Below are 72,089 nucleotides of genomic sequence, written 5' to 3'. Positions count from 1 at the left end.
CAATCTCCCACTCGTCCTAAAGCTAGTAGGGTGTACATCATAAAAGTCATAATAATACAAAACATAAAACAAGAAACTAGGGTATAAAACGCACCCAATACAAAATCTCCCACTTGTACTAGACTAGATGTGGCATGTCTCGTAGACCCATACTCTATAGGTGACCTTCAAACACCTTAGCCATGAGGGAATTCGTAAATGAATCAACAACATTATTTGCCGAAGCTATTTGTGTGATGATCACGTCCCCTTGATACACAATCTCTCGATTGAGATGATACTTTCGCTCTACGTGCTTCTCGTGTTTGTGACTCTTAGGCTCTCGGGAATTTGCACAAAACCACTATTATCACAATAAAGAGTGATGAGTGTTGACATGTCTGGAACCACTTCCAAATCAGTTAGGAACTTATTGAGCCACTTAATTTCTTCGGTAGCTTCATAAGTTGCTACATACTCAGCCTCTATAGTGGAGTCAACAATGCACCCCTACTTGGTGCTTCTCCAGATTACAGCCCATCCGTGAAGAGTGAACACTGATCCTGAAGTAGATTTCCTAAAATCCTTATTAGTTTGGAAATCAGAGTCTGTATTTCCCGTACGGATCAAATCCTTAGAACCATACACGAGCATGTAGTCCCTCATTCTCGAAAAATACTTGAGGAATTCTTAACGATGGTCCAGTGATCAAATACTGGATTAGACTGTTATCTACTGACTATCCCCACTACATAGCAGATGTCAGGTCTAGTACATAACATTGCATACATCAGGTTATCAACTGCCAATGCAAAGGGGATATGTCTCATTTCCTTAATCTCTTGAGATGTTTTAGGATACTGTTCCTTAGACAAAATAAATCCATGCTTGAAAGGGAGAAAACCTCTCTTTGAGTTCTACATCGAAAACTTAACAATAATCTTGTCAATATATAGTGCCTGAGACAGAGCCAACGTTTTGTTCTTTTGATCCCTAAAGATATGAATGCCCAGAATAAACTGCACTTCTTCCAAATCTTTCATTTGGAATTGAGTTCCTAGCCAATTTTTAATTTCAGTCAGTAGACCTATATCATTCTCAATGAGTAGGATATCATCTACATACAACACAAGAAAAGCTACTAAACTGTTGATGATTCTCTTGTAAACACAAGACTCATCAACATTCTGATCAAAGCCGTAATATTTGATCGCAGTATAAAATCTTATATTCCAAAATCGATAAGCTTTTTTCAATCCATAAATAGACCGATTAAACTTGTAAGCTTTTTGCTGTTGACCTTAGGTTATGAATCCCTTAGGCTATTCCATATATATGGTCTCCTCAAGATTGCCATTCAGAAAATCATTCATGACATTTATTTGCCAAATTTCATAGATATAATATGTGGCAATAGATAGGAGTTTCCAGATAGACTTCAACATGGAAACAGGTGAGAAAGTCTCCTTATAGTCAACTTCTTCAACTTGGGTATAACCTTTTGCCACAAGTCTAACCTTGACATTTCCATCTTCCCATCAGCACCCTGTTTTCTCTTGTAGATTCATTTGCAACCTATAGGTTTGACACTGTCAGGTTGATCTACAAGATTCCAAATTGAAAATTGAAGTACATAGACTCTATTTCAAGATCCACAGCTTTGATCCACTCATCTTTGTCAATATCCTTCATTGTCTTCTTATAAGACAATGGATCCTCAACATCACCTTCAGCTACTATAACTAGAGTTTCTATTACACCCATATAACGAATAGGCGGGTTCACACTCTCCCACTACGTCGAGACATCCTCAATATTTGAGGTGGATGTGACCTACTAGATGAACCTGTTGGATTGTATCAGCAAGCAACGGAAGTAAGAAGGATCAATAAGCACTCTAATTCATTAATTTTGGTAGATACTAAAGCATGCTATTGCAGAAATAAATGGGTTTCAAGTCATACCTTTGTAGAACTCTTGTAATCTCGAATTCTAGTTGCAAATATCTCTTAATCTTGTTGGAGACCACCTCAAGATCTTCCCTACTATCCTCTTAGAGCTTTAGATTGAGTTATGGGACTCAAAATAAGCTTGAATCAAGGGACTTGAAGGATAACTCACAACAGTAACCCACTTGAAGAACGCCTTCTTCACGTGAATTTTTCAGCAAAACTTCTACCGCTTTCATGCCTCAAATTCACTCCAATCTTCTCATGCAATGAAAATGGCTACATGAGATGCAGCTCATGCTTGGAGTAATTGAAGCCTAAAGTAATGGGTTTTGTGTGAGCAACTATGAAGATGTAATGGAAAATACCATTGTTCCATTTTGTGTATTTTTCAATTTTCAAATTCCAAATTTGATTTTAGAAAAACAATTTGATTTAAAAAAATTCAAAAAGTTATTAATTTTATAAATTAATTTTCTAATAAAATTAATAAATAAATATTTAAACAAATCTAATTAATTTAATATCAAATATTAAATTAATTTTACACAAATCCACCTTCATATATTTAAATCATATTTAAGTATTAATTTTCCAATTCCGTTTAATTCTTAAAATTAAACGTGTAATTATATCGCATATAATTGCTAATTCCTTTAATTCTAATTTGAACGTTTCAAATTAACTTATCATGCTACTCCAAAGCTAATCCATTTACGAGCCAGTAGGGGGACCTCGCGAACCTACAGATCATTGGCTCCAACGTCCGAGATTAATTGGCTAAACTCATTAGTCTGAATTAACCCACATTCGTTAACTAATGGGTCACTCCACTAAAACCCATAATTGAACTCCCCTCATTATAGATATATTATATCCACTCGATATAACCATGATTAGTAAGTTAACCCTTCACAGGTTGTTCATAATAACAGCTGGGTCAAATATCTATTTTACCCCCGAGATTACCTCTTGTTCCTTAAGTCCCACTGATCGTCTAATGAACAATTGATTTGTGATCCAATCAACAAAACGAGTCCCTTTCAGGCTAATGAGAGGGTAAGGCCCCTTGTTCAAGACCCAAAATCAACATTTAAGGAAACAACCTCTCTGCTGACCCTAAATCGTGTAGGAGTGAATTCCATCTTGCAGGGCTATGTCCCCAGCTATTCATCCAGTCTTATCCCCAAAATGGGAGGCTTATTGAGTAATGATGTTGGACTACTCTCACCCATGCAGATCAAAGGGTAATCCCGAAAAAACAGGAGTTCATAGTTAACTCAGGATTAAGGTCAAGTCACCTAGGTCATCGCTTTGAAATAGTCAATCTGAAACAGTAAACAACATTATAAAGTAAGAGTGACTAATTTCGTGGTCTGATCTTGTAGTTTCACTGGAATGTTTATTTAACACTATCTTACTGCGGGGCTTATGCTCCCTTATGTGGTCCTCTTCTAAAAAAGTTTTTTGTCGATACAAATACTTTATTATTTTTAGGATCGTAGAAGTAACCATCTCTCTTTCCTTTGGGGTAACCTATAAAAAGGCACAATTTTGAACGAGGTTCCAAGTTCTTAGGATTTTCCTTAAGCACATGTGTTGGGCAATCCCAGATCCTGAAATGGTGCAAACTACCTTTACGACCATTCTGTAACTCCAAAGGTGTTCCAGTAACACTTTTGGATGGAACGCAATAAGTTGTAATTGAAGGATCTCATATCTAACAATTTCATGAGCGCATTCTGATCACTCCGATCTCATCGTGACCGAAATACATATTATATATTCAATACATACAATTATGCAAAGACACACTAATTATTGGCATGCTACGAATAAAAAATTAACAAAGGGATAGAGTTCCATACCAGTTGAAGACAATCTTTAATCTACGGAACTCCAACGCAGCGGAACCCTCCAAGTGATCTACCAACACCCTACAGAAGCATTGACTGCAACAACACAAACAACCGTGAACTCACGACCGTAACGGGGACGACACCACCACTAAAGAGCCCCGGGTATTCTCAAAGTGAAAACCCAAAGGGTGGTCTTTGGTGAATTTGGAAGACGAAGGAGGAAGCACGAATTGTGTAGGCGATAAGCAAGTGGGAGGGAAAAAGCCGCTATCGCATAGCTTACTGCTTATCGTTTAGAAGGAGCTACAATCGTGTAGAATTTACTGAACGATTGTTTAGGAAAAGGTATATGATCTTTTAGCAAAATCGGCACACTATATGATCGTTTAGAGAAGCTGTTCGATCGTGTAGGCGATAGTGTGGCGATTGTTTAGGTGTGAGGTAGATGATCGTTTAGGTGGAGAGGAGCTATCATATAGTCTCTCATTTTACATAAGCGATCGTTTACAAATCTATCAACGCGTGCTCTCGAAATATTTTGGGCGATTGAACTCCGGGCGAATCAAAATTGAAAACTTTTTCATTTTAATTCATCGATTACAATAACCGACGGTGCCTTACTAACCCACGTCCGAACGCGAATTTTGGATTAATTATCATATAATTAACCAACTAATTAATCAATAAATATAATCATATTATATTTTTATCCTATAGTTTGATATCAAATATCCACTATAGTATTTTCTCCTTTACTTGATATAAATCATATTTATATCTAATTTCCTCCAAAATAATGTATCTCATACAATTAGCCAATTATATCATATATAATTAACTAGTCCAATTATATCATATATAATCGAACTTTCTCTTGTCAATTTGAACGTTTCAAATTAACCCAAATACTGGTTCTCGACTTTATCCAAGCTACCGAGGAGACATAATGGACCTGTGGCTCGAAGCTCCAACGGTCCGTGAATAGCTTACTAAACTCTTTAGCCACGAGATCCACCATCCGTTATCTGTCAGGTATTCCACTAAAGACCAACAACTAAACTCTTCTTACTACAGATATATTTTTGTGTCCATCGGATATAACCAATCATGAGTACGATGACCCTTCATAGATGCTCGTAAGTATAGATTGACCAAATTACCGTTATGTCCCTTTAGTTACATCTCACTCCTTAAGTATTACTGATTCCTTTAATGAACAATACAACATAGTTCAACTATGTGTGAACACCTGTCGAGCCAAGAGAAGGTGTGTGGCGCCACATCGTTCAAGCCTCGGAATCAACCCTTAAGGGAGCTATCTTATCTACTTACTTCTGCCTCAGGGAAGGAGTGAATTCTATCTTGTGTAAGTGAGTTCCCAACTCCCAAATCAGATGAATCCCCAAAATGGTAGGTTTGAATCGGCGACCTGGCCACTCGCATCCATACAAATCAAAGGACCGCTCTTAATGGTAAAGTTCTCAACTCACTCAGGATTGAGGTCATGTTACCTATGGCCATCCTAGTGAAGTGAAGTCTCTATCATGAACAGTATTATATAACGAGACGTTACCACTTCGTGGTCAAGTCTTATACAAACTCTTTGTATAGGATGCCCCCGCTCGCATGTCCCCAACACGAATGATCAGGATCATATCATCTGTGACAAGTCACGACACTTGTGACCATTCCACAAACCAGGCCGCGTCCGTAGCGTTACCAGGATAAGGTTTCCCTTCTATATCCATATACTACAAACCATTTTGGTTATCTCTCAAGACATGATCCTCTTGTATGTCACCACATACTTACTCGAGTCACATACAAATAACAAGGAATTTTATGTTTATTGGTTTGAGGTAAAGCAAATAAAACAAATAACTGAGCAAAATACAAGATGTGAAGTAAATATCATATATTAACAACACAAGCGTTAGGAACTGTTTACAAACTACAGGACACGAGAATTGGCTAAGAAATGCGAGAATTATAAATTGTCGTCAATACACCCACTAACGCCATTACGATGGTAGAAAAGAATGTTTCAAGTTTGTTTTGCAGGAAATCAAGTCACCGCATGCGTTCATGGCTCAAAGATAAACTGAACAACACATCTATGTCGCCTTGCACCCGTCAATCAATAATGAAGAGATGATCAACGCAATGACGGTACATGCAACAATCGATCAAGAGCTTTGCGATCAACGCAACTTCAACCGCATACGGTAATAAAAAAACAACACCGCATGCGGGCAAACGATCGAAGATGTAAAGAGCAACGCAATTGCGGAGGATTCAGACGCGTGTATAACTATCAGTGTGCATTTCTGACTGGATTGATTGCGTAACAGAAGGAATATTCACTCCACCATTTCAAGAACTGGCTTAACAATAAAGTGGGGACCACACTGCAAAGAGTCAAAGCTTCGCCTATAAATAGCTTCTGCAATTCCATTCAAAGATATACTGGATACGAAAGAATTGATACTTGTATATACTCGATAAGGGAGACTTGAATACTAATCTGAGAGAGAGACTGGTTGAGCGATTAATCGGATTAGATCTGGAAAGAATCAAGAGACAAGGCCGAGAGATGAGTCTCCGGGCAAAGAATCCTTTCAATCCTCTCCATCGAAGCTTTATACGAAGGTCACTTCTACCAGACGAGCAAGCCTGAGAGGGATGCTCTTCTCTTCATCCATTCTACACGCCGGCAAGCAAAACCTCCGTCCAGATCTGTGTCAAGATGTTGACACTCTTTTGTATTTGTTTCTATCTCGTTTGCATCACTTGTACTCATCTTCTTTACTCTATCATTCACACTATGTATCAGACGCTTAATCTTAGTATTAATTGTTATGATCATTTCCATTATCATCTCTCTGTCTATTTCCGTTCATCGATGATTCACTTTCTCCATGATGTTTTCTTAATTCCCTGGGTAATTAATAAGAATTAAGCAAGTAAATTAATCTGTGTTAAGGAAATAATTTTGTTTAGTTAAAGCATGTTAGACGACATCTTCACCTGTGAGAGCAGAAGTGAAGATGCCATTCCGCCTATCGAGAAAGGGTTGGAAGAATGTGTTAACTAAAGCGAACAGTACTTCCAGAGATGGAAGCAACCTTGCGTTCATCACGTTCATCTCTGTTTCACCATAGAGATATGGGAACACGACCGATCACCGAGAGGTGTACGCCAAGGTAAAACGGAACCTTAGTTACATCTTTAACGCAGTTAACAAACTTGCGATGTTTTTACTAATTATTCTTTCTATTTCTGATTCATACATAAACACTTGTCATCGCATACCACGATCCTTTGTATAACTTCACAGTCAGTCTCGAACTCAGTATCATGTATCATGAATCTTGTATCTTGTATCTTGTATCATAATAGTTTAGGACTTTACTTTTATCGCACTTTTATCTTATCAATGCAATTTATGTTTATCGCAATTTAAATTCATGTACACACCAATTCTTTTATTAATTGTAAAACCAGTCGCATATATCACGAAAGTAACACATTAACGAAAACAATCCCTGTGTTCGACCACGGATTACTTTGAGAAACTTGCGTTTGAATTATACTTGGTTTCAGTGCAAGGAAAAACGCATTATTCCATAGCATACTACAAGCATATAGTTGACAATGCATATATTTAGAAGTAGTAATGCATAACACAACATCCACACTCCACATCCATCTTTATATACAACACATTTTTAGCGTTTACAATTGGGCTTTGCAACTAGTTGGGCTTTAGTCGCAGACCCAATTAATGCGTGGGAGGTCTGGCAATTTATGTCATGCGACAAAATCCCTGATCGTCGCATGATCTAAGAATCATCCATTCGTCGCAAGGGCTTTTACTTTTTCCCTCTTTCTTTCATCCCAGAGCGAGGGTTTCATTTCACTTTCTCTCCTTCGTTCGGCCATTTGTCTGAAAGAAAATAAATCTATTGTTCGTCGTTTATCGTTCATCATTCATCCAGCATTCACCGAGAGCTCGTTCATTGTTCGTCTGAAAGTGGGGAGCTCTTTCATCATTCGTCTGAAAGTTAGATTTTTTTTTTTTTTTTTTTTTGCTTTTGTAGGAATAGGGTTTTTATCTTCTTCTTTTGTTCTACCATGTTCTTTTTTTGGACGAACGTTTGATGGGTATTACTCAAAATTAGTGAGAGAAACTTGTGGTTTTGTGCTTCTTTTGACCTAATTTTGTTGGGGTTGGTTTTGACGATGAATTTCTTTTTTGTTATTTGCTTCCGAAGAAGGAGAATTTGTGTTATTTTGACATTTTAAGAAGTTAATTGAAGGAATTTGCCTTTTGTGATTGTTATTATGTATCATTATGTGTTTTCTGTCCATAGCAGCAATTAGTTCTCTCTCACTTTGCATGCCTTTCAACATCACAGTTGCTGAGTTTTTAAGTACGTTTTCCCTTTTTTAGTTACATTTGTAGACTTTTGCTACATTTGATGGGAGAAGGAGGAAAATGCTTATTTGGAGAATGGTGTTGAGGAGATTCATAGGTTCGTTTACTTTGTTTCTCAAATATTTAATTAGCTTTGTTTTTGTGACTATTCTTCTCATGTTGACTTTCCCTTCATTGAAGTTCATTTACTTTATTTCTCAAATGATATTGTGAAATAGTCATGCCACTTTTCTTTTAGATTTAAATTATCAAATTGTACATATCTAGTTGAGTTTGTTTTGGTCTAATTGGGTCCAAATTTTTTTTTATTGCCTCATAGATCCAGGAACAATCTATTTTGCCAAATGTTTAGATATTGTTGGGCTTGATGAGTCCAAATTAGATCCAAAATTCTAATCGATTTAGAAGAGAATTTTTGGTTGGTAGAATAAGTGGCTATAAAGGGAGCCACGTAGCTTATGAAAATGATAGAGGAAGCTTCGTGCTCTTTTCTTCAGGGTTTCATTAATGGAGGCATGCAATCAACAAAAGGTAACGTATCCTCTCTATTTTATGTTCTTTTATGGCTATGCAAATTTGATGAAGGAAATGGTGATAGATGATCAAAGAAGTAATAGAAGAGGGAGAAGAGGGAAAGCTACAAATAGATGTATGTGGTTCAGTTGATAGCTTACTCCATGGGAGAAGAAAACTTGACTTCTTGGAGTAATTTACATATAAGAATCTTGCTTTCTCACACTCTTAATTTCTCACAGATTATCATCCTTTACATAGAGTGGGATGTTACATGGTTAATGAGAATAAAACTGTAAAATAAATGTTGTTTTCACAAGAGTTGTAATAAACTTGACAAATCTCCACGTTGAAAATAACATTTAAGGTGTTAAAAAAATTCTTCTCTTAATAGTTCGTTTGTCATCCGTTTTCAGGTAGCTCGAAGCTGATAATGTCGAGGCATTTTTGGAGCTTGAGCGAAGGAACTGATTTGGTGAGCATGTCTGAGACATTGTATGAGGTATGGATTTTTAATACTTCCACATTTTTGTTTTCTATATGTTCTCGAACAAAGTGGTATTTAATATCTATATGTTTAGTACGGCTGTGAAATTGAGGATTTATGTATAGTGCTCTGGTTGTCACAATATATTTTTACTGTCTTTTGCTTGAATCCGAAGTCTTGTAGAAGTTCTTTTAGCCAGAGAGCTTCTTTAACAGCCTCTGATAGAGCTATGAACTCAATCTCAGTGGTTGAGAGAGTTATTACTGGTTGTAAGTTAGCTTTCTAGCTTAGTAGCCAACTTCCATATAGGAAGATATAGCTTGAGAGAGACCTCCTTTTATCTAGATCCCCTGCATAGTTTAAGTCCACAAACCCAAATAGTTATGGTTAAGAATTAATGGTAGGTTGATACAAGAGTCTTGCATCTTTAGTACTCTAGAAGTACCTTAAGATCCACTTGGTTCCTTCCCAATGCTTTCTTCCTGGATTAGCCATATATCTACTAACAAGGCTTGCTGCATAAGCCAGATCTAGTCTTGTAGAAATCATCAAGTACATTATGCTTCCCACTACTTGGGAATAGAGCACTATAGACACATTCTTTTGTGCTCAACATCAGTCTCTTTAGGAGAGTTAGTAGCTGACAATATGAAATGTTGTGTCAAAGGTGTATTTACTAGTTTGGCTTCTTCTATATTGAACTTATTAATTAGCTTTCTATAGTAATTAGGTTGAATTATATATAGCTTTGACTTGTCTTTGTGTCTTTCAATTTCAATTCCTAGAATCCTTTTGGATTCCCCTCAGTTCTTCATGTCAAATTCTACCTTTAGAAGTTTCTTAACATACTTTAGATCCTCTTTCAATTTTCCTGCTAAAAGCATGTCATCTGTTGGGGATGATACCCTAAACTCTTGTGTCCTGTAGTTTGTCAACACAGTTTTTGAACAAACGCTCGTGATTTATAATATATGATATTTTCTTCACTACTTGTCTTTGAACATTGGATGTTTTATTTGCTTTACCACAAATCAATAAACTAAAATCCTTGGTTGTCAATATGTAAATTAAGCATGTATGTGGAGACATACAAGTGGATCATGTCTTGAGTGATAACCAAAATAGTCTGTAGTATATGGATATAGAAGGGAAACCTTATCCTGGTAATGCTACGGATGTGGCCCGCTTTGTAGAATAGTTATAAGTGTTATGACTTGCTATAGATGGTCTGATCCTAATCATTCATGTGGGGACATGCGAGCGGGGGTGTCCTATACAAAGAGTTTGTATAAGATCTGACTACGAAGTGTTAATGTCTCATTATATAACGTCGTTCATGACAGAGACTTCACTTCACTAGGATGACCATAGGTAACATGACCTCAATCCTAAGTGAGTTAGGAACTCTTGTCTTTGAGAGCGGTCCTTTGATTTGCATAGATGCGAGTGGCCAGGTCGCCGACTCAAACCTACCACTTTGAAGATTCGGTTGATTTGGGAGCTAGGAACTCAGCTAAACAAGATGGAATTCATTCCTTCCCTGAAGTAGGAGTAAGTAGATAGATTGCTCCCTTAAGGGCTAATCCCAGGGCTTGAACGATATGGCGCCACACACTTTGTCATGGCCCAAGAGATATCCACACATAGTAGGACTATGTTGTATTATTCATTAGAGGGATCAGTGGTACCTAAGGAGTTAAATGTAACTACAGGGGTAAAACGGTAAATTGGTCCAGCTGTACTTATGAGCACCTGTGAAGGGTTATCGTACTATTGATTGGTTATATCCGATGGATACAGAAATATATCTGTGGTAAGAAGAGTTCAGTTTTCGGTCTTTAGTGGAATGCCTGGTAGTTAACAGATGGTGGATCTCGTGGCTAAAGAGTTTAGTCAGCTATTCATGTACCGTTCGAGCTTCGAGCCATAGATCCATAAGGTCCCCTTGGTAGCTCAATGGATTCAAGTTGAGAATCAGTTTTTGGGTCAATTTGAAATAATCAAATTAACAAGGGAAAGTTCGATTATATATGATATGATTGAACTGGTTAATTATATATGATATGATTGACTTTATGTATGAGATACATTAACTGGAGGAAAATGGATATAAATATGATTTATATCTAGTGGAGGAGAAAACACTATGGTTTATATGTGATATTAAACTATAGGTTAATGAATATAATATGATTATATTTATTATTTTAATTGGACAATTATAGGGTAATTATGCCCGACATTTTCTCCATAACCGTGTGTTAGTTGGAGGTTTTTTTCAGTTTTAGTAACTGAAGAATAAAATGAAAATCGTTTTCATTTTGCAAAGAGATCGGTAATTCACTCATGAAGTGTATATTTCCCATCGCATAGCAAACTGAGAGACTATACGATAGTTCATCGTTGCTACACGATCGTATACACGCGCACCTCTTTCTAAACGATCGCCTAGTTTTTCTAAACGATCGTCTAGCGCCGAGCGTTTATACAAACGATCATCTATATGATTGCAACCTGTTTACGACACAATCGTATACTTTCTTCTAAACGATCAAGCATTGCCTATACGATAGACCCTGCCCTTCTTCCCACTTACTTGGTCATTGTATACGATCTTTATATCCTCCTTCTCTCTACAAAATCACAACAGAGCCACTCTTTGTATTCTCACACCGAATATCGAAGGTTCTAAGTGGTGGTGTCATCCCCATTCTTTGTGTTCGTGTGGAGGCCGTTCATGAGTAGACGACCGGGTGTTTATGAACGATTACTGGACATTCCAGCGAGAGCGAGAAAAGCGGGCCCTTTGGAGAGAGCGAGACAAAAGTTGAGTTGAATATGGCACACACCGAAGGTTGTATGTCCGCATGACACCCGTGGGGGCAAGCCAAAACGAAGAGCATAGCCAAGTTCAACGGCTCAATCTAATAATGTATCGCAAAGCTTTGATTATAAGTTTGAACATAAATGCAAAGTTGCCTGAAATGTGTAAAAAGGTTTTTGAGCAGAGGCCTACCAGATTTAAACTCAGAAAATATCTCTTTGAAGAAGTAGCCAAAGTTGAAGAGAGCGTTGCTGCCAAAGATAGAAGTACGAGTGAATTATATTTTGAAAAGTTGGTCATCGCAAAGGGAAAGCTAGAGGATAAATTTTGAATTGCCTGAGTATAAGACATGCTTGAGGACAAGCATGATTATAAGTTTGGGGGTGTGATAGCTGGTAGAAATACAAGCTATTGTAGCCTTTTATTTAGAATTATGAGGGCTAACAAGCAGAATATGCGTTGATAATAATAAGAATTCATGTGAAAAGTGAGCTTGCGTCGATCAACACTGAAAATCACTACTAACATAATATTATGCGTTATTCTGCGTCAAAATGTCTATTTTTGTAGCTATCGCAGGAATCGATCGCATGCGTTGATCCCAGACCATCGCAAAGTTGATCGAATACGTTCATCGCATGGATGTTGCGGCTATAAAGTAATAACCATGATAGAAGGTTGATCGCAAGGTGGGTGCAATGCGTTGGTACTTCGGAAAAACAAGCATGAACGCATACCTTGGGAGTATTAAAAGGATAATATGAGGTTGACATTTCACCTACCACGTCAGAAGTGGCAGTTATTCAGAGTGAGACCACCAATGCTGTCGGCATTTGAGCTCTATAAATAGAACCTTAGAGCCTAAATTCAAGGTATCCGAGCTTTGATAACGGGCAGAAAGGCACGTTATTACAATGCTAAGTTATAAAACAATGCAGGATTGCGTTGATAAAAATATAAAATATTGCATCCAAAAGCATCAAGTTCACAATGGCGGTCGCATGCATCCATCGCATTAAAACAGTTCACTTATGTATTTTTGTGCAGAATATGCATTGACGCAAGACGAAAAATGCGATCCAAGGAAATCAACGACCGAGCGCATTAAGAGATTGTGTTAACGTAAGGCTATGCGATCATTTGCGCTCGCGATTATCTGCTGAAGAAGGTTGCCGCATAGAGTCGACGCACATGGTGGGCACATCTGGGTGAAAAGTGTAATAAATCACGATGGGACAGAAAGCTGGTGACGATCGATTTCGAATTAAGTTGACAAGCTGCTAACGAACTACTATAGTAAGTACACTCAACTTTTTGGTGACAAATATTCAGCGCATCAGACAATGAATTAATGTCATCCCATCAGTGCAATCATAAGAGAGAAGAAGCCTTTCACCTCGAAGCTCTATAAATACTAGAGGCCACCTTTAGTGAAGGAGTTAGACAGTTAGAGAATTTTCCCCTTAGATAGAAGTAGCCTTGTTCATAGTTTCTTTTACTTAGAAGGTGGAAGCGAGGGAAGTGAGATTGTACCGAGAGATCGTTTCGGTGAACTAAGAAGAGTACCAGAAGCATCGAGATCAAAGAGAGGGCCAACTTCTGCGGAAGCAGGAACATCTTTTGAGCAGAATAGAATTAACAGTGTAAAAGCCTTGGGAAGCAAGGAATTACTACCAGGCTCTCTATCCTTATTTTCCATTGTCATTTTGTACTCTGAACTGATTTATAGAAATGAAATTTACATCTTTATATATGTTCACTCTCTGTATATTATGCATTGGTAGCTAAACCTATCAAATGGGTTGAGAAGCATTTAGCTAGCATAACTGGGGATCTTCATTCTATGCGATTATCTTGTATTATGTATGCATCATTCGTTTATTAGAGATACTCGGGAGGGTAGTCTAAGGATAGAATCTAGGCTTGGAAAAGTCAGGTTAGAATCTAGGTTCATGAGAGTCAGATCAGAAACGCATAATCAAGAGATATGAGCTTAGGAATAAGCACTGTTTGCTATTAACGCATCGCATGCACCCTAGAGATAGGTTTTGATTGTATGCGGTCACCTTGTCCTTGTGTACATCTTGCATCATCGCATAGGCAAGAAGTAGAGAATTAGGAATAAGCTCTATAGACATTATTGCATTCATCGCATGCGTCCTAGAATTAGGAGCTACCGCATTTGCATTGGAAAATGATTTGTTGTCGCATGAGTGTAGCATGATCACATAGTTTGAACGCATTCTTGAGAATGCTAGCTAAAGACCTTCTCAACCCGTTCCTCCGCATACTCAGTGTATCTATCGCATAATCAATCTTTTCTCAAATCTGGCGCATACTTCTTATACTTCAAACAACAAACCAACCAAACCATTAATTTATTTGTTACCGCAAAGTGATCTTAAAAATTATTACCGCATATTGTGTTCCTTAGTTCTCGAGTTCGACCCTGGACTTACCAGGAAACTCAATAGGATTTATACTTGGGTTCTGCTAAGAAAACTTGTTGCACAACGCATTTTCCATCATCGCAATTCCTTTCATTATTTCACCATATAAAATAACGTATCAAGCTTCTGCTTTAAGGAGGATCCTTGTGATCACAGATGATAGCATGAGCAAGATTTTCCTTGAGGATTCTTCACCTCCACAGCCCATTCCGAGTGGCAACCGGAGTTTCGCCAGAGATAGAGCTCGAAAGAGACTACTCCACCACCCATCCATGGAACCACTGACAGCCTTGACGTACATCTGATGGAAGCAAGAGATTGCCTACATCTAGCCCTCCATCTTTCATCTTATCTTTGTATTGTATTACATTTTTGCTTAAGACATTAATACATTTTGTAACCAATGCATTTCTTTAGTTTCTTTAACACCGTTATCATCATCTTCTTCTTCTTTATCATCTTTTACTTCCATTGCAGAGAGTTAAGTATAGATTGTAAGAGTTATCGCATAACATAGCACACATATTTATTTTCCTCTCTCCTTTTCCAACACATCAGTTGGTGAGTCGTTCGTGAAGAAGCTTCGTAGCAAGGGTTGCTGTTCTTCGAGGATGAAGATGACCAAGTGTTGGTCGGGTCGCGTAAATGATGGAGTAGACGATTGTTGAGTATTGGATACTCGAAAGTTGTTTTAACGCGTGCACTAGATGATCATGTAGTTCAGCAAGCTCCATTGCTTAGTTCCTGACTACACGATCGCATAGTAAATCGTTTACTTAATCGCGTATTAAGTGATCGTCTAGACGATTGGGCTTCGCAGCTTCGTTGTCATCTAAACGATCATTTAGCACCCGCGTGTTTTTGTCTTATGCGCTAAACGATCGTATACCTGGCCGCATTTACTAAACGATGGGGAGCTTTGTCCGACGGTTCAAGACCCGCTTTGCCTATGAACCGGTTTGCTCGATGGAAAAATGTAATAGATAGAGTTTTTCTTTTCGGTTTTGAGGTGGTGTACCCTTGTCCATTAATTCTTTGTGAATGTACATAGGATGTATGTTTATTTATATGTCATATGGTATAAGAAATCCCATCTTAGGTTATGCATTGATCATGCCTCATCTATTTATTATAAGTGTTATGATTTAGAGAAGCATGATTTAAATTACGTAAGAGTATGCTCATGCATCATATAATATAAGAGTTATATTTATGCATGCATAAAGCATTGACATGCATCATCTTTATATTATAACTGTAATAGTATAAGGGTGTATGAAGCATGTGTGCTTGGTTCGTTACTTGTGTGTAAAAGTTATGTATAGTAATTACCGGACGTTGCATGAAGCATGACACATAGATTAAATTTATAAGCGTTATAAATACCTAGTTGTATGGAAATGTATGGTTTTAGTTGTTTCTTTTATAAAAGTTATAAAGAAATTAGAACTAAAATCAATAAGAAAGACATGCATGCCAACTTAGGTTTAAATCATGGTTTTAAAAATGTTTTAAAACTTGGTGGAGATAGACCTAAGATCACGATTCCAATATGATTAGCAACCTTAGGCTTTAATCTTTTAATTAGTTTAATAGGATTAAATCTATAAAAGGTTGTGTAGAAAATCTATCTATAAAAGGTTGTCTAGGCTGGGGTATTTAAGGTGACGAAAACAGAACACCCCTATCTGGGAACCTACTTGAAAAGGTGAATTAGATAGATTTGATGCATGCATGCAAAATTAAAGACAGTCCATTAAAGAGTTTAATGTGACTACTTGAACTTGTTTCATTTCAAAGACAAAAGTTGTTTTTGAGCGGATTAAAAAGACTTTGACTAAAATGAGTAGCCGGATTGTCTAGGTTAAGGAACCCTTAGGTAGAACATTCAGTGGGAGGTACTTAAGGCATCTGATACTTCATTTAAACCTCTCACGTTTCTCCCTTTATTATGCACACCGTAAGATCTATCCTCGGCCTCGTGTCACCCTGTAAGTGTCCCTCTAAAGGATAGTGTTTGGGTAGGTCAATATCAAGTGGATGGAGAGAATGTTCATAGTAAGTAGGAGCAGGAAGTGCAACAACATATTCCATGGTCTCTCTCGTTAGGTTGAATAAAGTTTACGTGTATCGCCTTGAGGCACCCTGGGAGTATCCCCTATAGGATGGCGTTTTTGTGAGTTTCTTTATTTGATCTCCTGTACAGGATAAGGTTACTTAGTCTCTTGTCCTAATTTGCTTTTTCCCTACGGTGGGTGCGTTAGGGCGGGACTCTAGGTTTGAAAACGAAGGGTTACACTTACGCGGAATTGTTAAAGATTAATAGTTCTGGACCGAACAAATGGTGGTTGTTCGGTTTAGTTCCAGTAGTTGGTTCTGCCTAATGGTTAAGAGTGTCTCATCCCAATGAAGGGGCATCTGATCACCCCACCGGTGACATTTGTCCTACCTCGCTGGGGCATCATTGTAAAATAGAAGTCTTATCACTTAGGGTACTTGGAAACTGTTTTGCTAAAACTAATTGGTGTTAAAATATGGTTTAGCAGAAGACTTATAAAAGTTTATTCGTTTTTCAGCAACGGTTTTAAATGGCTATAGCCACTATTGCTTTGCTAAGCGTTGATAAGTTAACTGGCAACAACTACGCTAGTTGGAAACATATGATCATGACAATACTCATCATCGAAGATCTTATATTTTCCCTTACGGAGGAGCATCATCATATTCCAGCTCCAAACGTCGCTTGAAATGTTCGGGAGGCATATGAGCGATGGACACGGGCGAACGAGAAGGCCCGAGCCTATATCTTGGCCAGCCTTAGCAACGTATTGTCCAAGAAGCATGAGCCCATGGTCTTAGCAGGTGATATCATGAATCCCTGTGGGGGATGTTCGGACAACCGTTTGAACAGCTCAAGCACGAGGCTCTGAAATACATCTTCAACTCCAAAATGAAGGAATGCACCTCTGTTCGTGTACATGTGCTTAACATGATGGTCTACTTTTATGTGGCAGAGATGAATGGGTCTAGGATCAATGAGCAGTCAGGTTAGCATAATCCTGTATTCGTTGCCAAAACGCTTCCTCCACTTTGTTAGCAATGCGATTCTTAACAAAGTAGACAATACCCTTACAACTGTCCTCAACGAGTTGCAGACCTATCAATCCTTACTGAAAAGTAAGAAGAAGAGGGGAGGTGAGGCAAATGTTGCCTCTTCTTCAAAGACGTTCCATCGAGGTTTGACCTTGGGGACGAAGTCTTCACCTTTTACTTCTAACATTGGAAAGTGGAAGAAGAAGAAGGGTGGTAAGGGGAAGGGGAAGGCACCAGCAGAATAGGCATCTGGTGCTGGTTGACAAGGGAAAATGTTTCCAATGCAACCAGGACGGACACTGAAAGAGGAATTGTCCTCGCCGGTTGAAGGAAAAGAAGGTAATCAAGGCTAAGGCCAAGGCAAACAAAGGTAAATATGATTTACTGGTGTTAAAAACTTGTTTAGTGGAGAATGATGATTCTGCCTGGATTATTGATTCAGGCGCCACTAATCATATTTGTTCTTCTTTTCTAGGGATTAGATCCTAGCGGTAGCTGGAGGCTAGTGGGATGATGATGCGAGTAGGCACCAAGCACGTGTCTTAGCTGTGTCAACAAGAGGAATCCGGTTGACTTTATAGAATAGATTTCTTGTTTTAAAAGATGTATTTGTAGTTCTTGAGTTGAAAAAGAACTTAATTTCTATAAACTGCATGTTACAATTTAAATATACACTTCATTTTAGTGTATGTATTCATAAATATGGAGTAGAAATTTGTATGGAAAAACATGAAAATAACTTGTATGTGCTAAGATCGTTAGGATTAAGTTCCCTCTATAACATAGAGATGTTTAAAACTATCGTAACTCAATCTAAATGTCAATGAGAGTCTCTAAAAGAAAATGCCCAACTTTGGCACCTTCGATTAGGGCATATCAATCTCAATAGGATTGAGAGGTTGGTGAAGAATGACCTTCTAAGTCAGTTAGAAGAAAATTCTTTGCCGATATGCGAATCTTTCCTTGAGGGCAAGATGACTAAAAGACCTTTTACTGGAAAAGGTTATCGAGCCAAAGAGTCTCTAGGGTTAGTGCATTCTGACCTCTATAGTTCTATGAATGTGCGAGCCAGGGGAGGATATGAGTATTTTAGCAGTTTTACTGATGATTACTCTAGGTATGAGTATGTTTATCTGATGCAACGGAAGTCTGAATCCTTTGAAAAGTTCAGAGAGTTCAAGGCTGAAGTTGAAATTGCATTGGATAGACGGATTAAAAAACTTCGATCAGATCGAGGTGAAGAGTTTTTGGATTTAGGGTTCCAGGACTATTTGATAGAAAGGAATCCTTTTCCAACTCTCAGCACTAGGTACACCTCAGCAGAATGGCGTAGTGGAGAGGTGAAACAGAACCTTGTTAGACATGGTTCGTTCGATGATGAGTTACGCTTCCTTACCGAACTCGTTTTGGGGTTTTGCAGTGGAGACTGCGGTATATATACTCAACTGTGTTCCTTCTAAGAGTGTTGCGAGAATACCTCTAGAGTTGTGGAATGGGCGTAAATCTAGTTTATGTCACTTCTGCATATGGGGTTGCCCGACATATGTGCTTGAGGCTAATCCAAAGAAATTGGAATCACAGTCGAGGTTGTGCCTCTTTTTAGGCTACCCCAAAGATACACGAAGGGGTTACTTTTATGATCTGTCGAAAAATAGAGTGTTTGTTGCTATGAACGGTACTTTCCTAGAGAAGGATCATATTATGAAGCACAATCCACGTAGTAAAGTCGTGTTACATGAGCTTTCCAACGAAACTACTAACACTTCAACAAGAGTTGTTGAAGAGCCTGCTTCATCAGCAAGAGTTGTTGATGATAGTTCATCTGGTAGGCCGGTTTCACCTCAAGAGGTTAGGGAACCTCGATGCAACCCACCTGTTCGCTATCTGGATTTCACGAAAATCCTCGCTATGGTAGTCGATGACGACATTGAGGATCCGTTGTCTTATCAGAAGGCAATGGAGGATGTTGATCGAGATGAATGGGTCAAAGCCATGGATCTCGAGATGGAGTCGATGTACTTCAACTTAGTATAGGATCTTGTAGATTAGCCTGATGGGGTAAACCCTATTGGTTGTAAGTGGATCTACAAAAGGAAACGGGGAGCCGATGGAAAGGTGCAAACCTTCAAGGCTCGACTTGTGGCAAAAAGTTATACCCAGGTGGAGGGAGACGACTATGAGGACATTTTCTCACCTGTTGCCATGCTGAAGTCGATCCACATCCTCCTATACATTCTCGCTTATTATGAATATGAGATTTGGCAAATGGACGTCAAGACGACCTTTTTGAATAGAAATCTTGAGGAGACCATTTATATGGTGCAGCCCGAGGGATTCATTGCCCAAGGTCAAGAGCAAAAGGTTTGCAAACTGAATCGGTCCATTTATGGGCTGAAACAAGCGTCTCGATCTTGGAATATTTGGTTTGATATTGCGATCAAATCGTACGACTTTGACCAAAACGTTGATGAACCTTGTGTCTACAAGAAAATCGTCAATGGTGCAGTAGTTTTCTTAGTATTGTATGTAGACGATATCCTACTCATTGAGAATGATGTAGGACTACCGACTGCAGTTAAAAACTGGCTAGCGACCTAATTCCAAATAAAAGATTTGGAGAGGCTCAGTTTGTTCTGGGCATACAGATCTTTTGGGATCGTAAGAACAAAGTATTAGCGCTGTCTCAGGCATCGTCTGTTGACGACATGTTGCTCAAGTACTCGATGCAGGACTCAAAAGGGGCCTACTACCGTTTGGGCATGGAGTTACTTTGTCTAAGGACATATGTCCTAAGACGCCTCAAGAGGTTGAAGAGATGAGACGGGTACCATATACATCTGTCGTTGGCAGTTTGATGTATGTGATGCTCTGTACTAGGCTAGACATCTGCTATGCTGTGGGAATAATCAGTGGGTATTTGTCTAACCCAGGCCAGGGTCACTAGACCGCAGTTAAGAACATCCTCAAGTATCTTCAGAAAACGAGGTATTACATGCTCGTATATGAAACAAGGGATTTGATCCTTAATGGATACACGGATTCTGACTTTCAGACTGCTAAGAACTCTCGGAAGTCCACTTCAAGATCAGTTTTTACTTTTAATGGAGGAGCAGTAGTGTGGCGAAGCACAAAGCAGGGGTGCATTATCGACTCCACGATGGAGGTCGCGTATGTATCGGGTTGTAAAGCTGCTAAGGAGGTCGTTTGGCTCAGGAAGTACCTGATAGATTCGAAAGTTGTACTAGATATGTCTAGGTCCATCACCCTCTATTGTGACAATAGTGGTGTTGTGGCGAACTCCAAGGAGCCCAGAAGTCACAGGCGCGACAAACACATAGAGCGAAAATATAATCTGATCCGCGAGATAGTGCATCGAGAGGATGTGATAGTCACGAAGATTGCTTTGGAGTACAATGTTGCTGACCCGTTTACGAAGGCTCTCACGACTACAGCGTTTGAGGGTCACCTAAGAGCATGGGTCTGCGGGACCGCCCGCGGCTGGACTAGGGCAATTCGGAGATATTTATGTACTGGGCCTTAGTGCATAAATAAACTAAAAATTCGGAGATTTTTGAACAAACGCTTTTGATGTATAATATATGATATTTTCCTCACTACTTGTCTTTGAACATTGGATGTTTTATTTGCTTTACCACAAACCAATAAACTAAAATCCCTGGTTGTCATTATGTAAGTTAAGCATGTATGTGGAGACATACAAGTGAATCATGTCTTAAGTGATAACCAAAATGGTCTATAGTATATGGATATAGGAGGGAAACCTTATCTTGGTAATGCTATGGATGTGGCCCACTTTGTAGAATAGTTACAAGTGTTGTGACTTGCTATAGATGGTCTGATCCTGATCATTCATGTAGGGACATGTGAGCGGGGACGACCTATACAAAGAGTTTGTATAAGACCTGACCACGAAGTATTAACCTCTCGTTATATAACGTTGTTCATGACAGAGACTTCACTTCACTAGGATGCCCATAAGTAACATGACCTCAATCCTGAGTGAGTTGGGAACTCTTGCCTTTGAGGGCGGTCCTTTGATTTGCATGGGTGCGAGTGGCCAGGTCGCTGACTCAAACCTACCACTTTGGGGATTCGTCTGATTTAGGAGCTGGGAACTCAGGTACACAAGATGGAATTCACTCCTTCCCTGAAGTAGGGGTAAGTAGATAGATTGCTCCCTTAAGAACTAATCCCAGGGCTTGAACGATGTGGCGCCACACACCTTCTCATGGCTCGAGAGGTGTCCACACATCGTAGGACTATATTGTATTGTTCATTAGAGGAATCAGTGGTAATTAAAGAGTTAGATGTAACTATAGGAGAAAAACGGTAAATTGGCCCAGCTGTACTTATGAGCATCTGTGAAGGGTTATCGTACTGTTGATTGGTTATATCCGATGGACACAGAAATATATCTGTGGTAAGAAGAGTTCAGTTGTCGGTTTTTAGTAGAATGACAGCAGTTAACGGATGGTGGATCTCGTGGCTAAAGAGTTTAGTCAGCTATTCACGTACCGTTCGAGCTTCAATCCATAGGTCCATAAGGTCCCCTTGGTAGTTGAATGGATTCAAGTTGAGAATCAGTTTTTGGGGCAGTTTGAAATGTTCAAATTGACAAGAGAGAGTTCGATTATATATGATATGATTGAACTGGTTAATTATATATGATATGATTGACTTTATGTATGAGATACATTAATTGGAGGAAAATGGATATAAATATGATTTATATCTAGTGGAGGAGAAAACACTATGGTTTATATGTGATATTAAACTATAGGCTAATGAATATAATATGATTATATTTATTATTTTAATTGGACAATTATAGGATAATTATGCCCGACGTTTTCTCCGTAACCGTGTGTTAGTTGGAGGTTTTGTTCAGTTTTAGTAACTGAAGAATAAAATGAAAATCATTTTCATTTTACAAAGAGATCGGTAATTCGCTCACGAAGTGTATATTGCCCATCGCATAGTAAACTGAGAGACTATACGATAGCTCATCGTTGCTACACAATCGTATACACGCGCGCCTCTTTCTAAACGATCGCCTAAGTTTTTCTAAACGATTGTCTAATGTCAAGCTTTTACTAAACGATCGTCTATACGATCGCAGCTTGTTTACTAAATGATTGTGTACTTTCTTCTAAACGATCAAGCATTGTCTATACCATAGAATCTGCCTTTCTTTCACTTGCTTGGTCGTTGTATACAATCTTCATATCCTTCTCCCCTCTACCAAATCCCAACAGAGCCCACTCTTTGGATTCTCACACCAAGAATACCGAGGGTTTCAAGTGGTGGTGTCATCCTCATTCTTATGTTCGTGTAGAGGCCGTTCGTGGGTAGATAACCAGGTGTTGATGAACGATTGCTTGGACATTCCAGCGAGAGTGAGACAGTCCCTTTGGAGAGAGCAAGATTTCGGTGAAGAAAGGTTCTTCAATTGGTACGTATTTCTTTTTCTCTTTGTTGTTTAGTTCTAAAAGCATGCCAGTAATTTTTGGTTTATTGCATAAATTTTCTGTTAGATTGTAAATGTGGAAATTCTATCACAATGTATTTGGAACAATCCACTTTCGCTCAGAGGTATTCCCTTATAATTGTTCCTTCACCATCAACATATAAAAGTAATTAGACAGAGTCATGAAAAGACTTGGTATTTACATAGTCATAATGTCAAACGAGCTTCTCTAAATACCAATATTAGTGATATAATCACCAAACCTTTGATACCAACACCTTGGTGATTGTTTTAAGCCATAGATAGACTTTCTCAGTAGGCAATAATGGTATTCTTTTCCTTCAACTTTATATCCCTTAGGTTGAACCATGTAGATAGTTTCTACCAAATGCCCATGAAGAAAAGTTGTCTTGATATCAAGTTGGTACAACTCTAGGTTTAGTTCTGCCACAAGTGAAAGTAACATTTTGATTGAGGTATGCTTGACTACTGGAGAAAGTATTTCATTGTAGTCAATACTTTGCCTTTGTGTGAATCTAATCTAGCCTTAAATCTTAGCTCTTGAATGAACTCTCAAACAAGAGAACCATTTAGGGAAAACAGATCGTTCCAAATCTCTTTATGAAAGAACAAGAACATTTACAATCAAACTATAACAGTTATGCATCAACGAGTAAATTACAGCATGTTTTGAGGAATAAGCACAAAGGGATCGAGTAAGACAAACCTTTTAAGAACTATTCCTCTAGTATACCCTCGATCAATCAGCCAAGCGTCCAAGTAAATTCGATCAAGCGCACAAACGCAATGAATAAACCCAACAAACTCGAACTGGTAGATACTCGAAATCAATCGAGTAAAACTTGATCCTCGACCCTCGAACAAGAAACTCGACACCACCACTCGGTTACCATAGTATTCTCAATGTGGGAATCCAAGAGGTGTGGGCTCTATATGGATTTGGTAGAGGGAAGGAGGAATTGAACGATCAAGTAGACGATCGAGTAAGTGGGAGAAAGGTGAAGTCTATCGTTTAGACTGGGTACTCGATCGTTTAGTATTGAGAAGCTATCGTCTATCAAACTCGGTCCTTAATCGTTTACTCTCTCAACTCTATCGTATAACTTTTTCTCTTTTTCCCGATTGGAATGTGTTGGATTATTAAAAAATGAAAACAATTTTTATTTATCTATCAGTTATCAAAACTGAATAAAAACTTCTCACTAATTCGGTTATTAGGAGATAAAAACCGAAAATTAATTATCTTATAATTGATTTAATTATAAATAAATATAATAACTAATTTATCATATTATATTTATAACTTATAGTTTTAATATCACATCATATGCAACATATAAACTCATAGCCTCTTTTTCTCCTTTTTTGCATTTATGATAAATCATATTTATATTAATTTCTTCAATTAATGTAAATACATCAAATCAATTATATCAGATGTAATTGAATCAATTTAATTATATCATATATAATCATATTCCCTCTTATTGATTTGAACACTTCAAACTAACCCAAAAAACTTATTCTCAACATGAATCCAATGAGCTACCAAGGAAATCTTATGGACTATAGCTTGAAGCTCCAATGGTACATGAATAACTAACTAAACTCTTTAATCAGGATATCCACCATCCATTAACTTTCGAGCATTCTACTAAAGACCGACAGTTGCACTTTTGCACTACAGATATATTTCTATGTCCATTTGATATAAATAATGAATAGTACGACAACCCTTCACAAATCGCTTGTAAGTACAGTTGGGCCAATTACCGTTTTGCCCCTGTAGTACATCTGATTCCTTAAGTACCACTGATTCCTCTAATGAACAGTACATCATAGTCCCACTATGAGTAAACGCTTCTCGAGCCAAGAGAAAGTGTGTGACGCCACATTTGTTCAAGCTAGAATCACCTTAAGAATCAGGCACCCTTAAGGGAGCAAATTATCTACTTACCCCTGCTTCGGGGAAGGAATGAATTTCGTCTCGTGTAGCTGAGTTCCCAGCTCCCTAATCAGACGAATCCCCAAAGTGAGGTTTGAGTCGGTGATCTGGCCACTCGCACCCATGAAAATCAAATGACCACCCTCATAGGCAGGAGTTCACAACTCACTCAGGATAAAGGTTATGTTACCTATGGTCATCCTAGTGAAATGAAAGTCTCTGTCATGAACGGCGTTATATAACGAGACTAAACATTTCGTGGTCCGGTCTTATACAAACTCCTTTACACAGAGCATCCCTGCTCGCATATCCAATACATGAATGGTCAGGATCAGACCGTTTGTAGCACTTTACAACACTTGTAACATATACAAAGCGGGTCACACTCGTGGCTCACCAGGATAAGGTTTCCCTCCTTTATCTATATACTACAGACCATTTTAGTTATCACTTAAAGCACGATTCACTTATATGTCTTCACATACATGCTTAAGTTACAACGACAACCAGGGATCTTAGTTTATTGGTTTTTGGTGAATGCAACTAAAATATCTCATATTTCATAGACTATAGTGAATTAAAATATCTCATATATAAATCACAAAACGTTTGTTCATACAGATGTTTACAAATTATAGGACCCTACGAGATTTAGGGCATCAACCCCAACACTTGAATCTTAGGAATACCCTATTTGAATTTGTAAATCCATTTGGATGCAATAGGTTTACATTCTTTTGGAAGTGGTTCCAGAGTCCAAGTTTTATTTAGCTTTAGTGACTCCATCTCATCATTCATAGCTTCAACCCATCTTCTAGCATTAGAGTTGTTCACAACTTCTTCAAAAGATGATGGTTTTGTTTCGTTCACACTATCTGAGATATTTAGGGTAAGGTTAATATAGTTTGTCTCATATCTGGTTGGTGGCACAATGACCCTCCTTTGCCTATCTCTAGCTAAGGAGTAATCTCTTAAATTTGGTTGTTCAGCTTCAGTTTCTTCAACCACCTCTTCTTCGTCTTGATCAGGATGTTCATCACCATTATTCTCTAATCCTGAGATAAAGGGTTTAGGATTTTCTCTGAGTATCTACTCCACCTCAATTTTATTAGTAGGTTCTTGAGATGATTTAGTAGTGGAGGAGATATATTGCATAAACATCTCATTTTCATGAAAAATAACATCCCTACTGTTTACACATCTCTTTTCAATTGGGTGCCAAAGTCTAAAACCCTTTACACCCTCTGTGAAATCTACAAACATGCACTTGATTGCTATTGCTGTTAACATCCCCTTATTCTGATGGACATACCCAACACACCCAAAAGCTTTTAGGTTGTTTAGGTTAGGTGGGTGCTTGGACCACTTTTCTTCAGGGGTGAGAAATTCTAGAGAGACATGTGGGCATTTGTTCAGAGTATAGACAGTGTAGGAGACTGCTTCAGCCAAAAATTTCTCAGGTAGGATAGCATCAGACAATAGATTTCTTACTCTTTCAATAATTGTTCTGTTCAACCTCTATACAAACCCATTTTGTTGGTGTGTATACCTCACTGTTCTGTGTCTAACAATCCCATTCTCCTTGAAAAATTGATTAAAGTTTTCTCCACGAAACTCAAGACAATTGTCAGTCCTCAAAAATTTTATTTGTCTGCTAGTTTGTTTTTCAATCATCATTTTCATTCTTTAAATTTCTCAAAAACAAAATCTTTAGTTTTAAACAAGAAGATTCAACTCTTCCTAGAGTAATCATCAATAAAAGTTAGGAAGTACATGTTGGGAATGTCCTAAAACTCGCAGTTCATAAATATTGGAAACATATTCTATTTATCAATAAAAGTATTATTGAGTTGTTCATTCAATAAAATGTTGTTGATATTGCATTTTGTTATAAAAATCCAATAAATGAAATCTATGGTTATAATATGAATATTTTAACTTTATGTAGAGACATAAAAGTGGATCAAGTTATAGTATATAACCAAAATAGTCTATAAGTATATGGATGAGATTGGTTACCTCGTTCTGGTGACAGTATTGGATATGACTCACTTTGTATATTGATAAGTCATTCATGTGGAGACATGTGAGTGAAGGCATCCTAAACAAAGGATGTTTACATAAGACCGGACTTCAAATAGTCTTTTTTCTTTATAACGACCATTTACTATTAAAATTGACTATTTCAAATTCGATGACCTAGGGTAATTCGATCTTAATCCTGAGCTAACTATGAACTCCTGTTTATTCAGAATTGTCCTTTGATTTTCATAGGTGAGAGTGGTCTAATAGTACTGCTCAATAAGCCTCCCATTTTGGTGATAAGACTGGATAGATAGCTAGGGACATAGTCCTGATGGACGAAATTCACTCCTACTCAATTTAGGGTTAGCAGATAGGTTGTTCTCTTAAGTACTGATTCCTAGTCTTGAACAATGGGGCTCTACCCTCTCATGATTGAGAGGGTTATGGTTTATCAGTTGGACTAAACTAATTTAGATGAAAATTAGACTAAATTGAAAATGAAAATTGGAGAATAAATAGATAGTGGATTAATCCAACATTTGTTGGATTAATCCATAGATCAACATCAATCCCACTAACTTGGTGTTGATTGAAGTGCCAATCAGCATTACCAAGTAGTGGTTGCATGCTTATGAATAAAATCAAACATGAGGATTTCCATGAGCAGCGGAAGGATCGTTCCAAATTCTATTCGAGTTGAACATAAACAATTACAGTACAAGAACGGAAACTAACAGGTTATGTACAACACGAAATTACAGCATGCTAACAAGAGTATCAAGAGATAGAGTATGAATACCTTTGAAGAAATTTTTTTTACAAATCCCTCAATCAGTCTTCAAGCGTCCAAGAACAACAATGCTCGAACACAACGACCGGTACAACACGAACACAACTAACAACCAACGGCTCCTTGAAACCAATCGAGTTGAGTGAGGACACCACCACAATGGTTACCTTGGTATTCTCGGTGTGAGAATCCAGGAGTTATGGGCTCTATATGATCTTGGCTTGAGGAAGAAGGACAACAATCGTGTAGACGATCGAGCAAGTCGGGTATAGGAAGTTGTCTATCGTATAGACGATGTGCTCATTTGTTTAGTAAATGGCAGCCTATCGTATAGACAAAGCCACTCGATCGTTTAGCTATGACAAGCTGAATGACTGTCGTATAGTCAATACTCTACGATCGTTTAGTCTTTCTATAGCTATCACTTACTGAAACACTTTCACTTGATAGCTTAATCCATGAGATATTTTCCGAATCAAGTAACTTCTAACTTTAGGAAAACATTTTTCCTTTTATCTCACTGTTACCATAAAACCACCAATAACCTCTCACTCAATCAGTTTTTAGAGAAAAAGAAATTAATTATCATATAATTAATATATTATAAATAAATATGATAACCAACTTACTATATTATATTTATAACCTATAGTTTTAATATTTCATCTTATAAAACATACAAACTATAGTTTTTTTTCTATTTTATGGTACTTAATGTAAATCATATTTACATTAATCCTCCACTTTATCTATCTCATACATCACAACAATTATATCATATATAATTGAATTCCTCATGTTAATTTGAACATTTCAAATCAACCCTAAGAACTGATTCTCAACTTAAATCCATTGAGCTACCAAGGGGACCTTATGGACCTCTAGCTTGAAGCTCTAACGGTACGTGAATGGTTGACTAAACTCTTTAGTCACATGATCCACCATTCGTTAACTGCCAGGCACTCCACTAAAGACCGACAACTACACTCTTCTCACTACATATATATTTGTGTCCATATCAACCAATCAACGGTGCAATAACCCTTCAAAGATCGTTCATAACTACATCTAGGCCAATTTATTGTTTTGCCCTTATAGTTACATCTAACTCCTTAAGTACCACTGATTCCATTAATGAACATAAGTCGTAGTCCTACCATGACTGAGTCCTCTCTTCCAAAGAGAGGATGTGGCCACTATGTTCAAGACCTGGAATCAGCCCTTAAGGGAGTAATCTATCTACTTACGCCTGCTTCGGGGAAGGAGTGAATTTCGTCTTGTGTTATTGAGTTCCCAGCTCCTCAATCAGAAAAATCCCCAAAAAGGTAGGCTTATTGAGTTGACAATCTGGCCACTCTCAACCATACCAATCAAAGGACCGCCCTCATAGGAAGGAGTTTCCAAAACACTCAGGATTAAGGTCATGTCACCTATGGTCGTTTAAGTGAGATGTAAGTCTCAAGTATCAACGGTGTTATATAAAGAGATGAATCATCTCGTGGTCTGGTCTTATACAAACTCTTTGTATAGGACACCCCCGCTCGTATGTCTCCACATGAATGGTCAGGATCAGACCATCTGTAGTAGTTCATAACACTTGTAAACCTCTACAAAGCGGGCTGTATCCGTAGTGTCACCAGAATAAGGTATCCCTCATTTATCCTTATACTACAAACCTTTTAAGTTATTACTTAAGGCATGATTCACTTGTATATCTCATATACATGCTTAAGTTTACATACAATAACCACGGATCTTTGTTTATTGGATATGAGTAAATGCAAATAAAATAACTCTTATTTTATTCATAACAATGTGTACAAAATTTACAAACTACGAGACTTTGGGAGAATTATGGCACCAATCCCAACAACTTATTTTCCATAAATATGCTGAATTTCAGCATCGAAATGAGATGAATGAGAATTTATGAAATTCTACAGACTCTTTCCCAAACCCTCTTCCTTTTCAACCCAGTTGATCTCAATTTAGTGTTTTCACCATACAATCTAAGTTAGAGGATAGTAGAGAAGATCCTCTTGCTGGTCCACAGTGATTTGAAGGCTAAATTGGTGAAGAGGAGTTGGAATTGGAGTTACTTCAAAGGTATTGTTCATCTTGAAAACCTCTTTTGAAAATAGTTTTCATACATGTTTTTAAACTCAAATAAAGTGCAATTAGAGTGTTTATTGGTTCTAATTTCTTCTACTGCATGTTTGTATATTCTATCAGTACTTGGATCCACTAAATGATGGTGATGGGGAGAGACCCCATAAATCTGAGTGTATGTAGTCTAAAATACCTTTGGTTTTGTGTTAACCTTTGGTTTTGTGTTAAGCTTTGGTAAAGCTCTGTCTTGTAGCCTTTCTAGCAATACAATGTTCACAGAAAGCCATATCTTCATCAACTCCCTTTGGAAGAATTCCTTGCTTAACAAGTACTTGTAGACCCTTGACACTTATATGAGCTAATCCTTTGTGCCATAGGTCTCCTTGTGAAAGTGATTTATGAGATTAGGTTTCTCTTTAGTTTAGGTACATGTTTGACATTTCTTAGCAACTTTACCGATCCATCTTCAAGTTTTAGAAAGACAGTTCCAATGCCAATGACAGGGCAGACATTACTATTGCACATGTAAACTGATTTTCCATCTATTGCCTTATTATAGGTATTGAACCACTCCATGTTGGGTGTCATATGGAAGAAGCAGCCTGAATCCAACACCCAATCACGATCTTTAGCTGGATTCTTAACGACAACAACTTTGTTGGAGGTTGATAGAGCAATTGAGTAAAATAGTGAGTCTTCTCCAACTAATGCTTCAGAAGCAGGGGTTTTTTACATCTAATTTTTCTACTTTTGAATCTTCTGTTCATTTTTCCACTTGAGAGTTTGAAAATCCTTGATTAAATACCCTTCCTTTTTATAGTATTTGCATCTAATCTTGGATTTGTCTTTACTTTCTTCCGATGACTGCTGTTTCCCTTTGTTCTTCCACTGTTACTTGTTTTTGCCTTTGACAAAGAGGCCTTCTGCATTCTATCATTCTTGCTTGCAATTTTGTAGTTCTATTGCTCTGGTTTTAAGTGCAGGAATGATAACATCTACTGATATAGATTCCCTATCATACTTTAATGCGTTTTTCACATCTTTGTATGTCTCTTGAAGAGAATTTAAAAGAACAAACGCTTCATTATCAACACCAATTGATTCACCATGATTTTTAAACTCGGTTGTAATCTTTCTGAAGTCATCAAGATTTTCATTTAATGTTTTTGAAGGATTCATCTTAAATGTGAAAAAATTTTCTCTCAAGAACATCTGTTAGGAAGATCTGCTGTTGCATATATTTCATTCAGCTTATTCCACATTTTATATGCAGTATCTTGATCCACTACCTGTCGTAGGACATTGTTGCTTGGATTAAGAACAATAGTGCCATAAGTTGTTAGCTCAATGGTTTCTAGTTCATGTCTGTAAGTTTTTTTTGGTAGCTTTGAAGGATCTTGAATTGCTTTATGTGCCTTTTGTTGTCCAAGAATCGCTTTCACCAGTGTTTTCCATAAGTTGAAATCTGCATTACCATCAAAATTTTCAACTTCATACCTTACGAATGCCATTGACTGATGTTAATTCTTCAAGATTTGCTTTGTTTGAAGTTTCTTGAAGTTCTTGCCTTCTTGCAATCTCTGATACCAATCTGTTGGGCTTGATGAGCCCAAATTAGGCCCAAAATTCTAATCGATTCAGAAGACAATTTTTTGTTAGTAGAAAAAGTGGTTGTAAAGGGAGCCACGTAGCTAATGAAAATGACAAAGGAAGATTCGTCCTCTTTTCTTCAAGGTTTCATCAATGGAGGCAGGAAATCAACAAAAGGTAACATATTCTCTCTGTTTTATGTTCTTTTTTGGTTGTGCAAATTAGATGAAGGAAATGATGATAGATGATCAAATAAGAAATAGAAGAAGGATAAGAGGGAAAGCTTCAAACAGATGTACATTGTTCAGCTGATATCTTACATCCACAGGAGAAGAAAACTAGACTTCTTGGACGAATTTATAAATAAGAATCTTGCTTACTCAAACTTTTAATTTCTCACAGATTAACATCCTTTATATAGAGTAGGATGTTACATGGTTTGTGAGAATAAAAGTGTATAATAAATGTTGTTTTCACAAGAGTTGTAACAGACTTGATAGATGCCTACTACCATTTCTTTTTACTGATAATTTTTTAGGTGCTTGATATAGTTTTATCTTGATTAGGAGGATAATGGTAATGAATAAAACAGAATTTTGCAACTTTTGTTCTACTATTATTCATCACTCATTTTTTAGAAATTTAGTTTTGATTTTTCATCACTTGTTTGTTGTTCCATGCCAAAGTTTTATCAATGGAACTTGGACAACTATCAATGTCCCATCTAAAACCACTTGTTTACTTTAAAGAAGTTTATGATAAATTTATGATAAGTTTCCATATGATGTATTTTTTATAGGATAAATCATGGATAAAAGCTGAATAACACTATGAAATAGATTATGCAAATAATATACTGATGGAATAAGATCATTTATTAGTTTGGTAGAGAAGGATGTCGATACAAGAGGGTGTACACGTTGTCCATGTAAAAAGTGTCAAAATGTCATAATGAAACTACCACGTGATGTTGAATACAATTTATACACATATGGAATGGTCGTCACCTATAATAGATGGATATATCATGGGGAAAATCCAGATTTGTCCTTTTTAAAACCTATGGGAATGGATAAAACACATAATGAACATGTAGAGCCTTCTCAACAGAATTTAGATAATGCAAACGAAATGCTCGAACTATTGAATGATTTGACAAATGGGAGAAACATTGAAGTTGAACATCATGGTGACGAAAATTCTACCGAAGTTGAAACAAGTGAGAATATGGGAGATAGAAGTTTCAATCAATGTTTGATGAGGTTAATGAAGAATTATACCCTAATTGTACTAAGATTTCTACCTTATTTTTTTGTGAAATTAATGCATATCAATGTACTTAATTATTGGAGCAATAAGTCATTTGTTATGTTATTAAAATTACTTAAAGAAGCTTTACTTGAGGGTACCAAAATGCAAAAATCTTATTATGAAACAAAAAAAGGCATTGCATGATTTGGGTTTAGGTTATACATGCATACATATGCTTGTAAGAGTGATTGTATACTATTTTCAAAAGAAAATGAGAAAACAGAAATTTGTCCTCATTGCAATGAACCTTATTACAAAGTAAGCAATAAGAAAGGAAAAAAAGGTTCCACACAAGATTTTAAGACATTTTCCCTTGAAAACAACATTACAAAGATTATTTTTTTCCCAAGCACAGTGCTAGTGATATGAGATGGCATAAGAAAAAAGATTGAACGTAGATGAAGTTTTAAGACATCCGCCAAATGGTGTAGCATGGAAAAAATTTGATAGATAATTTGATTGGTTTGCAAAAGATCCAAGGAATGTAAGGTTAGCTTTAGCTACTGATAGGTTCAACCCATTTGGCAACATGAGTACATCTTACAGTAAATGACCAGTAATTTTAATTCCATATAACTTGCCACCATGAAAATGCATGAAAGAAGCATTTTCTTCATGTCATTGCTTATACCGGGGCCAAAATCTCCAGAAAAAGAGACAGATATTTATTTACAGCCGCTAATAGATGAATTGAATGATTTATGGAGTAATTACATTGAGACTTACGATGCTTATAGTGGTCAAAACTTTCAGCTGTTGAGGTTGATGCCCTAAATCTCGCAGGGTCCTGTAGTTTGTAAACCTTGTATGAACAAATATTTATGTGATTAATAATATTTGATATTTTATTCACTCTGTCTATAAAATATATGATATTTTAGTTGCATTAACCACAAACCAATAAACTAACATCCATGGTTATCGTTGTAACTTAAACATGTATGTGAAGACATACAGGTGGATCATGTTAAAGTGATAACCTAAATGGTTTGTAGTATATGGATAAGGCTAGGTACCTTATCCTGGTGACACTACGAGTATGACTTGCTTTGTAGATATTACAAATGTTGTAAAGTGTAACAAATGATCTAATCCTCATCATTCATGTATTAGACATGCGAGTGAAAATATTCTACACAAAGGAGTTTGTATAAGATCGAACCACGAAATGTTTAGTCTCTTTATATAACGTTGTTCATCATAGAGACTTTCATTTCACTAGGATGATCATAGGTAACATGACCTCCTATGAGGGCGGTCATTTGATTTATGTGGGTGAGAATGGCCAGATCGTCAATTCAGCAAGTCTACCATTTTGGAGATTCGGTTGATTGGGGAGTTGGGAACTCAGCTACACAAGATTGAATTCACTCATTCCTCGAAGCAAGGGTAAGTAGATAAATTACTTTCTTAAGGGTTGATTCCAGGTCTTGAACAATGTGAGGCCATACCTTCTCTTGGCCTGAGAGGGGTTTAATCATAGTGGAACTATGAGGTACTTAAGGAGTTAAATGTAATTACAGGGGCAAAACAGTAATTTGGCCTAGCTGTACTTATGAGCAATCTGTGAAGGGTCATCGTACTGTTGATTGATTATATCCAATGGACATAGAAATACAATTGTAGTGCGAAGAGTGTAGCTGTTGATCTTTAGTGGGGTGCCTGACAGTTACGGATGGTGGATAATGTGATTAAAGAGTTTAATCAGTTATTCACGTACTGTTGGAGCTTCAAGCTACAGGTGCATAAGGTTCCCTTAGTAGCTCAATAGATTTAAGTTGAGAATAAGTTTTTGGGTTAATTTGAAATGTTCAAATTAATAAGAGCGAATTTAATTATATATGATATAATTAAATTAATTAAATTATATATGATATAATTGACATAATGTATTTGATACATTATAGTTTAATTGGAGGAATAAATATTTGAATATGATTCAAATATATTTTCTATGAATAAGATTTATAGTTGTTAAATTTAATATAAATATGATTTATATTAAATGTCATAAAATAGAGAAAAAGAACTATCGTTTATATATTGTATATGATGCAATATTAAAACTATAGGTTATAAATATAATATGATAAGTTGGTTATTATATTTATTTGTAATTACTAATTATTTGATAATTAAACCTTTTTTCTCTCTAACCACCCTTAATGGGAAGTTAATTAGTTTTTGTGGCAAAATGGGATCTATAAAATATGATTTTACTATTCCAAGGAATCTGAGTCACTCGATAGAGATCTTCTAGATGATCGAATTTGAGAGACTATGCGATAGCCTCATTGCCTAAACGATTATGACGGTCTTGCTATGCGATAGCTTTGTTCATTCCTCGATCGTCTTCCTTCTCCAACTCCAAACTCCCCTCTAAGAAAAATTAGCCAAAGCCCACCACTCCTGGATTTTCACATCGAGAATACCAAGGTCACTAAGTGTAGTGACCCTTTTTGGTTTGAGTTTGTGTTGCTGTTTGTTGTTGTTCGTTTGAAGTGTTTGTGACTTGTTCGACATATTCGTGAACGAGTTAGTTCGAGGGATTAACTTGTAGAACAGTTCTTCAAAGGTATAATTTCTAAACTCTTTTTTATTTATTCAATAGCATGTTATAATTTATTTCTTATGCATAATCTGTCTGTTTCACTGTAAATGTATGCGTTCAATCGAAATGGGATTTGGACGATCTGCTCCCGCTCAAAGGTTCTCTGTCAAAAGAGTTCCTTCATCAGCTTCATGCAACTTTAATATGGACAATAAATGATTTTCCAGCATATGACAATTTGTCAGGATGGAGTACTAAGGGATATAAAGCATGTCTAGTTTGTAATCAAGATATCTCATCTGAATCATTACATAATAAAATATGTTACATGAGACATCGTGGTTACTTACCAATGAATCATTCTTGGCGTCAGAACATACAATTTAATGTGAAAACAGAATATAGAATTATACTACAGTCTTTTTCAGGATTAGATGTTCTTCACCAGTTAGAGGTTATAGATTTTTCGCCACTAGGGAAAACTATAAATATATTACAATGGAAAAGAAAGTGTGTTCATAATGATCTAAATTGAGTGAAAAAGAACATTTTCTTCGAGCTACCATACTGGTCAAGTCTTAAAATTCGACACAAACTCGATGTAATGCATATTGTGAATAATATTTATGATAATGTATTGGGTACATTATTGAATATTGAAGGAAAAACGAAGGATACTGATAAAGCACCTAAAGATTTAATGAAGTTGAATATTCGTAAAGAATTGCATCTTCAACGTGTTTGAAACAAATCGGTGAAGCCACATGCTAGTTACACATTGACAGTTGATGAAAAAAAAGAAGTTTTGTAGTTTCTTGAAAACAGTTAAGTTTTCTTATAGTTTTGCATCCAACATCTCAAAATGTGTTGGTGTCAAAGATGGAAAGATATATGGACTAAAAAGCCACGACTCACATGTGTTATTGCAAAGACTTTTACCCATAGGAGTTTGTCCATTTCTACCAGCAGATGTCAGTGATGCAATTGCTGAATTGTCAAACTTTTTCAAAGAATGACTTCGAAGACATTAAAAGTTGAGACTTTGAATAAACTACAAGAGTCTATTGTGATAATTCTTTGTAAGCTTGAGAGAATATTTCCTCCAGCATTCTTTGATATTATGGTTCATCTAGTTGTTCATTTACAGGAGGAAGCCAAACTTGTTGGAACTGTAGGTTATAGTTGGATGTATCCAATTGAGAGGTATGCTTCTTTTTAGATTTTTACTTAATCATTGACATTTTGTTGTACGATAGACTATAATACATTAGAAAATATTGGACATCTACCTATATAATATTTTTCACAAAAGGCACGTCCAATCGGTAGTTCACATATGAAAGAACTATCGGGTGATGAATTATAAAAGGATCATTGGTATGTCTTAAACAATTGTGAAGCAGTAGATCGATACATGAGGTACATACTTATGAGTACTCTAAACTTTATTACCTTTTATTTTATTGATTAATGATATTATTTCATAGAGAACACGAGATTAAGCTAGAGAACAAAAATGTTCCTAATGCTGTTGAGATGCATGAAACACACTTTGTAGATTAGTTTAAAGATAAAGTATATAACATTTTGTTTCATTTTTTCTTTGATAACAACCTAATTTCATAATGACTGATTTTTTTTATCATGCTTAGATGCAAACACAAATTTAGTCAACGTCTAATGAAATTTTGCATGAGTTGTATGCACTTTCACGTGGCCCTGATATTCGAATTAGTTCATATACTGGGTGTATTATCAATGGTGTGAGATTCAACTCAAAAGATCGAGATGATCGTTGCAGAACTCAAAATAGTGGAGTTTGTATTTTTGGAGGACATGATAGTGAAGGAGCCAACTACTATGGTATCCTTATTGAGTGGTTCAATTAAATTAAGTTGATAGGAAACAAGTTATTGTATTTTGGTGTGATTGGTATGATACAAATCCCAAGAAAAAAATGAATCCATGAAGATCGTCATTTTACAAGCATAGATACTCGATACTTTTGGTATAAAAATGAACCATTTATTCTTGCATCTCAAGCACAACAAGTATTTTATGTTGATGATATTTGGTTAGGAAATGGTTGGAAAATAGTCCAAAGAATTCAACATAGACATTTATGGGATCTGCTTGAAATACAAGTTAATGAACCCGAAGTAGATGTACATCAATACATAGATCAAGTTGGAGATTTTGAAATGCAAACACTGCATAGAAGTGACGTAAATCCAACTGTAGTTTGTGAAAGTAGTGATTTGATTGAGATAGTTTTAGATTTTGATGAACAAGTGGAAGACATATCAGAAGATGATGAAAATGAAGATGACGAGGAAGATGAAGAAGTTGGTGACGATGAGGAAGATAAAGATGATGAAGACGATGAAGAAGAACGACAACAGATTTGACGCGTGTGCATAGTTACTATATTGAATATTTTTATATTTATTTTTATAATGTAATTTTATATCTTTATTTTTATAATGCAATTTTATGTCTAATTATAACTTTGTGTTCCACAAGAAAAGATGTCATCAAATAATGAATAAAATATCGTAGATATGAGTAATACACTCACGAATAACCAAGTATGTGGTGTTACACGAGGAGTTGGATTGCATCATGCAATTGAGACCAGTGGAGGAAGAATTTGTATCTCATGGGATCCTTCCCTTGGGAAACCAGTTGGAAAAATTGCAAATATGTTCGATACTGAGATTGGTACATTAGTGAGGCGGGTTATCCCCTTGACTTGTAAAGAGGAAAAAAACAAATTATCGAGGACATTTACACCACTATAATTGAACGACTGTTGGTAAGTTAATTTTTTAAAAAATAAATATATAGTTCATTACTGAATTACAATGCAATATTAATTAATGATATTTTTCTAAAGAATAAGTTTGACATGGATAGTTCCCAACCACATATCAAAAGCTACATTTAATACGAGATTGGTAATCGATTTAAGGACTACAGAGTGAGATTATACTAGTATTATAAAAAATTGGGTGACCTAGAGCAAGCTCGTCAACAATCGTATAAAGCTGTTACAACTGAAGAATGAGAATTTTTGTGTGATAAATGGGAGTCTCCTGCATGGAAGGTAAATATTAATTAATTTTTAATACATAAGTAAACAAATTTTGTAATTATACATTCTAATGCGGGAAAAGTCAAAAAAAAAAAAAACAAAACAAAAAATAGTAGGAAACTCCCTTTCAATCATTGTGCTGGAACAAAATCATTTATCTCGTCGAGCTATAAGGTATGATATTATATTTTATCCATGATTACTTATATTATATTGCTTGCAAATATCGAGTATTATTTTTTAAGATAAAGGATGATGTCACTTATTTAAGTCCTATCGACATTTTCTACCAAACTCATTAGTCTGTTGCAAAAGGTTGGACTCACGATGCATCACGTAAAGCCTATGTAAGTATTATTTAAAATATTTTAACAAATAATATGAATTTCAAATATTTTATGTTTATGACATTCATTTGTTTATTTTGAATCATATAGGAGAAAATGATTACTTTAAAACTAGAGCAAGAAAACATAAGTACGCCAATGAGTGATGAAGAAATTATGGCGGCCATTTTAGGAAAGAAAAAATAAATATGTTAAAGGGATGGGATATGGACCAAAACCGCCTCAAAGTAAAAAAGAAACATACTCACAAGATTATATCCAATCACTAAAGGCACGCCTTGCAAAGACAGAAGAACATATGGAGAGTGAACATCGAGAGAATGAAAGAAATAGAGCTATTGTGGAAGAAGCTTTAGAAAGTCAATGTCAAGAGTACGAAAGAAGATTCAGTCAAATGAATGAATTTCTAGAAAGAATCACTAGAGTAAGTTCTTCTCTTAGTAAGGTAATTGCATTAGTTCAACTTATGTTCATATTAGTCAAATTAGTTTTAACTTGTATGTAGTGATTTCATCGATTGATTGTGATTGGTGGTGTAGTTCTGAATATTTTGTGTGTATGAAAGGGAGTGGTTTACTTAATGATATTTCATATTTGTCGTTGTTGCGAAAAATGTGGTTGAGAGAGGAGGAGTATTTGAGAATTTATGTTTGTTGTGACTTGATGAGTTTTTCGTGATAATTAAGATTGAATTTTGTGAATTAAGTTTGTCATAATTAAGTTCTAGATCAACTTACAACTCATAATATAAAATGGGTTGATCATTTTATATAAATGGTGAGTTTGCTTAAGTTTGATATTTAACTTTTGAAATTTTTGAGAATATGTGAATTGTGTTTGAAAATAATTTTATATGTATCTAATTATGTGTGCAGGACTAAAGTGGAGCTTGTTGGTGATGACTACATTTTGGACTTTTTTTTAAGATAACTAATTAGGTGATGACTAATTATGTGCAGGTCTTTTTTTCTTTTTTTTAAGATCACTAATTGTAGAGTTTTTTTTTTTTTTTTTTTTTTTTTGTAGTGAATATTATAGATTTTATAAACATATTTTAACATATAGTACGATTAAGTTGCACTGCAATGTATTCTTTTAAAATATTGTTAAAATTTGTGACGTAATTAAAATGTCGCAAGATTATTATATCAAGAACATAAAACAACAAGCAATGCAACGAATACAGAAACTTCGTAAACATGTTCAGAAAACGTCTCATATTGTGGCTTTTAGTAAACATCGCATGTTGCATAAAACGTCGCATAATGCGACTTTTCGAAAACGTCACATTATGTGACTTCTTAATCAACGTCGCATAGATTATATATCAGATCACTGCTCCATGTGCCAAATATTTCCATATTGATATTTTTGTTCCAACAATGTGACGAATAATGGAAACGAGAACGATACTTTCATTTACAGTATTGAGTTCATAATATTGATCTAGATCAGGTTATAGATCAATCAAAAAATGATTTTTATATTTGAAACCCATTAGAAAGAAGGGACATTAAAAATCATACAAAAATGATGGACTCAAAGGCCCTGAAAATGCTATGAAATGTTCGAAAATGGTTGAAGTTAGTTAAATAGAAAGTTCACTATGACTATAGACATTGGTAAATTTACCAAAGACGAAAATGATTTATGCTATATTATGGATGATTGGTTATGGAGGGACCATTTCGTTTTTGTACGCTGGTCCGGTCTATTGCTCTTTCCTTATACAGATTTTGCTGTCGGAGGTTGGTTTATAGGTACAACCTCTGTAACTTCATGGTATACCCATGGATTAGCAAGTTGTTATTTGGAAGGATGCAAATTCTTACTCGCCGCAGTTTTAACTCCTGCTAATAGTTTAGCCCACTCTTTGTTGTTACTATGGGGTCTTGAAGCACAAGGAGATTCTACTCGTTGGTGTCAATTAGGTGGTCTGTGGACTTTTGTTGTTCTCCATAGTGCTTTCAGACTAATAGGTTTCATGTTACGTCAATTTGAACTTGCTCGATCTGTTCAATTCAGATCTTATAATGCAATCGCATTCTCGGGCCCAATTGTTGTTTTTGTTTATGTATTCCTGATTTATCCACTAGGTCAGTCTGGTTGGTTCTTTGCACCTAGTTTTGGTGTAGCAGTTATATTTCAATTCATTCTCTTTTTCCAAGGGTTTCATAATTGGACATTGAACCATTTCATATGGGAGTTGCGGGTGTATTGAGCGCTGCTTTACTATACGCTCGTCGCATTATGCGACTTCTCAAACAACGTTGCATAATGCGACTTTTTCCTCGTGTCATCGCATGCTATGGTGTTTTCTTCCAAAAAGTCGTAAAACACATTCAGCGATTGGCCTTTTGCAACCAAAGCGTGCATAATAATTAGTTGCTAAAAATTTTTTGCAACAAAATTTTGTTTTTAGCGACGAATATTTTTAGTTGAAAAAGGCCAGATTTCTTGTAGTGTTTTAAAAAACTAAGCTAAAATTTCAAATTTGAAAATAGTAACCTTTTAAAACATTTTATTTTTGGAATTTGACTAAGAATTCAACCATAAAAAATATACAAATCATTGTAAGAAATGAAGAGAAAATAAGTTTGATTTTCAAAAATCAAAACAAAAAAAAAATCGAAATGATTACCAAATTTATTTTTAAAATTTGACTATAAATTCATGTGTTTCTTTGGCAAAGATGAAACTAATAATTGAGAAATTAGATCAACACAAACATAAATTAAAACAAAAAAAAAAAAAACAAAATCTTTATCAAATGAGACCGTAAATATCATTATTATTATTTTGTTGTAATTTGACTAAGAATTCAAATATTATATTAAAAATATGAAGATAATTGTGATGAAAGGATGAGAAAATGAACACAAAGTTTAAAACTAAAAATTTAAACTCAATAATTATCAAATTAAACTGAGATGCAAATAGAAATAGCTTTAAAAAAATCAAAACATTGTAAAAAAAGAAGTAAAAAAATAAAAACCATATAAGATAACAAAAAATTTGAAAGTCTTGTAATCAAAATAATATAAAGATAGGAACTTTTCAGGAAAAAAAAAAAAGAGATAGGAAAAAAAAAACAAAACAATTAGAACTCAAACTAAAAAAAATGAAGACTATTTATATAGAAGAAAATATTTGAAAGTTAAGTAACGATAAGAGAAAAAGATAAAAGAAGTATGAAAATATAATAATAAAAGAAGGAATAAAACTAAAAAAGAAAATAAATTTTTTAAAAAAATTTGTTTATAAAATATGAAAACTAAGTGTGTTTTTGGTTTAAATTTTTAAGTGTATTTTGAAAATAAGTCATTAAAAAAATTGAAATGTTTGTTAATCACTCAAAATAGGTTTTTGATACACTTTCGAATTGAATTTTAAACAGTTTAAATAAAAATGATTTTTTCCAAAAATATTTTTTTGCTAAATCTAAACAAACACTAGATTGTTAGATAATAAAAATTGATCGATACTAAGTCTAAAAAATTTGATTGCCTGAATTGTAATGAATATTTTATTGGAAAGACATAATTGTTATTCGCTAAAGTTTAATTATTAAAGTATTATAAATTTGAAAGCATATGTGATATTATTACAATTTATGTTTCTTAAAATTTGAGAAATCAAATATTTTTTTTAACCAAATTTAGACAATTGAATAAAATAAAAATAAAAAAACAAAACTTTAGAATTTAATATTATATTATTCATATTGATGATTCAAATTTATGGTTTGTTGGATTAGAATATGTATCTTAATCAATTAACTCATGCTCATATTAACATAAATTTTATCAAAAAGAAAAATATTTGAAAGTTCAAACATCAATATAAAATAAAGATTGAAATTAGTAAATCCAAATAATAATATTAATAACAATAAAACTCAAAATTAAAAATAATAGAAAATTATTAAAGAGTAGCCAGAATAAAATAGAAAGATTAAGATTTTATTTGAAAATGTAGTAACTTTTAAAGGAATGGCCGGTAATTATGCTTTTAGAAAAATTAGTTGTGAAACTTGAAAAGTGGTTATTAGTATTTAGTAAATAAATACTAAATTACCTTGCTCTAGTTACCTTGTCAATTACTAAATATTTTTTTAATATATAATTTTAAATAAATATTTAGAATAATATTTTGTTTGCTCTAAATTAATTTTAAATATTAAGCAAAATAGTTTTATTTAAAAAAATCCATATGATGTAATTGTTTTTAAAATCAGAATATATAGCTTTGATCAGGTGAAAAGGAAATAAGTATACGAAATAAATTTGGATTTTAAAGAGTCGAGTTGAAAATTAAAAATTAATATAACACTATATCTGATTTTAAGAGAATCCAAAAGCTACTTTTAAAAGCTATTTTAACCGGTTTAATCCCAATATGTTTTACAAAACACAAAAACAAATTAAGATTTACTTTTAATCACTTTTATCCCTCCCAACATCAACCTACGTACCCTAATTTAAAAAAAAAAAATCTTTGAACTTTTTAATTTGTTAAAAAAAAATTCCTTATTCTATCAAAAGTTGCAATACCACCCTTACCCTTTTATAAATCTTTCAATACTTTATTTGGAGTAGAAATGTTATAGAATTTTGGACAAAAACTGAAATTTAAAATAAATGTGACAATAACCTAGAACAATATAAGTAGTGTGCGGGTCCCATTTTCGTTGCGAGTCACCGACACAGTTTTTCATCCAATATTGTAATAAATTTCTTTTCCTATGCAAGTTTCGAAACGCTCATAAAAGGTCAAAGATGCTTTTGAAAGAATAGGATTTTTTTTTTTTAAATAAAGGATAAAGTTTAGAGTATACATGGTAATTGAGAGATAAAAAAGAATAACATATTGCAAAAACCATCATAAAGTATGATGATAGTTGCAATTATACTCACAAACTTTTCATTATAAAAATTAAGCCGTCAAACTTATACAGATGTTAAAATTAGACTCTATAACTTATATAATTGTAGAATTGTAACAATTGTATAAATTTGATAGTTCAATTTTTATCATTTGAGAGTCTAATTTCTACAACTATAAGTTTAATGGTCTATTTTTAATACTTGTATAAGTATGAGGGCTTAATTTTTATGTTTAAATACTAGTTTGGTCTCTATACTCTTAAAATGTTCATTTTAGTTCGTATATTTGTGACTTTGGTTCATTTTTTTTCCTTTACTTTCAAAATGTTCATTTTGGTCTTTCTACTTTTAATTTTAGTTCATTTTAGTCTTTGAACTTTCAAAAAGTGTCCAACTTGATCCTTTAAAATTGAAGTAAAAATGAAAATTAAGAGACCAAAAGGATAACTTTTTGAAAATACAAGGACCAAAATGAATATTTTGAAAGTACAGACATCAAAATGAACTAAAGTTGAAAGTATAGGGATCGAAATAAATATTTTGAGAGCATAGAGACCAAAACGAATCAAAATAAAAAGAACTGGGACCAAACTAGTATTGAAACTTAATTTTACTATTGAAAGTTGAGGGTATAATTACAAATACCAGTAAGATGGTTTTTGCAATTTTCAAAAGACATAGATCTCAAACAAAATATTGTTTTAGGCATGTGAGTAGATTTGGTAGGGAGTGGCAAATGGTGGATTCCCATTCTCACATATAAATAAACAAAGCACAATAAACAAAAGAAATTGAATGAATCCTTAGAATTTCACGCTCTTCCTCTGGTTTTCCTTCTCTTCCTCTTCTTCTTTCTTCTTCCTTTCATCCTTTTCAAACTTCCCGCATTAATTTAACCGTCTTTCACCTCCTCCCTCTCCCATTTCACCCCTTTTCGCCGCTTCTCAATCCATTCACCGCCGGCGAATCTCTCTCGGCCTCTATTTCCCATCTGGGTCTCTCTCCGCCGGCGGATTCCTCCACCCAATGTTGCCCTTTCACTCCCTTTCCGCCGCTCAGGCCGCTCTTGGCCGGAATCTCACCTTCTTCGAGACCCTCTGGTTCAATTACTCCCACGACAAGTCCGATTACTTCCTCTTTTGCCATAACATTCTCTTCCTCTTCTTGATTTTCTCCTTTATTCCCCTTCCCCTCATCTTCCTCGAGCTCTTGCATGCTTCTGGGATTCATAAGTACAAAATTCAGCCCAAGGTTCGATTGCCATTCTCCGAGATTTTCCGCTGTTATAAGGACGTCATGCGTATGTTCTTTCTTGTCGTTGGCCCTCTTCAGCTCGTTTCATTCCCGTCCATTCAGGTGAATCTCTGGTTTCGATTTTTTTTTCGATTTGCTCCCTCTCTGTTGATCTGGGATTTTGATTTTGATTGTTCTTTTTCTGTTTCTTTTGGGTTATTAGATGATTGGGATCAGGACGGGTCTGCCATTGCCTTCTGGGTGGGAAATTATTTCTCAATTGGTGGTGTATTTCATGGTGGAGGATTATACCAATTATTGGATTCATAGATTCCTCCATTGCAAATGGGGGTATGAGAAAATCCATTGTGTTCACCATGAATACACTGCTCCTATTGGATTTGCAGCTCCTTATGCTCATTGGGCTGAGGTTTTAATCCTTGGAATTCCCTCTTTTCTTGGTCCAGCTATGGTTCCTGGTCATATGATCACCTTCTGGTTATGGATTGCTTTAAGGCAGATTGAGGCCATTGACACACATAGTGGGTATGAATGCTAAAGCCATTTCTCTTCCTCTATGTCTAGCTTTCTTGGTTTCTATTTTAATGAATTTTCTTCCCCTTTTTTCACTTCTGCACTGTGCTTTTATTCGACTGCGACAACATGATGCCAACTTTGTATTTTCTGCATTCTTTTATCTCTTCGCCAGTGCCTTTGTGTTAAAGTACTTTTAATCTGAAGGATCTTGAATGGTGGGCTTGCCTCTTTTTTGACTAGGACCGTGATCTGCTCTATGCTTGCCTTTTTCCTTATTATATGTAAATATTTTCTATATGTGTAGACATATGTTTAGTCGTAACATAGAGTTCCTATCGTTACTGTATCAACTCATTGCATGCTGAATCATTGCTCCTACTAACTTGATATAATGAAGGTTTGGAGTTTTTGTTGACAAATATTGAAAAGGTTAAATTTACCCTTCTTTTCTGGCATCAACTTTCTCTGCTTCCACATTTTTCTTTGGTTGTGGGAAAGCTCACGATTCCTGTGAGCTTATCTTAAGAGGAAGTATAAATCTTCTATGAGAAGCCTAGCCTAAGAAGCTTGATTCTTATATACTCAACTAATTAGGGGCCCACTACCCCTTCATGCTATAAGCCTACAAACATCATTTCAAGATCTATGATTTAATAACATGCTACGAAAGTAGGAAGTCTTGAATTGCAGAGTAATGTTATTGTTATTATTAGTTTTTGTTTTCACAATTTTGTATTTATGACCTTTGTATTAGGCTTTGTGCTAACACTTGACTCACGTAAAGGGGACTAGTACTGATGATTTATGAAAAGTAAATATTGAATTTATCCTAACCGATTAAAGATCAGTAGTGGACAACAATATTTGACTTTACTTTCTCTAATTAGTGGGACCATAGATGATAGATCTTAGACTATTGTTTTAAAGAAGAATGAAATTAGCTTCTGAGGGAAGGAAAAACAGCAAAGTGGTTGTGTAAACTTATTTGCATCTATGGTAGGTAAGTACAATGAAATGAATGGGGAATGTTGTTTCGAAGTGATGCTGCAACAATATTGGCGGGCAAAGATCGTGAACAAGATCCTATCTTAACCTTATTGGTTCAAACATTCTTTGCTTCAGGGGGACCTTTAGCTCACAACTATTCCCAATCTTCTTGATCTTAAACATTGTTGTTGTTTTTGAGGCTTCAGGTTTACTCCCTTGTGGAAGTGTGCTTCTTCAAACTCAGTGTTGAAATTTTGTAGCCTTTGTGTTGTGAAAAAAAGGGTATAAAAGAACAAGGAATTGATGTGTAGAAAGACATCTTTAGAGAATTGCTTCTGGCACGATGGAATAGAAATGTAAGGGTGCTCAGGGGTTAGACTCGTGTAACTTGGGGTTAAGAAGCCGATCATATTCTAGCATATGGTTTGCTGAGCTTGAGCTCTGATTTTCTTAGTTTCATGGGCTACATAAACCCCATCTAGTAATACAAACCGAAATTTCCATAACCTATTCCTCGGTACAGTCTAAACACAAATTAATTATAAACTCAGCTTTTCAATAAACCAGCCTTATTAAATTGTATTGTTCCTCTTCCTCAGAAGAATCAAAAGGAAGCTCTGTTATTCATGTTGACTGCATTTGGTTTAAAAGTGTTATTGTATTTAGAGGAGTGAAGAGGGAAAGAAAAGTAAATTGACCGCTCAAGGGGCCAGCTTACTCAAATAAGAATCCATTGATTTGACTTCCAAATTGTTTAGTTGGGCCAGAAACGAAAAATAATTGATGCCAGGCTTATGGTTGGGAATAAATGCGGTGTCAGACAATCATTTCTTTGGTCATGTAGGACATAGCTTCACTCTTGGTGGGTTTCCTGTGCCTGAACATCCCCTTAGCCTTTTGTTGAACTTGAATAGCTTTATATATTATTATTTTATATTGCTGAAGTTTGAATGTTGTCTCTTTCATACAAAGACTGAATTCACATGAATATTGATGGCAAGATGTTGTACAACTTTTGATGCTAACAAGAATGCCCAAAAACAAAAAAAAAGAAAAGAAAAGAAAATTCAAAATTAAAGTCTTCTACTCATAACAGTAATCTGAATTTGAAGGATTTTCTTTTTTTTTTTTTTATCAATATATTTCACAAGCATTAGTGTCAATGAACTATCACCTGTTCATTCTTAATTGATTTATTAATGTTAGTTTAAATTGCCATTATAATTCTTATATCTTGAGCTAGATTTCAGCTTGGTCATCATAGTTACTAAAGTTTAATTATCATCTTTCGTCACTGGATATTAATAGTTTTCTTATGTGTTATGTTTTCAATGGACGTGATAATAGGGAGGAGTGATGAGTTGATGTTTAGTATAAATCATGTGTGAAGGTTAAGAGGGTAAGCCCTATTACATATCTTCAATAAGCTTTACTACATCCTAGTTTCCGAAATCCACTATTTTTTTTCTACCACGTCGACATTTTGGTTGGTATAACCAAACAATAGGGACTATAATGAACTTTTGAGATCAAATTGAAACCGAGCACAAACCATAGGGACCAAAATGACAATATAACCTTATTTTTTTTACAAGTCTTGTTCTTTATTGTGGTCTTTCTTTACCTCTGCTTTTCTCTCAGATTGTGCTTTTATGATGATTGTTGAGATCATTCATGGTTTTATTCGTATGTTTTATATTTATATTCAGGTATGATTTCCCTTGGAGTCTAACGAAATTTATACCATTTTATGGTGGTGCGGACCATCATGATTACCATCACTATGTTGGAGGGCAAAGCCATAGCAACTTTGCTTCAGTATTTACCTACTGTGATTATATTTACGGAACTGACAAGGTAGTTATGGTCATGTTATAATTTTACCTCCCACTTATTCTTCCAGTAAAATCATGCTCATAAAAGTTACTCATTTGTTTACTTCTTCAGGGGTATCGCTATCAAAAGAAAATCCTTAAGCAGGTAAGCGCTTTTGCTCCTCTTGCTCCCCCCCCCCCCCCCCCCCCCGCCCCAAAAATTGATTGTACTTGGTGCCATGAATTTGCATTAGTTTCAAGTTTTCTTCAAATGGACAGTAAATTTAGCCAAATTTCAGCTTGGTTCATTAGCGTGGCCGATAAGCTTGATCAAACCTTGGGATGGCTAGTTTAACTGTATATTTACTATGCCTTTTTCCTGTTCTGTTTGGCTGGATTAAATCTATTCCATTTGTCATTGTACATTTGTTTTGGAGGAGGAGGTTGATTGTGAATAAAAAGAAAAAGAAAGGACAATTTATGACTGCTCTGTTACTGTTTTCCTTGGATCGTTAGCGATGTCTCGTTCTAATTGTTTGTTGTTGGTGTAATCAGTTGAAGGAAGAAGTGAAGAACATTGAAGGGCCATACCATAGCACAGCCCAAGATGTGAAATCGGACTAGACGATGAAAGGGGATACATACTTTGAAGGATGGGTTTTTTTCGTGTCGGTAGCGACGTTACGTGATCTCTGATTTGAAGTTTACTTGGTCGAGACCGAATCACCAACAAGGTAGTTAGGGACTGTGGGATGGAATGGAAATTAACATAAGGTCTATAAAAAGTTTGTTTTTTTTGTTAGCTTAATCTTCAGGGCTGAGAATTCAGATTCTCCAGTGGTGTGGTTTAACCTTATTGTGCAGATAAAACTCCTAATAAAACTCCTAATATAAATATGTATTCTGCTTGTGAAACTTCTTGATTTTATTGGGCTATTTTAGATTACCATCTTTTTCTTTTTCTTGTTTGTAAAAATTGAGCTTATGAAATCTATCTAGGGCTATATTTGAAAATTTTAAAACTGCCCAACAAAAAAGAAACTAAAAATAAAATAATGGGTTATAAGAAAGCATTGATTTTTTTCCCCTCTAAATTCTAAAAGTAGATTGTCTTTAAAGGTGTGTGAACATTTGTGTCCAACTGTAGAGAGACTCCTCTTTATTTATTTGAGTAATTATGATTTCAAAAGAATAGTATTCAAATATATATGATTCACCTTTTTCAAACCTTTTATTTATGTGTGTATATAAAATTATTACTTTTAACAACTGATCAACTTTAATTCCTTTATATTTGATTATATTTTTGTATTCTTGAGTAGAACTTTGACATTTTTTAATTAGATATTTACCAATTGAAAATAATAGGTTAAATTACTATCTTTTTCTCTCTGTTTTATTTCAATTTAGTTTTTGAAGTATTCAACTTTAAATAATGTTTAATAGGTTCTAAAAATTTTTTATTTTATGTTTAATAGTCCTAAAATTTAAGAATGTGTAGTACATTTTCGGACTATCAATTTTGTACCAAATAGTTTTTTTGGAATGTTTAAAATTTTTAAAATGAACACTTGATTTATCAATTAAAAAGGAAAATGCCGAACTAGTCAAGGTCTTATTCGATAAAAAAAAATTGAAATTTTAATGATCTATTTGATAAAAGTGTTTGAATATACTTTTTGAAATTTAAAGAATTTGAAAGTTCAAAAAGATCTATTAGATACATTTTAAAGTTTAGAGACTAAAAGACTTAAGTGTCATCAAATTTTCATATGATAATTGATGTCTTTATCGATTGAGCTATGTTTTGATTAACTTATGAGTATTACGACATGATAATATGATATCCATATATAATTGGAGGGGTTTGCACAATTTATGTTGTTTGAAAAATATGAATTTGAGTTAGGTTTTGAATTATTTTATGGTAATTGAAAAACAGAGAAAATTGGGGCCAATTTTATTTTGAAGTACAACTAAATATTTGGTAGTTCTTTTTAAAAAAATTCCTTTTAAAGTTCAACATATGGAATACAAATTTGAACTCATAATTTTTAAACAATAATGTACATCTTAACAAATTGAAGTATGTTGAAGTTGTGGTTCAAGTTTAAGTTTTAATTAAACGAAATTTTTTATTAAAATAAAGTTGAAATACTATTTTAATTTATATAATTTTAAATATTCAATTTACTCACTTTATTTTCAAATTTAGTATTTCGAAGTAAATATTTATCAAAATTGGTTTTAAGATAATAATAATTTGGGAATAATACGTTTTTGGTCACTAATTTTGGGTCTAATTTCTATTTGGTCCTTATATTATAAAATGTTACGCATTCTGTAAGTTTTGAGTTTTATTTCAATTTAGTAGGGATATAAATAAAAGCAACGAAAACCGATCCAACCGATCGAAATCGACCGAATTAAGGTTGATCGGTCCATTTTCGATTTTTCTAAAAAAAATTAAAAATTGACCGACTGATACATATATATTTGTTTTTTTTTAATTTTTTTTTTAAAAAAATAAGTATAAAAGCAAACCCATTACCACCAACCTAAACCCAAGCCTACTATTTTAGTATTGATTTATTATTATTTTTTATGTTGCCTAATTTTCAAACCTATTACATGATTTATTTAAAATTTTCATAAAAAATTATTGATTTAAAATTAAAAGGTTGCTAATTATACTAACATAATAATAACACTTTATCAATTCATCTTTTCTTTTCATTCATTTTGGCTTTCCTTTAAAAAAAATGATCAAACCAACCGGCCCAACCGATGGTGGGGCTAATTTCACACCCTTTTTTTGGTCCATTTTTTGTGTCAGTTTTCTCCCAAAACCGATACCAATGTACACCCCTACAATTTAGTTCTTATGTTTCAAAATGTTACAATTTTATCTTTAAAATTTAAGTTTTATTTTAATTTAGTCTTTAAGTTTCAAGATTTTACATTTTTAACCTCAATTTTTCATTAAATATTCACTTTTAGTCATTGACGTCAATTTCTATTAATTAATTAAAAAATTATAAAGTGAAATTTTAAATTTAATTTTATAAGTGATAAAAATAGTGAAAATTAATTAACTATAATTCTTTTAACGATTTTTTATTTATTAACATAATTTAACTCTAAAGACAGAAAGTAAGTATTTAGTGAAAAATTGAAGTTAAAAGTGTAAGTCTTAAATTATAGGAACAAATTAAAGCAAAACTCAAATGTCGAGAGTAAAATTGTAGCATTTAGAAACTTATAGACTAAATTGAAACCAAACTCAAAACTTAATGACTAAATGTATAACATTTCGAATAATTTTGAAACCTAAAGACTAAATTGAAACTAAAAAAGCATTTTTCCTTAATAATTTTTTTGTAATAAAATAGATTATGTGAACATGTAACTAGAATTTATAGCTGAAAGGCTAAAAGAAAAAATATGTACTAAATTTAAGATTTATTGTAAGTAGGGATAAAATAAGATATTAAAAAATGTAAAATGAATAAGTGTGAAAGAATTGAATTTAATAACTAACAAATTGGACCTCAAACTTACTATTTAACTATCTAATAAATTCTTCCTCCAAATATTATAAAAATAATTTTCTAGTATGCATATAAAATATGTGCACGATATGAAAATTGAAAAAAATTTAGAGGAAACCTACATTTGAACTTTTTTAACAAAATCTATTCAATGTTAATTTGTACAACCGTCGTTTTCTTTTAAAATTTGATGAACGTACATTAAATTGATGGTAAAGATAAGGACACTTAATCAAATTTAGGATCAAATTTGATGAAACTGATTAAAAAAAAAAAAGATTTGTTTTCCTTTTTTGAATAATTTTTTATAGCAATTATAAGGATCGAGATCAAATTTCCTACGAGGAAAATTTTTTGTTTGTTTTTTTTAACAATTTATAATTTATTCTGAACCAAATAGAATTTTCAAAATTTTCTGGGTTAAATTAGATAATTTCCCATATAATTTTCATTTGAAGAAAACATTATAAATTTAAAAATAAAAACAAAAATATTTCATGTGCAACTAAATAAACAATTAAAATATTCAATCATCATAATTTATTCAAATTTGTTGGTTCCTATTCATCTCTATTTACAATAATACAACAAGAACCACTCCAATTTTTCTCCTTAAAAACTTCAAATGAGTTTTCCTTTTCAAAATAAACAAATTAATATAAAAATTAGCAAAATGATATTTGGGCTTTATGTGACATCTTATGGAGGTTGGGCTTGGGCTTGGACATCCTACTACACACGATATGATTATTAAAATAAATGATTCCTATTAATAGATTATATTTTCATTTGTTATTAAATCTTACAACTCACGTAAAACTGTTAGGAATTAGTTCAGATTTAGTAGAATTGTTAGTTTTGAGGTGGTCTTATTGTTAGGAGTTTGTTAGTAGTGGTTTTCTTTATAGAAATTGTCAGCATCATCTCAGGAGTTTTTTATGTTCCAGAATTGAAGAATAATTTGCTAAGTCTTGGACAATTGCAAGAGAAGAGACTGACCATTTTGTTTCAACAAAGACAATAGAAAATAGCAATTTGTACGTCGATATATGTGGGCCAATTAAGCCAATCTCAAGTAACAATAAAAGGTATTTAATTACTTTTATTCATGATTATAGCTGAAAAACTTGGGTGCTTTTTTTGGTTAAAAAATAAGAAGCTTTTGTTGCGTTTATAAACTTCAAAGTACGTGTTGAAAAAGCTATAGATGTGTCACTTAAAGGTCTACGTACAAATCGTGGTGGAGAGTTTACATCCTGAGAGTTCAACAATTTTTGTGATGAACATGGAATAAAAAGACAATGGATAGTCGCATATTCATGACAACAAAATGGCGCTGCAGAAAGAAAAAATTAAACCATCATGAATTTGATTCATAATATGCTATCAGAAAAGAATGTGCCCAAAACATTTTGGTCAGATGTAGTAAAGTACACGTTCTGAACCACAGTCCAACGCTTGCCGTAAAAAATAGAACACCCGAAGAAGCATGGAGTGGAGTCAAGCCATCAATTCAATATGTTAGAGTATTTAGTTGCATTTCTTATGTTCATGTGCATGATAGTACGAGAAAAAAGTTAGATGGGAATAGCTTAAGGCGCGTTTTACTTGAGGTCAGTGGGAAGTAAAAAACGTATAGACTCTATGATCCTATCTCACAAAGGATTAGTGAGTCGAGATGTCATATTTGAAGAAAATGAAAAGTGGGAGTGGGAGAAGCAACATGAAGCATACATTTTTTGTGAGCTAGAATGGGTAGATAATGGAAAGAAGGTAACAAATGAATAGTTTGAGAAGAATAAGTTGAAGCAGTTGGAGAACAAGATACTGTTGATGCAAAATTAATGGAGTCTCTTACCATTAATCCTGAAACTTCTTCAAATTGTGTTGAAGGGAGGAATAGAAGTCCATCAACTTAGCTGAAAGACCATGTAACAGGTGAGGGTTTATCTGATGAAGAGACAATCTTTCTTGCTATGTATACAACAACTGTTGATCCTTTTAACTATGAAGAAGCTGTAAAATGTAAAAAATGGAGAAAAACCATGGATTCAGAGATAGAGGTGATTGAAAAAAATGGCACATAGGAATTAATTGATCAATCCCAAGGAGTCAAAACACTTGGAGTGAAGTGGGATTATAAGACCAAAATTAATGAGAAAGAAGAAGTATACAAGCTCAAAACAAGGTTGGTTGTGAAAGGCTATGCGCAACAATATGGAAGAAGTATTAACATCTGTAGCTCGTATGGAGACGTTTCGGTTGGTGATTTCATTTACTGCTGAAAAGGTGGTTTATGCATCAACTGGATGTTTTGTCCGCATTTTTACATGAAGGATTAATTGAAGATATTTCGTGGAGCAAACTTGTAGTTATATTTAAAAGGGAAAGAAGGAAAAACTGTATAAATTGAGGAGAACTCTTTATGAGCTTAAACAAGCTTCACGTGTCTAGTATAGTCGTATTGAGGTATATTTTTTTTTTAAAAGAAGGATTTCAAAAATGCGATTATGAGCATACTCTTTTTATCAAAATAAAAAAGGAGGGTAGCATGCTAATTGTAAGTTTATATGTCGATGATCTTCTTTTACAAGAAATGACGAGTTGATATTTGCAGAATTTAAGAACTCAATGAAGCATGAGTTTGATATGAGCGATCTAGAAAAGATGAAGTACTTTCTTGGTCTTGACGTCCTGCAGAAATCAAATGAAAATTTTCATTTGTCAAAGGAAGTATGCTTAAGAGATATTGCATCATTTTGGGATGGGCCAAAGTAATTCTGTCGAAACTCCAATTGCTCCTGGTTTGAAGATAGATGGAGGAGGAACTAAGATAGACGGGACTTACATCAAATAAATGGTGGGATGTCTTATATATCTTACTACAACTCGTCTAGACATGATGTTTTTTGTGTCTTCAAAGCAGGTATTTGGAGAATCCCACTGAGTTTCATTCATTACTAGCAAAAAGAGTGTTGAGGTACTTGCAGGGAACAATATAGTATGACATCTTCTACAAAAGAGGAAGGAGTGATGGACCCATAGCATATTGATAGCACCATAAAAGTGCTTCTTTTACGTGTTTATTATTCTATTTTGTAAGAATTCAAGCAAACCATGCATTTCGGTGCGTTAAGAATCAATTGGGGTTAATTTGAAGTTAAAGGAATTGCACGTTGGACACTTAGAGCTTCAAGGATGCAAAATGACCAAAATGTTGGGATTGGTGTCCTAATTCTTTGTAAAGATACATGTTGGGGTTATAAAAGGAATGGATGATGGGGTTATTGCACGCAATCATGCGTTGTACATGCTTAAGCTATGCGTTTATGCCCATGCGTCGGCGGTCATGCGTTGGAATGAAAATGCATTAATCTAGTATGCAATGACCATGCGTTCCTATCACAAGTTTTCTTGCCTTCTCGCCAAGTATAACGAGAATGCAAGTTTCTCGGGTAATCCGAGGTCGAACATAGGGATTTGTCACTCAATAACGCTTGTGAAGTAATGCGTTTGAGGCGATGAATAAAAGTAAAAAGAAGAAGTTTAATGGATATACATACTACTCCCACTCTTAACTAAACAGATAGAGCAATAGGAGACTTGTGATGAGAATTGGTAGATACACAATGACCGTTAACGCATAATAATGTTTATTATCTTAAATCGCTCAAGTAATCCCAGATCGTCGCACTAACGCATCGCACACCTCTCGGTAGTCAGCCGCATGACTATATCTCTATAGTGTATGGTTGCGTCAAGCAAAGATTGTGCCTATCTCTAGAGACAATGCATACTTTGCTTTAGTGCATTCCATCTCTTATCTTCTCAGGTAGTTAGACGCGGCTAATTAACTTATAGACAAGCACTGAAACAACCCATAGACAAGCGTTGCTATAGCCTTTCACCAAGCAAAGAGGATTAACTCACTATACTCGCAAAATGTACACCTCTCGGTGGGTTGCTACATGCGTCCTATCTCTAGGCTACACGATTAAGTATGCGATCGCCTTTCATAAATAAACGATGAAGGTAAATGATGATAAAGATAAAGATGATGAAGAAGATGGCATTGAAGGAATCAAGATATGCATTGATTACAAAATATCTTAATATCTTAAGCTAAAATGTAATACAATACAGAGGTTAGAGGAGAAATGAAAGACTCTACGTCAAGGCTGCCGGTGGTGCCATGGATGTATGGTGAAGATATCTCTCTCGAGCTCTATCTCTGATAAAAGCTTTTGTCGTCACTCGGTCTGGTTGGTGGAGATGAAGAATTCTCACTGAAAAATCTCGCTCATGCTCTCATCTGTGATCGCAAACCTCTGCCTTGAGGCAGAAGTTCGGATGTCTTGAAATGAAGGTCCAAGGGGCTATTTATAGAGTTTAAACACCGACAGCTATCATGATTGCGTTATGTCTCACTGTTGTCTTTATCGCGGTATGGGCAATGTCACATCGTCTTATCTTGTTGATACTCCCAAGGTATGCGTCCGAGCTTGATTCAGCTGAAGTATCAACGCATTCTACCCATTTTCCGATTGTCCTTCTATTATGGTTGTCACTCCGTGGTCGCAATCTCCAATTGATCACCGCATTCGCTTGATCACCGCAACTTCCATGCGATGGACACATGCGATCACTGCATGCAATCGTCTATGCGATAGCTCGGTTTTCAGCGCATGCGTTTGTCTTTTTGGTCGCCTGGCTTCAACGCATGCATTTGTCTACGATTGCTTATTTCCAACGCACGTGTTTGATTCCTACAATATCTACAAAAATAGACACTTTAGCACGGAGTAATGCATAATATTGGGGTTAGTGAGGATTTAAGTGCTAATCGCCGCAAAACTCAATTTTTCGCAAATTCTAAGTATTATCACCGCATTTTCTACTTATTAGCCCACATAATTCTAAATAAAAGGCTTATAATAACTGGCATTTCTGCTAGTTATCAATACACGTCGTTCAATAAATAAAATAAGTATTATTTAATTCTGACATTTACTTATATCCAATAAAAAAGCTCATTGGTTATCTTATGTGAACTTAAGCAAGTATATATGATATATAAGTGGATCATGCCTTAAATAATAACCTAAATAGGTCTGTAGTATAAGGATTAAGGTGGGATACCTGATCCTGGTGACACTACGGATACGGCTCACTTTGTAGAGATTTGCAAGTATTGTAAACTACTATAAATGGTAGATCCTAATCATTCATGTGAAGACGTGCGAGCGAGGGTGTCCTATATAAAGAGTTTGTATAAGACCTGGACTATGAGATGACTAGACTCTGTATATAATGCTGTTGATACTAGAGACTTGCATCTTACCTAAACGACCATAGGTAACACGACCTCAATCCTGAGTGTTTTGGGAACTTCTGCCTTTGAGGGCGGTCCTTTGATTAGTATGGGAGAGAGTGTGGCCAGATTGCTAACTCAACATGCCTGCCTTTTTGGGGACTTGTCTGATCTGGGAGTTGGGAACTCAATCCACAAGATGGAATTCACTCATTTCCCGAAGTAGGGATAAGTAGAGAGATTGCTCCCTTAAGGACTGATTCCGGGGCTTGAACATAGTGGCCACAGCTTCTCTTTGAAAGAGAAGACTCAGTCATAGTAGAACTAAGACTTATGTTCATTAGAGGGATCAGTGGTACTTAAGGAGATAGATGTAACTACAGGGGCATAACGGTTATTGGCCCAGCTGTAATTACGAGCGATCTGTGAAGGGTTGTCGCACTACTGATTGGTTAAGATGGACACATAATATATCTGTGGTAAGGAAAGTTCAACTGTCGATCTTTAGCGGAGTGTCTGGAAGTTAACAGATGGTGAATCCCGTGACTAAAGAGTTTAGTCAGTTATTCACATACCGTTGGAGCTTCGAGCTACAGGTCCATAAAGTCCCCTTAGTAGCTCAATGAATTCAGTTGAAGATTAGTTCTTGGTGTTAATTTGAAATGTTCAAATTGACAAGAGGTATTTTGATTATATATGATATAATCGATATGATGTATAAGATACATCTGGTGGAGAATTGATGTAAATGAGATTTACATTAAGTATCATGGAATAGAAGAAGAACTATGGTTTATATGTTTCATGAGATGAAATATTAAAACTATAGGTTATAAATATAGTATGATAAGTTGGTTATCATTTATATTTATAATAATCTTAATTATTGGATAATTAATTCTTTTTCTTTAAATAACTAAATGATTGGGTGGTTATTATTTTCATGGTAACCATGAGTTTAAAAGGAAAATGGTTTTCCTATTTTAAAAATGAGTTTTACAGAAGTTTTCAAAAAAAAAAAAAAAAAGATTTTGAGATTTCTCTCGGCGAAAAAAGGGATCTCACGGAGTCATCAAGTAAACACGGATTTACTAAACTACAGCTAGACGAGCTAAACGATTGTGCAGTAGAGCTAAACGATCGTGCAGTATTTACTAAACGATCATGTAGTATTTACTAAACGATCGTGTAGTGTCTGTAGGCGACAGACCGAGCTAAACGATGAACTAAACGATCGCATAGCTTTTGCTAGACGATCGCTTAGCTTTATCTAAACGATTGGGTATCGACCTATACAATAGGTCTCTGCCATCTCTCACTTGCCCAGTCGTATACGCGATCGTTGTTTCCTCTTTCGTCTGCCTCATGCCAAGTCCGAATAGAGCCCACCTTCTGGATTCTCATACCGAGAATACCAAGGTAGCCTTGTTGGTGGTGTCATACTCAACTTGACACTGTCGAGCTTTTCTGGAGGCTGTTCGTGGTGTTGTGAAGGCCGTTCATGTTGCTGAGGAGTTCGTGGCTGAGGCGATCATTGAGGACGAGCACGAAGTGTTCGTGCTGTGTTGCGGTCGTGTAGATCGAGCGTTCGAGGTTACTGTTTTTCGAGCATTCGTGTGCAACGGAGCGTGGAGACGCTTCTGCCAATGTTCGTATGATTTTTCCTTTTGTGCATTTGTAACTTTCATGCTGTAATTTCTGTATGAATTGTATAACCGCTTGTTTGGATGTCAACTATAAATGTAATGTTCATTTATGATTATGATTTGGAATAATCTTGTTCCGCTACTCATGAAAATATCGAATCTGATTTCCTTAAAAAAATACCCATAGAGCCAGCATAATTACCCTCAAAAGAGCATAGAGTTACGCTGAAAGGCAGAATGGATGCTTATCGAGAGCATAACGACCCTACCCTTATGCTCCAGTCTTACACTTGAAGGTAGTAGCCAACGAAATAGGGCATCATAGCGACATTCCTTTAGAGTGTAGCTACGCTCCGTAGTTTTACAAAAGTAGAGGAGAGGTGCAAGTGCGAGAGCGTAAAGCTCAGCGTAGCTACGTTGAAGCCTTACGCTACGACAACCAAAAGTCAGCATAGCTATGCTCAACGCTATGTATAGATATGTTCTTCGATTTTTAGGGCATGAGGATCCAATTTTTGAAGCCTCCACACAGATTTTCTCTGTATTTCTCATCTTCTAGCTTTATTCTTGTATCTTTGATGAATTTTTTATATTGTAACTCATCTGGCCATGTTATGAGTGGTAAAGGTATGCCATTTTCTAGCTTAAGATAGGATTGAAACTTGTCGGTCTTGGTTATGAGACTTGATTAAACTTCTAATTGTTGCTGTAATTTTATTTGTTATTGAACGATTTTAAATTCTATACTTAGAAAACATTTATGGTTGGATCACCCATTATGATTTTCTTTGATTGCTAGAGATGAATGCATCTTTGTGTGTGAAATTTATTAGGGCATAGGATGTTGCATGTTATGGTTAATTTTCAAGTTGTTTAGGGCAACTCTTATTAGATAATTGCATGAATCACCTAATTCAAGAACCAAATCAATTGATTAAATGATTTTCCAATTTCCAATTGTCTTTGTTGGATACCTAGGATTAATACGTATTTAAAATCAATATAGCCGCTTGAACCCAATTAATTAAGCATATAGGATAATTGAGAAATTGATTTGTACATAAGTCATTTAGCTATGGTCTTCCATGTAAACAAGCCAAGAATAAAATTGAGCATGCAACGATTTCTTTGTGTTCTATGAGCAACCAAGTAGATGAGTGGAATCCGATTTCCTTAACTAGGTTTCTTAAATTGAATTAAAATTTCTTTTACTATTACACATTTAATTTCATGTTATTTAAATTCCTTGTAATCAAAACAATTCCAAAACCCCTCATCCCACCCCTATAACCCTCTGAATTCAATCGTTAGCTAAAATTCTCAGATTTCCTATAGAGACGACTCGATCTTGCCATTTTAGTGTGGGTAGTACATATTGGAGTTTATAAATTTTATTTGTTTAGCGAGGCTTTATGGGCAACAAAAAAATCCCGACCAAACAAGATGTTGCTCAAGTACTCGATGTAGGACTCCAGGAGGGGTCTACTGCTGTTCAAGCATGAAGTCACTTTGACTAAGGAAATGTGTCCTAAGACGCCTCAAGAGGTTGAGGAGATGAGACAGATCAGTCTAACCCAGCCATTTTAATGTTGCTGACCCATTTACGAAGGCTCTCTCACAGCTACAGTGTTTAAGGGTCACCTACGAAGCATGGGTCTACAGGATTGCTCGCGGTTGGACTAGGGCAAGCAGAAGATTTTCTTGTACTAGGCTTTTATGCCCTAGTTTATTTTTTTTTTGTACTAGTTTGTTGTACACCCCACTTCGCTTTAGGACAAGCGGCAGATTGTTGGGGTTGATGCCCTAAAGTCTTGTGTGCCTGTAGTTTGTAAACAGTTTGTACGAACGCTTGTGTTGTTAATATATGATATTTACTTCACATCTTGTATTTTTGTCAGTTACTTGTTTTATTTGCTTTACGACAAACCAATAAATATAAAATCCCTGGTTATCTATATGTGACTCAAGCATGTATATGGTGACATAAAAGTGGATCATGTCTTGAGTGATAACCAAATGGTCTGTAGTATATGGATATAGAAGGGAAACCTTATCCTGGTAACGTTATAGATGCGGCCCGCTTTGTGGAATGGTCACAAGTGTTGTGACTTGTCACAGATGGTCTGATCTTGATCATTCGTGTTGGGGACATGCGAGTGGGGGCATCCTATACAAAGAGTTTATATAAGACCTGACCACGAAGTATTAACGTCTCGTTATATAACACCGTTCATGCAAAGACTTCACTTCACTAGGATGACCATAGGTAACATGACCTCAATCCTGAATGAGTTGGGAACTTCTGCCATTGAGGGCAGTCCTTTGATTTGTATGGGTGCCAATGGCCAGTTCGCCAATTCAAACTATCATTTTGGGGATTCGTCTGATTTGAGAGCTGGGAACTCAACTACACAAGATGGAATTCACTCCTTTCCCGAAGTAGGGGTAAGTAGATAGATAGCTCCCTTAAGGGCTGATTTTGGGGCTTGAACGATGTGGCACCACAAACCTTCTCTTGGCCCGAGAGGTGTTTACATATAGTTGGACTATGTTGTATTGTTCATTAGAGGAATCAATGGTACTTAAGAAGTGAGATGTAACTACAGGGGCGTAATGGTAATTTGGACCAGCTATACTTACGAGCATCTGTGAAAGGTCATCGTACTCATGATTGATTATATCTGATGGACATAGAAATATATCTATAGTAAGAAGAGTTCAGTTGTTGGTCTTTAGTGGAATGCCTGACAGTTAACGGATGGTGGATCTCGTGGCTAAAGAAATTAGTCAACTATTCACGGACCGTTGTAGCTTCGAGTCATAGGTCCATTAGGTCCCCTGGGTAGCTTGAATAAAGTCGAGAACCAGTATTTGGGTTAATTTGAAATGTTCAAATTGACAAAAGGAAGTTCGATTATATATGATATAATTGGACTAGATAATTATATGTGATATAATTGGCTAAATGTATGAGATACATTATTTTGGAGGAAATTAGATATAAATATGATTTATATCAAGTAGAGGAGAAAATACTATAGTAGATATGTGATATCAAACTATAGGATAAAAATATAATATGATTATATTTATTAATTAATTAGTTATTTAATTATATGATAATTCATCCAAAATTCACGTTCGGACGTGGGTTAGTGGAGAAACGTCGGTTATTGTAACCGATGAGCTAAAATGAAAAATGTTTTCATTTTTGAATAGTTCAGTCGATCGCTCAAAGAGAATTCACAAGGAGCGCATTATTCAAAATAGAAAACGATCGCTTAAAAAAAATCAAGAGCCTATACGATAGCACTTTCCGCCAAACGATCGTCTTCCTCGCGCCTAAACGATCGCATACTGTCGCGTACACGATCGTATAGCTTCTCTAAACGACCGTATAGTGTGCCGATTTAGCTAAACGATTGTATACCTTTTCTTAAACGATCGTTGAGCAAATTCTACATGATCATATAGCTTTTCCTAAACGATAAACAGTCCGCTATGCGATAGAGTCTTTTTCCCTCCCACTTGCTTATCGCCTACACGATTCGTGTTTCCTCCTTCCTCTACCAAATAAATCAAAGACCACCCTTTGGGTTTTCACTCCGAGAATACCCGGGATCTTTAGTGGTGGTGTCGTCCCCACGGTATTTGTGTTCGTGCGATTGTTCGTGCTGTTGTTGGGCATTGGTAGATCGAGTGGATGGTTTCGCTGCTTGGAGTTCCAAAATGTGAAGAACGTCTTCAACGGGTATGGAACTCTTTCCCTTATGATTTTGTTGTTCATAGCATGTCGATAATTTGTGTTGTTTGCATAACTATATGTGTTGAATGTATATTGTTATATTTCGGTCACTGTGAGATCGAAGCGATCCGAACACGCTCATAGAACTCTTAGATATGAGATCCTTCAAACCTCATGCCAGCTCATACAATTAGGGATGGCAAGACCACCAAAACTCCCGTTGGGGAGAAAGACCAGCTGAACAGAAAAATTACTCAGACTCTCATACATCACAAGAGGACATTTTTAGGTTATTGACAGAAAACTGTGGGAGATTTTAGTAGAAGACGGTGACTTTCTAGAAAGAGAACTCGTTGTTTCAGCAAGAGATAAGGGTGGGAATGCAAAAGCTGGAGAATCAGATTTTTCAGATGGTCGCGATGGTAAGCAAACTCGATAATCAAAACGATAAGCTTCTCCTCTGCTTGAGCACTAGATAAGGAATGTAAGTATGGTAACTGCTTTTGGTTCCTTTGAATCTCTTTATGTGATATATGAAAAAGAATTCGTTGAAGTGTTGGGTCTGGACGACTAGCCTAAGGAAGAAGAAACAGAGCCCATGCTACTCAGGAGCCTTGAACGAGCAAGAATTGTTCAATATAATTGATCTAAGAGGCATAATAGGACAACCGCACCCCTTTTTATTGGGTTTTATGCTCTAAAACACGTAAATAATAAATGTAATCAATTGACCATCATTAATAAAAAGTTATCAATGTTAACTCAATAAGTGTTATTGATTGTGTTGTAGTATATTTTGTCTTAATAACCCTAAATCCAATAAACTAACATCCAATGTTGCCTTATGAGTTGAACTGTATAATATAGGGATCAATATTCAAGAAGCAACCTAAAGAGTCTATAGTATAGGGATAAGGCTAGGTACCTTATCCTGGTGACACTATGAATATGACCTATTTTGTATTTGATACAAACACAATGATCTAATGCATTCGTGTAGGTGACATATAAGTTGGGGTATCCTATACAATGAGTTTGCTTAAGATCGAACCGCAAAATAGTAACCACTAGATATATCAGCGTTAACTAGTTTGGTTCCTGTTTCAATTGGATGACGTAGATAACTTAGTCTTAATCCTGAGTATATTATGAACTTCTGTTCACGAGGGATTGTCCTTTGATTTGTATGGGTGAAGGCAAGTTTGGTGACTTAATAAGCCTATCATTTTAGGGACAAGACCGAGTGAAGAGCTGGGAATATAATAATACGAGATGGAATTCACACCTTCTCGTCTTTAGGGTAAATAAATGAGTGTTTCTTTAAGTCCGGGACTTGAACAAAGGGTCCTACCCTCTCATTGGCTCGAGAGGGGTATCTGTTTATTGGTTGGACCATAAACAGGTTGTTGATAACTCGTAGAAATACAAGTTATCGTCTCTTAAAGGTTGGAACAATTAGGATCTTTATTGATAAAAATGCATTCATTCTAAGGGAAAATGCATATAATTCCTTGCACACCATTAACCCATTCAAAAGTAGCATTTTAATTAAAATTTGCTTCACTAACGCATCTCAATGCAGGAATTGAAGAAATTTCACTAGGTTTTGTTGACTAAGCTGACGCAAGGGCTATGCGTCCAAAGATGCTCGACGTAGAAAGGATATATTGGCTCTCGCTTTTTTTTTCCTAACAAATCACCACTTGCAGGTGTGGGCATCTGACTGGCAGCATCCGAATGTTTCAGAGGTGGCAGACGACTGGCCAAGATATGGAATTTAATGCAAGTTCTGTTAACAAGTTGCTTGGAGTTGCCTATAAAAGGGGAAGTTAGCTACTGGAGAAAAAGTTAGCCATTTTTATAGAATTAGATATTTAGACATTTTAAAGAGCCGACTAGTACTTTAGCTCAATTCTGCTACCTGTAAGAAGGAAAGAGGAAAGATCCATTTTCACCGTTGATCAAAATGAGCTATTGGATATAAAGCTCGAGAAAGGAGTCTTCATCACGTTTCTCATCAAATTGGTTGAACAGCCAAAGAGAACAAGAAATTAGACTCTGCGGCTTGACTTCTTCGTTCTATATCTCATTTCCATCTCTCATTTCATTCTGTCAAGCTAAAATTGTTGTACAAACATTGCTATCTTTAATTCAATCATTGATCATTCACCACTTATCCACTTGTTTACGTTCAAATCTATTTGTGTTTGCTAGTTTTCTGACTTAATGTATTTTCGAACTCCATGTGTCAATCTGTTAAAGTTAGAAAACACACAACGAAAGTAAAACGGATCATTAAGCATTCTAATTCATTAATTTTGGCTTTAAATTAAACATGCTCATAAACTAATAAGAGGGTTTCATGACATACCTTTGAAAAACCACTTGAAACTCGAATTCCAGCTACAAATCTCCTCTAAGTTTGCTTGTGAACCACCCCAAGGTCTTCCTTACTATCGTCTTGGTGTCTTAGATTGATTTGTGGGACTCAAAATAAACTTAGATTTCTAGTTCAATCTTCTTTATTTATTGCATGACTTTCATGCAAAGAGGATTGCTGCATGAATTGCACCTCATGTTTGGAAGATTGACTCAAAACTCTGGCAGTATGTGTGAGCTTCTTGGTTTGAAAGTGGAGAAATCCCACTTTTGGGATTTTCCATTTTCTATCTTTTTTTCAACTTTGATTTTGTAATTGATTTCCAAAATCAATTTTTCAAAAATGAAAACTTTATTAATTTTACAAAATTAATTCATTAATTAATTTTCTAATAAAATTAATAATAATTAATTAATTAAACAATTTAATTAATTCTAATTAATTCAATATCAAATATTAAATTAATTTAACACTAATTCCACCATCATGAATCTCTATTCATGAATTTAATATTTAAATTATATTCAAATATTAATTGATTCTCCAATTTCATTAAATTCCAAAATTAAACGTGTAATTATATCACATATAATTACTAATTCCCTTAATTCTAATTCGAACATTTCAAATGAACTTATCACAATACTCTATGGCTAATCCATTTGTGAGCTAGTAGGGGGACCTCGCGGACCTAAAGTTCATGGGCTCCAATGATCCAAGATTAATTAGCTAAACTCTTTACATCGAATTAACTCTCATTCGTTAATTACTGGGTCAATCCATTAAAGCACAGAGTTACACTCCCCTCACTGTAGATATATTATGTCCACTCGATATAACCATAATTAGTAAGTCAACCCTTCACAGGTTGTTCGTAATAATAACTAGGTCAAATGGCTGTTTTATCCCCGAGATTACCTCTTGTTCCTTAAGTCCTACTGATCCTCTAATGAACAATTGGTTTGTGATTCGATCATTAAATCGAGTCCCTCTTAGACCAGTGAGAGGGTGGGGTCCCTTGTTCAAGACCTGGAGTCAGCACTTAAGGAAACAACCTCTCAACTATCCTCGAAAACGGGTAGGAGCGAATTCCATCTTGCACTCCATGTCCCCAGCTATCTAACCGATCTTACCCTTGAAATGGAGGTTTATTGAGCCTTCGCTGTTGAGCCAACCCTCACCTATATAAATCTAAGGATAATCCCGAATAAACAGGAGTTCATAGTTAGCTCAGGATTAAGGTCAAGTTACCTAAGTCATCGCTTTGAAATAGTCTGTCTTAAACTGTAAACATCGTTATAAAGTAAGAGTGACTTATTTTGTGGTCCGATCTTGTACAAACTCATTGCACATGACGCCCCCACTTCTCATGTCATGACATGTATGAATTAGCATCACTTCGTCTGTAGCACTTTACAACTCCTTGTAACAACTACAGAGTGAGCCGCATCCGATAGTGTTACCAGAATAAGGCACCCAACCTTATTCATATACTATAGACCATTTTGACTATTTAATCGAACCTGATCCACTTTTATGTCTCCACATAAAGTTCAAGTATTCATGTAATAGTCACGGATCTTTTAGTTTATTGGATTTATTTCTAAAATGAAATAAGCAATTAATATATTCAATAACAACTTATTGAATTTTTAGAATATGTTTTATTGTTTACAAACCACAAGTTTTAGGACATAAAACCTAACACAATCATCCTGATCAGTTGATTGAAATTACCAAGTAGTTAAACCACTCGAGAGAGGCATTTAACTATATAACGCATCAAGTCAAACTGCATAGTAGGTTTAGAGATAAAGTTACTTGCGACTTTATTCTGTTCTCTATAATCAACACATACAACCTAGAGATAGGAATACGCGTGGCATTCGCATTGAGAGATGTTGAAATAAATCTAAACTAAGGAATAAAACACCAACATATAACACTAATACTTAGTTTGTTAACCAACATTCATACCATTTTCATCTTACTTTCACCGTACTCACAAGCTCGCTATTCCCAATTGAGATCAATGGATATCATTAGTACTAAAGACCATTCATCCATAATTTCCCTTATCCATTTGAACTCCTACTTCTTCTTGTGTGCTTGCATTTAGATTAGTATACATAATTCACACTTAAGAAAATTTAGGAATCCTCTGCATTAGATTGAAAACAGAATCTACGTTAGATTACTCTAGGATCCCTGCATTCGACCCTAGACTTACAAAGAAACCTAAGTTAGATTTATACTTAGATATGATTTAGGAAAGCTTGTACACATTTTACAAGGTGTGCTTACATCCACTTCAACGCATCGCCTACTTTTCTTACTTAAAGAGAAGTTAATCTATCATTCATCTCCACTCATCTTATCCACTCATTACCATTCTTTATCTTCACTCATAGCATCTTTAGATTAAAATAACAAGGTGAACAAGTTTTTGGCGCTATTTCCGGGGACCCTAGCAACAAAGCTAACCAGAATTTCATTTTGTATCTTTTGCAGAAACTTTCAACCGAAGGGGTATTACAAGTCAACCCTAAACGTGTAAACGTTTTATGAGCAAGGAAAGAGGAAAGTACTTTTGAACTCGTATACAACCCGGAGGTTGAGAGAACCTTTAGATGAAGGAACAAATCTAATTGTCGTCGGAGATCAAGGCAATGACAACAACAACAACAACAACAACAACAACAGATGGCAGATAACCAGATAAATCAGAACTTGGCTCAACAATTGGCAAATGATGCCTTGAATCCATCCTGATGACAAACAATAATATGCGTCTGATGCACAAGTACGAGTCACCAATATTAAATGACTTTTCGTCAGGGATCATATATCCAACGCCTAGTGGGACAAGGTTTGAAATGAAATAAGTGATGCTCCAAATACTACAAACAATAAGACAATTTAGAGGTGCCCGCGGCAAAGATCCTCATGCACATATGAAACACTTCTTAGAAACATGTAACTCATTTGTGATTCTTGGAATCATACCAGAAGCTATCAGACTATCCTTATTCCCATACTCACTACGTGATGAAGCCAAACAATGGGCGAGCTCTTTAGAGCTTGGCGAGATAACCATGTGAGATAAACTGGTGGAAAAATTCATGTAGAAAATTTTCCCTCCACGATCAATGCAAGGAGGCATCGAGAAATCATGAACTTTGAACAAGGAGAGTATGAAACGTTGAGCGCTGCATGGGAGAGATTCAAGGGGTTGGTCAAGAATTGTCCCAACCATAGACTACCCTTGACCATTCATATGGAAACTTTCTACATAATATGAAGTGGGTTGATGATGCCAACGACTCCAGAACATATGGTAGAAGGCGTCTTGGAATACAATTGATACCAATGCGGGAGCCACTCTCTCTGCATAAATGGCTACAATGAAAAATTTGTTGAAAAAATTATTGATGGGAAACACAGCATATACACAGAGTGTGCACTAGGTGGACGCATTCGCTCAACCCATGGTTAGCTATGTGGGTTGTGGACAACCACACTCCTATAATGGTTAACCGTAGAACCCACAGTCTGTCTATTTCATAAAAAACAACCCACTCTAAAATACGAGGGAGAAACCATCCTAATTTTTCTTGGGGAGATCACCAGCAAGAGCGACAACATCCTAGAATGCATCAATAGCCTAGGAAGGGGCTGTCGCCTGGATTCTAGCATACGCAATGGCAACCACCTCGGCATCAAATCTTTAATAGAGGAGGCCATGTGTTGAGCTCATCGTCTCCGCTGGAAAACCTATTAAAGGAATACATAAACCAGAATGATGTGTTACTGAAGAGTCAAACGTCATCAATCCATAACTTGAAGATGTAGGTTAGGCAAATCACAATCAAGCTGACGAATCGGCCACATGGAGTATTGCCTAAAAACACTGAAGCCCTAAGAGGTAACAATGGAAAAGAACAATGTCATGCGGTGACATTGCGAAGCAGTAGACCAAGAAATGACCGTCATCCTTCAATATTTGAAAATACAATGCTAATGACCATGACATCTGAAAGAGAACAAGAAAGAGCATCTGGCTCTGTAAGTCATTCATAACTAAGCATGTCTAACACGAGGGAAAACGAGGTGCGTCTGAATGCACCATTTCCCCGATGCCTACAAAAGAAGAGTGATGAAAAACAACTCAAACGCTTCCTTGAAGTTCTTAAGCAATTACATATCAACATTCCACTCATAGAAGCATTGGAACAAATAGCAAGTTATCTAAAATTCCTGAAGGATGTTTTAACAAAGAAAAGAAAGATCAGTGAGTTGGAAGTCGTGGCATTAACGCAGGAATGCAATGCATTAATCAAAAACAACATTCCTGAAAAGTAGAAAGCCCCGGGCAGTTTCACGGTACCTTGATCAATTGGGGGAATAGATGTGGGGCACGCATTGTGCGACCTAGGAACTAGTATTAATCTCATGCCTCTTTCAATTTTCAAAAATCTTGGAATTGGAGAAGTTAGACCCACCTTTATAACGCTTCAGCTTGCTGATAGGTTTATCACGTATCCTGAAGGAAAGGTTGATAAGTTTATTTTTATGGCGAATTTTATCATCTTAGACTATAAAGTTGATCGGGATGTCCCAATCATCCTTGGACACCCATTTTTGGCTATCGGAAAGGTTTTGATAGATGTGCACAAAGGGGAATTTACCATACGTGTGGACAATCAAGAAGTCAAATCAAATGTGATGAGTGCATTAAAGTTCCCCGATGATGCAGATCCTTGTCAACCTATTGATTCGATTCAACTACCTGAAGAAAAGGAGCTAGAAACGGTCTAAGTTTGTGGGGTCCACGTGTTGAGCAAGGATACAAGAAGATTTGAGCTGCTGAGTTCGGATGAGTGGCAGACAAAACCGATGCTCCCATCTTTGGAGAAGCCACCAAAGCTCGAACTGAAACCTCTTCCTAACCACTTAAAATACGCTTTTCTTGGAACTAATAATACTTTACCTGTCATAATTTCAGCTACTCTCTCTCAATCTAATGAGCATTCTTTTTTGCAGATATTGAAAAAGCATATGTGTGCAATTGGCTGTGTTGGGGTTGATGCCCTAAACTCTCATTGGGTCCTATAGTTTGTAAACACTATATTGAACAAACGCTTGTAATGTAATAATATATGATATTTTCTTCACTATTGTCTATGAAACATGGGATATTTTTATTTGCTTTACCCAAACCAATAAACTAAGATCCTTAGTTGTCGTTGTAACTTAAGCATGTATGTGGAGACATACAGGTGGATCATGCTTTAAGTGATAACCAAAATGGTCTGTAATATATGGATATAGGAGGGAAACCTTATCCTGGTGACACTACGGATGCGACCCGCTTTGTAGAATAGTTACAAGTGTTGTGACTTGTTACAGATGGCCTGATCCTGATCATTCATATGGAGACATGCGAGTGAGAGCGTCCTATACAAAGGAGTTTGTATAAGACCAGACCATGAAGTTTTACAGTCTCATTATATAATGTCGTTCATGACAAAGACTTCACTTCACTAGGATGACCATAGGTAACATGACCTTAATTCTAAATGAGTTGGGAACTCCTGCCTTTGAGAGCGGTTCTTTGATTTGCATGGGTGCGAGTGGCCAGATTGCCGACTCAGACCTACCACTTTGGAGATTCGTCTGATTTGGGAGTTGGGAACTCAACTACATAAGATGGAATTCACTCCTTCCCTGAAGCAGGGGTAAGTAGATAGATTATTCCCTTAAGGGCTGATTCCAGAGCTTGAACAATGTGGCACCACACATCTTCTCATGGCTCGAGAGGTGTCCATACATAGTAGGACTATGTTGTATTCATAGGCAATTGAAATAAATATATAATATGAAATGTTTGTGCTTCATAGACAATTTAAACGTTCACCATCATTATAATTATATATAACGAAAAAAGAGTTAAACATAAGACTAAATAAATAAAAATCACTTAACCATTTAGGACATAAATTATACTTAAGTTTCATATTAGAAGTTTTAGTTCATAAAACTTGTTTGATAGTCTTTAACTTCAAATATTGTGTTTAATAATTGTTGATATAATTTGATATCCAATTATGAAGCACAGACATTTCATATGATGCAAAAAATCTGTATCAGATATATATTAGATACTAATACTTATAGATACTTCTCGGATACATATCTGACATGCTATTTGACATTTCTATTTTGCACTTACTTTTGTTTTTTTTTTAAGAAAAAAGATAGCAACTTATTTAAAAAGCTCACTACTTGAGACCAAAAACTAAGAGGAAAAGAAAAATAAAAGACCAAACCCTAGAATCATTTAATCTTCATCTTCATATCTGAGTCCCCACAAAGTTTACCGAAATATAATCCACTTAAATATCTTCAACAATTCAATGAAGAAGTTCTTCATTTATCTTCATACTTCTACCTCTAATCTTCTTCTTCTTTAATCAATATGAGTCACTTTTGTATTGTATTTTATTGCTTTTTGTATTGTATTATAATGTTTGTACTATATTTTTACCATTCTCCTATTTTTTTTTTTATAAATTAGCGTATCGCCGTATCCTATCGTATCCGTATCTCATATCTATATCCGTATTTGGACTTCATAGATATCCAATTTAAAAAATTAATGATTTATTAAACAAAAATTAATTTTTTTGTTTATTCAATTTATTGTTTCATAGATCTGTGAATTTTTAAGAGTATCAAGATTAAAAGTCTAGATCATAACGATTAGACAAAGAATTTAATTTTATTTCTAATAGATCCATCCATTGATACGAAGAGAATTTTGTTCAAACCGTTGATATTAAAGTCATGTAACATGTATAGTCATAGAAAATTAACGATGAGTCTTTAGACGTTAAATAAAATATTCAAGGTTAATTATATCAACAATGTGGTCTATATTAAATAATAATAATAATAATAATAAATTAACTATTGCAATTGCAACTTGCAAGTATAGTATCTAACCAGTGCTATATCTCTCATCAATGACATCCTTTAGGTAGCTCTTGATATGACCAACATTTAAAACAAAAGTGATTAATTAAATTAAAATTTTATGTACAACATCAACACCAACTTATAAAAGAGAAAACATT

At 35.3% G+C, this 72,089-nt stretch overlaps 1 protein-coding gene and 1 pseudogene across 1 annotated transcript; both read left to right on the top strand.

Annotated features, from left to right (window-relative positions):
- Window positions 1–40,457: 40,457 nt before the first annotated feature.
- Window positions 40,458–41,241, top strand: LOC120069224 (annotated as a pseudogene).
- Window positions 41,242–44,488: 3,247 nt separating this feature from the next.
- On the top strand, window positions 44,489–49,266 carry LOC120069239 (methylsterol monooxygenase 1-2-like). Its single transcript, XM_039020953.1, has 5 exons — window positions 44,489–45,105; window positions 45,206–45,528; window positions 48,216–48,363; window positions 48,454–48,486; window positions 48,876–49,266. The coding sequence occupies exons 1-5, from the start codon at window positions 44,776–44,778 to the stop codon at window positions 48,942–48,944; spliced, it is 903 nt and encodes a 300-aa protein (XP_038876881.1). The 5' UTR covers window positions 44,489–44,775; the 3' UTR covers window positions 48,945–49,266.
- The last annotated feature ends 22,823 nt before the right edge of the window (window positions 49,267–72,089 follow it).

Source organism: Benincasa hispida, unplaced genomic scaffold, assembly GCF_009727055.1.
Source record: "Benincasa hispida cultivar B227 unplaced genomic scaffold, ASM972705v1 Contig285, whole genome shotgun sequence".
Lineage (NCBI taxonomy): Eukaryota > Viridiplantae > Streptophyta > Magnoliopsida > Cucurbitales > Cucurbitaceae > Benincasa > Benincasa hispida.
The sequence above is the reverse complement of the archived record's forward strand: the minus strand, read 5'-3'. Positions and strand labels throughout refer to the sequence as shown.

What these genes read in the sequence shown, in the direction of transcription:
- LOC120069239 (XM_039020953.1), top strand. Translation starts at nt 44,776, where the DNA reads ATGTTGCCCTTTCACTCCCTTTCCGCCGCTCAGGCCGCTCTTGGCCGG. An exon ending in GCCATTGACACACATAGTGG is followed by an intron (nt 45,529 to 48,215) that starts GTATGAATGCTA and finishes ATTTATATTCAG; the next exon opens with GTATGATTTCCCTTGGAGTC. An exon ending in AAAAGAAAATCCTTAAGCAG is followed by an intron (nt 48,487 to 48,875) that starts GTAAGCGCTTTT and finishes TGGTGTAATCAG; the next exon opens with TTGAAGGAAGAAGTGAAGAA.